The sequence below is a fragment of the Aulostomus chinensis genome, chromosome 7 (genome assembly GCF_037954235.1).
Source record: "Aulostomus chinensis isolate RoL2024-O1b breed Wild chromosome 7, RoL_Achi_v1.0, whole genome shotgun sequence".
Lineage (NCBI taxonomy): Eukaryota > Metazoa > Chordata > Actinopteri > Syngnathiformes > Aulostomidae > Aulostomus > Aulostomus chinensis.
The window spans coordinates 24,613,943-24,674,890 of NC_141326.1; the positions used below are offsets into that span (position 1 = coordinate 24,613,943).

Here is a 60,948-nt window from a genome sequence, read left to right on the forward strand (position 1 = left end):
TGCCACGTTGCCCACGTTGCTCGTGTTGAAGTTTTTCTTTTACGTTAGAACATTACTGTGTGTCTCAATTCTTTCTCCTCACAAGTTTCAAACCCTTTCACTCCTCAGCTCATTCAGTGTTAGCTCAGCTGGTCAGAGAGTTTTTCTGTGCCCCCCACCTTCCTCCCTCCTCTCCCAGTGACCCTCATTTCCATCTTCTACCCATCCATGGCAGTGGGTGATACACAAGCCTTCTGCGGTGTCCATTTTAATATCTACCTCTAAATCTCTGTCCTAATCATAAACAAGTGAGGCTATTTTTTTTGTCTTGAGGCGATATCGATTTCCTCCTCCATCTGCTCCACTTTTTCACCTTCAAACCCCCCCCCCCCCACACACACACACACACACACACACATGCACTCCCATTTGCTCGGATTTTCTATTTGACCTAGTTTTTCCCCTCTATTGCTTCATCTCTAATAAAAACTGCTGTTTCAACTGAGGGACATGCAGGGAGACAGAAAGGGGCGGGAGAGGGGACTCATAAAACCAAGTGCAATTTGCAAGATCATTATTTGTGTTATCTTCTTGGTTCACAAACACCAAAACACTTTTCTTAAAAGGTTTCGTAAAGAAACTCTAATCATTTATCAGCAATTTCCTCCTGATTTCACGGCTGTTAGTTTTCTTATCCAGTGATGTCATCAAAAGCTGTACCCAGCAAGGCTGCATTTCCTCTGTTTGTTTGAAATTCAATCAATTCGATGAATAGGCTTCAGAGTCAAGACTTCGAAGGAAAGAAAAGATGCACATCTATACTTCTGCCTCGCCCTTTTCTTTGTATACTTTCATCTCCTCTACATTTAAATAGCTGTGTGTACGTGCAGCTTGTAAACTTTGACCTCCTCACCAAGGGTTCAAACAGTCATGACCCAGTAATCTTACAGCAGTGACTCATGGCCAAAACTCAGGCAACAAACACACATCTGAGCTTTTTTTTTTTTTTTTTTTTAAACCCAAATAAAAACTAGAACTCTTGTTTACCCTCCAAAACAAAGATCTCTTTGAACGTGATCGTGGGTGCTCAGGCTGCCGCTGCCAAGTTTAAGAGCTGTTGGTGCTTTGTACAGTGAAGGCAGGAACTGACACTTCTGTGAAAATCACTTTATTAGAGTGCAGTACTTTCTCTGAAATGAATGAATTCATTCAGATTTCTGTAGATTACAGAATATTTTGTGTATTCATACTTTGAGAGCTGGTTAAACCGGTGGAAAAATGTCATAAATCAGCCCAGTGTGTGTCTTCAAATTCATGTGTGTGTTCCTCTGCTAGGCTCCAGTGCTGCGGCTTGAAGGTTGGGGAGGCTCCGTCGTCTGTGGTGCCCCAGCGCCAGGAGGTGTGCGGGTTACCAGGGAACAGAGACAGGAGGGACACTGCTGCACCCACCAAGCAATTCAGCTCCCCTCTTATCAGCTTGAGTGACAGCCCGGGTCCTCCTGACAACATGCTGGCTCACAGGAGAGCCACCACCACCACCAACGACCCGAGGGCTCCCAACATGGAGAACGGACTGTGTGCCAAGCTGAGCAACAATAAGAGCCAAGCAGGAGTCAAAACTGCCAGCATTCGTGATAAGATCTCACAATGGGAGGGCAAAAAGGAGCCTTCCCAGCTAACTTCCACGGGGACGTGTCCACTCAGCACCACACAAAAGGAAGATGACATAGTGAGGAAAAAGGAATTCAAAGGTGCAGAGGTCCAACGGACTGATAGCAAAAGGTTTGTCAGCTGGGACCGACAAGACTCAGGGAAAGAGAATGTTGGAAAGCTCGGGGATTTGAGGACTAAATCTTCAGAGGGCCCAACAAACAAAGACAAAGAACTGATCCTAGAGAGAGGGTTTCGGGCTCCTAAGCCAACAGAACAGCCGCAAGACAAGAAAACTGTTTTAACTCATATTAAAAAACTGGAAAAGGCTACAAAGGAAGTTCCTGACAGACCATCACTGGCATTTCCAGGGAATTACTTCTGCCCTCCTTCAAAGGAGGAGCAGGAGGAAACAGAAAAGAGGGTCACTGAACCCATTTTTGGGACATTTGACGTGGTTCGGCCTGCTGGTTCACGGAGGAGGAGGGAGGGGGATCCAGAGAATGTGTACAGTGAGCCGGGAGCTCCATCTATTAACCCTTTACCAAAACCTCAGAGGACCTTCCAGCACCACACACCACCTACTACCCCAGTTTCAGGGCCTAGCTCTGGTAAGGGGAAGAGGACCTTGCCCCCTTTGCCGTCCATTCCTCCACCACCTTTACCCACATGTCCTCCCCCTGGAGTTTGTAGGAGACCCTGGGCTGACAGACCCCAGGACAGTAGTAACAGGTGAGAAAATGAGAGCATTTGTAGAGGCTGCCAATCTCAGGCCCAACTCAGTGTGTTCAGTCCATTCAAATCTGGTGCAAGGTGCAAAGGAGTTGTCATAGGTGCGCTTAGCGTGCATCGCTGTTTAAACTGCATTTCTATTGACAAGTTGCTTCCTTGCTCAGAGGCTGTTGGCTAAGACTGAACTTTGGTTTGATCTCAGTCATCAAGTTTTTTTTTAACCTAAAAATAAACAGTACTGTCCATAAATATGCACAATTCCGGCTTTTTTAGGGTTTTTTCTGCTCTGGTTACCCTGATATGTCCAGAGAATCATCCTGCAATGTATTAAATATTGCACAATCGTTGAATCGGGGTATTAAAGTTATTGTGAACATAGTATTGGTCTGCGCCTTAATGATTCCCTACTATGATATTTCACAAGATAACAACAGGTATTTGCTGCATATTGGCACATGAAAATATTATCAGTGAAAAGCATTTTACATAGATAATTTAAGACATCAGAAATACATCCATAACAAGAAATAAATGAGGAAAGAATAGCTGTTGTCGCTCATGAGTAAATGCATCATCTCTCTTAACAGGGAGAGACACTACTTATGTACGTGCTGCAGGGGGCAATAATAATCATAATCATATTCTTTCACGTAGTAATGATGGCTGTGATTTTCTGCTTGTTTGTGCTGAACAATTACAACTTGTAATGGTACCCATGCGCTGCTTTGTGCTGCGTGTAAGGTACAGTCCATAATTGACCTTAAAGCGAAATTTACCAGAGCAATATTTGCACTTGTGAAATCAGAATAAGCCCCACCAAACACTATTGTAGACAACATCTCCTACATCTGCTGTAAATCAGAACCTCAGATGACATCATCCTGTTTCTAAATATCCCTCAGAGTGAGCTCATTGGTTGGATCGGAGGAATGCACAACTCTCCTCATTCCTCCTTCCAAAGTTCTCCAGGAAGGAGAGAGCAGCATGTAGAGCAGTGTGAGTCATGTCAAAGAAGACTTTTGCTTTTTCAAGAAATGTAGCCCAAACAGTAAAAGTGACTCGAGTGTTGCCAGGCATTAGCATTGCATGCTGAGATATCTTAGAAATGTTTAAAGTGTGTATTGTACAGAGACTGGGCCAGAAATCTGAAACGTTTTATCAATTAACATCGTGAAAAATTCAAGACTCAAACCAAAAAATGCACTGTAGGGAAAGCAGAAATGTGAACTCTGTGGTACATGCATTGTTCGCTTTCTCGTGTGGCCTGAATTCTTCCTTGCTGCTTGGCTTGGATCTATTACATTCCATACCATATGTGGAGGCCTCACTCAAGTGTGCTGTGTCAAGCCTTTTGTTTGCTCAGGCCATCATGCCGTGAGTTTCTGTTGCAATGAGTGTGTGTGTGTGTGTATGCGTGCATGTGTGTGTGTGTGTGTGTGTGTGTGTGTGTGTGTGTGTGTGTCTTTACTTAAGGTGCTCCGTGTCGGGACATAATCATTCACATAGTAGGAAATCGTCTCCTTTTCGTGGACAAAAAAATCAAAATGTACACACAAATCCTGAAGTCCAGTAGGTTCATTGCTGCATGAAAACTTCTTGTTGAGGTAGAAACAATTACAGGTGGACCCCATTCCCGTTACCAGGATCTGAGTTGCTGTGTTGCTCCTTGTCTGTCTACTAGTACTTGGTGTGCAGATCTACTTGGGTCTGCTCAACAAAAAGCATGCCAGTCACTGAACTTTAGGATGAAACTGTTGTCGTGTTTGCACAGATGCTTTATGTGGTAAAGTTCCAAATGGGACATCTTGAATCTTTTACTGCAGCTGACCAGCTCCTTTTCCGTTTTCACGAACAAGTCGATAACAAGCACAGAGGTGCATTTACAACTCCAATTTTCAAGACACCAGAGGACTTAGACAACATCTCCGTGTTCTTCTCTGGTTGTTACCTCCATGCATAACGTTGTCTGAAGAAAGTAATATGTACCCCTGAACATTTGAGAGAAACACAAATTATTTGCTTATCTTTTTTTTTTTTTGTAAGATTTGCCCAACGATCAAATAGAAACACGATTTGTTTATAAGACATGATTTGTGTGTTAGGTTCAGATACATTTTAAGAGGAGGCTGCTACAGTTGTGCTTACGTATAGTGGAGGAAAGTCCCCAGAAAATTAATGGAATGTACGGGAAGTCAGTAAAGCAGGCTGTAATCTGCAGTGGGATGTTGCATTGAATTATTTACTCAAATTGTGTGAGGAAAAAAAATCAGCATCAACCAACACACCACAGATGGAAAACAGAAAAATATGAGCTTCTGGCAGAGATTATTAGAATGTGTTGAAATGGTTGGAGTAAAAAATACCTCATCAAGTGGCCACGAAGTTCAAAGCAAGTCACATGTACAGAATATGGAAAATATATGCATCTGCCAGTTTTGTTTTCATCTTTGACTTTGATGAGACAGACGTGGTCATTCGGTTGTGATAATTAACATATGGTGACATATCCAAAAACGCTGTGTCTTCCGTCGTACTCTGTGTCCCTCCCTCTTAAATCTGTTGCTGCTCTCCTGCAGGAAGTCCTACGAATTTGAGGATCTGCTCCAGTCGTCAACAGAAGGCTGCAGGGTGGACTGGTACGCTCAGTCCCGCCTGGGCCTCACGCGCACTTTATCAGAGGAGAATGTCTACGAGGACATAATAGGTAAACGATGCATTTATAGCTTTTAAATTGATTTCTCTTGCACACATGAAAGAGTTACATGTCATCTTTGTGGAGTAGGAATTGGGGCGAAGGGTTGTTGTTGTTTTTTTTTGTGATGTTTCCAGCCAGGCTTGATAGAATTTGATTTACACATCTTACAAAAAAATCCTAATAACACATTTATTAGATCAAGAGTTTTACATAAACTTCTGTTTATAGAACTTAAGGTTGTTAAAGAATTATTTATTAAAGACCCTGAATCATACTGACAAGGTCAGCTTTGTCATATCTATAAAAACACAAAATACAGCACTTATGTTCCCTCAAAGGTACAGGTTCTGACAATTTTTATAAAAATATTGCTCATTTTTGCCAGTAAGTAGTCACGCAGGGGGATCCAAGGAAGGAAGGCTGGAAATTACTCCCTTTAGTTTTATTTTTCGTATCTGTGTGTGTGTGTGTGTGTGTGTGTGTGTGTGCGCGTGTGTGTGTGTGTGTGTGTGTCTGTCACAGGTGATGAGGAGGTGAAGCTCTCTCTGCTCTGTTTTTTCTGCTCCAGCTTTAATTTCAAGGCACAGTGCTCCACTTTTATTAAAAATTACATTCAGAAACCCGATCCAGGTTCCAACCTTATTGTCGACAGTGTTATGGAAACCCCACCTGGAGCCTGTTTCATTTCATAACGTATATTAGCGGTGCTGTATTGTCGCAGCTGAGGGTGACTACTCAGGGGCAGCAGGGGGCATTTGAATGGCTTAGAGCCACAGCACATTACTGGCAATGTGTGTTCAGTTTTATTATGATCTTGCAACAATTAAATTAAGTTGAATTATAAATCAATAATGTTGCTGCTTATTTTGATCATCTTTATAGTACAGCAATAATGTTCTCTAAAGATACCATTGGCAGAAGAGCCAGCGGTGTCTCAGGGGTAACGTAAATCAGGCTTACTGTACTGGGCTCAGTCTAGACGCTGTGGTGTTGCCCTCATCCTCCACACGCAACACTGGCTCTCTTCAACAGGGTGTAAATACACAATCCACATGCCTGTCAGACTGAGAGGAAAGCAACTGTCACCAGTACGTCTGCAAGCCTTGACGACTGATGCAAACTCGTGCACAGCTGACAGCGCACACAAACACGCCACAGAGATTAGTGTGCTCCTCTCATCCACCAGCAATGTGAAAAATGGTCCGCTGATCCCTTGTTTTCCTCAGAAGGAGACAGAGCAGGGAACTGAATGTTTCTCTTTATCCCCCTACTCCTACAGGTCCCATCTGGTGGATGGATTGATAGCAGAGGAGTGATACAAAGAGATTTGAGTTGAAGAGTAAAAGAGAAAGAAAGGCAGAGGGAAAGAGGCACAGGTTTTGGAAAGTGCTCCTTATCTGCAGGGGAGGACTTGAGCCCACAGTTACATTTAGGGTCAGTTGTGCTCGCAGTTGTGCATCTTATCACAATGAAATATGAGCTGAGCAATCACACCACTGCTGCTGCAGCTCCCAGCACATCTGGAGTAGGAATAGTACTACTCACTAGACTGACAGGGAGAGAATACTTTATCCGTACTTTTTAAAAGCTGGTTTAAAGCTTTTATGTTGCCCAGAGGCCTTTTGATGACTTGGTTTTGAAAAAATGTATTTCTTTCTTTTAAAGATCCTCCATCCAAGGAAAACCCCTATGAAGACATAGAGCTTGAGAGAAGTTGCCTTGGGAGCAAATGTGTCTCACCTGCTTCCTCATCTCCTGTCCCTGACACTCCAACTAAGGTACCAGACTGACAAAGTATGACTTGATAGAGGTATTTGCTCTAAAACCTCCTTCCAACTGATCTATTTTCCCTCTCTTTTTTTGCCACTAGTTCTCTTCCAAACCTGGCTTTTTTAGACAAAACTCAGAACGGCGAAGCTTCAAACTCTTAGAACTACGCAAGCCCAGCAGGGACGCAGGCATATCGTCACCCTCCCGTATCAGCCCCCCATCCACACCCAGCAGCCCTGATGACACCCCTTGTCTCTCTGGAGACCCTTACAACCGCAGACGGAGGAAAATCCCCAAGGTATGGGAGTTCAGTTCGGTTCACTTTTTTATTGGCCCACAAGTGGAAGCAGCTGAAGGTCAGCAGTTACAGCAAACAATGCAAAACCAAGAAATGAGTCTGATGGGGAAAAAAGGCAAACCATTAAATGGTTTCATAAGAAAGGGCTGCTGAGTGGTGCAGTCAAGGATTTTGTGCAAATTAAGCGTGTTTATTGCCCTTGGAACAAAGAAAGTTTTAAACCTATTACTTTTTAGCCTCGAGAGCCTATATCTCCGCCCAGAACTGAGAAGAACAAATTCTTCCAGGAGTGGGTGGTCAGAGCTGACCAAGATTGACTCTGCAGAACTTGTCTGTCATAGATTTCAGTCAAAGAACGCTGCGGTGAGCCGGCTATCTCACCGGCCACTTGAACAATATAGGACAAACGCGTTTTGTTCCACGCTGTGAAGTCCCCATACCAAGAACCAAGTAAAGCGAAGCTCACTGTTCTTTCTCTATGATTTATGGTACAGCATACTGCTAGGAGAGGTTTGAAAATGGTCCACTCACACGGACGTCTGGAGATGAGTAAAGGCAGGGGAACGTTTGCTGACGGATATTTCCTGTGAGAAGTGTGCCTAGAGGAAGGCCTCCCAGAAGCTGTATTGAAGTGATCTTAGTTGGAGCCTGGTAGACTTTAGTTTATTAGTTTAAGAAGTCCAAGATGGACTTTTCTCTCTTTTTACCTCCTCCAGATGGTGTTGAAAATCAATGGCATCTTCGAGGCGCGGAGAGGAAAAAAACGCATGAAGAGGGTGTCTCAGTCGACTGAGTCCAGCTCAGGGAGAGGTGAGGGCCTGGGTTGCTTTTATTTTTCTTTTCATTACAACAAATGGGAATTTAAAGAGGAGAAAATATACTCAGTTTCTGTATATTTTTTTTTAAACGTGTAATAGATCAGATCCACTGTTTCAGTGTAACCATGGAGGCTGTAATTTTATTTGTTTGTTTGGCAGTAAGCTAGCAGAACATTTCAAACTAAATTTGGTGGAAAGTTAGGCTGTAGGCCAAAGAACAAGTGATTATTCTCTGGATTGAAAACAAATCCAGGTCCAGATCCTTGTTATGGATCCAGGAATTCTTTAAAGCTTCTGTCAAACTTGCAACACAGTCATTTTTTTCCTCAAATTTTCGTAAATCGAACATGTGCTCCAAATCTGGCACATGAATTCCACCATTGTCTGCCACAGTGTGTATTTAAAGCAGATCTTGACCCAGATTTAAAATATATACTATTCTTACACATATTGCAGCACTTGAAAAAGTACTGTACTTTTGGGGTAAATATCAGTTCTTTCCATGTGCTGTTAAGTTCATGTCTTTTATAAATGTATACTTTCATGGTATTATTTGCTTCAAAAGTCTATACCTACTTTGATTCAAACAACGTCATCATGAATCTGAAGGGACTTTTTCATGATGTGTCAGCAGAACTAAGTTTATCAGTCTTTGTATAGACCAGTACCATCATCCCCGGAATATCTAATAATTCATTTGTATTCACTCACACTTTTGGATTGGTTGCATGTGACCAGTGTTTAAGTGGCCTGTTGGGCTCTGGTGGAAAGCAATGAGAGAAAAACATGTTCTCTGAGTTTCCTATAATTTGTCAGTCTCCTCAAATCTTGTTTTTTTTCCGTAGTGACCGACGAGAACAGTGAGTCGGAAAGTGACACAGAGGAGAAACTCAAAGGTGAGACCAGAAAAGAAACGTCTGGAAAGCTTCGTGCTAAGCAGAACTAAATACTATCATTTACTGAGTTGAAAATAATAGCAATAGGTGCGCGTTTAATGATTCTGATCACTTGTCTTTTTGTCATTGTTCAACTGAGTATATATTAGAAAATATAGGCAGATGGAACTTCAGACTGTTCCATACTCAGGACAAATTTTGACTGTGTCCAACACTGAAGGAAACCATAAGTCCAATAATAGTAAGAGTAATTGTCTCCTGGTTATCTGAACATATCACAGCGTTGACTTAGTAAGAATGTGTTCCCAGAGGGATGCTGGGACTGAGATGACTATGATGGGTAGTTGTTTACATACCAGGCGCGCCAAGATTTCCTTAATTACAAATGTGAAAAGGTCTGTAATCACATTCAGGCAACAGATATTGTATATTTTAGGAATCTCAGTCTTAAGCATGCATGAACTTTGTAGTCCTTGCAACACGTATATATTTCCATGGAATATGTTTTTATGTTGCTCAGCTCACAGCCAGCGGCTGGTGTCAGTTCAGTCCATGCTGAGGCAAACGGGCCGGTACCGGACTCTGGAGAGGGATCTGATGGAGTTGCAGGAGAGAAAACTCTTTGAGTATTTTATAGTTGTGGCGCTCCACAAGACCAAGGCTGGAGTCCCATACCTACCGGAGGTCACACAGCAGTTCCCTCTCAAGGTAACCAAGGACAAGTGGAAAATGAATTAAAGTATCTTTTTTAAAAAAAAGATCTATCTTTTGTAGAAAATCCTCAGTCCATCAGGATATTTCTAAATAATAGTAACAGGAATAATCTGGTAATTGTGGAGACATTATTTAACTGCTGACAGAAGAGGAATAAAAAAAGGAAAAAGACGGTATTTCTTTATATAAAATTCCTCAATGTGAAGAGACACACAGTCATATTTGTATGTACCTGAAACCGTTGTCATCACTGTCTTATATGATGTCCAATAATCATTTCCAAAACGGTGAATGACGATTCAGTGTAATTTGAAGGTCTGTGTCTGTCAGACATCGTTAAACGATGTGGGGGAAATCCTTCGTGCAGCAGTCAACATATTTGTCTCATCTGATTTTCCATCCAGCTTGAAAGGAGCTTTAAGTTCATGCGGGAGACCGAGGACCAGCTGAAGGTCATCCCTCAGTTCTGTTTCCCCGACGCCAAAGACTGGGCGCCCGTTGACAACTTCCCCAGGTTAGTGCGAGTTCGTCTGCTGTGACAGCGCTCAAGAACATAAAAAGTGCAATAAAACAGGTGCACAGGAATTTCCCTGCAGAGTGGTAATAGCTCTGCTGCTGTCCTTGCTAATAAGAGTTTGTTAGCATGGAAGCTCAAAGTCTAAAATGGAAATGACCTTGTGGCTTGTCAGGGTGACTCGTGTCTTTTTAATAAGAGGGACTGACAAAATGACGAATGATTACAGGGAAATTTGTTTGGTTTAACAGCTTACACCTGGTTTGGTAGAACGAAACCACCTTTCTGTGTAAAACTGGCGGTACTATCAAAAAGCCTGTCAGTACTTGTATTATTCCAGTAGAATATGACACGATGGCCAATAATAACCTGGTAATGAGTGTGAGATAGGTGAGGGGTCACCAAACACACCAGCAGCTGTCTGGAAGGTCACCGGGAACTAGTTCCCTGTCAGTTTAGGAGGCTTTGTCTTAATATTTGTAGAGTAGTCTGTCCTGAGGGACTTTTCCAAAGACAAGTTGTATTTTAAAAACACAAACTTGGCAACCAAAGTCCATGAACTGACTCTTTTTTTTTTTTCTTCGAGCAACAGCCTGTCCTGAGTGCTTTTTGCAGTTTTAAATAGTTTCCAGAATGCTTGAATTTTCTTTTCTCTTTCATTTCTCCAGCGAGACATTTTCATTTGTCCTGACTGGTGAGGACGGAAGCAGGCGATTTGGCTATTGCCGGAGATTACTGGTAAGTTCTACCAATGCCTCTTCCACTGATCTTAACATTAGTAGTCACTGTAACTGTACTCATTTTTCTCCTTTTACTATTTTCTTTCATAAATGTGACCTGGCAGTTAAAAAGCCTCGCTTTGCTCCACCGCTCTAATCCTGTGCTCGTATTTGGGTGAGCGGTCTTGTGACACACCAGTGTTTTGAAGCTGTCTTTTTCTCGCCGGCTCTTCACAGCCCAGTGGTAAAGGCCGAAGACTCCCTGAGGTCTACTGCATTGTCAGCCGCTTGGGCTGCTTCGACCTCTTTTCTAAGGTGGGTATCGACACCACCTTTATGGTAACACACTCATTTGCATCCTCCCCAGAGCCGTACAAGTAGATCGAGACTCTTCTGTTCTCCGTGCATCCAGTGGGCAGCTTGGACTTACAGAGATCTTTTCACTGCCGGTTAGCTTAGCACAATGCTTGGTGGTGGATCAGCAGTTTAGCGTACCAGTATCTTGCTTTGCACAGAAGTAATAATCCTCATCCTCATCCACTCTGGTTAGTAACAGTTGCTCTTGCAACATTTTGTTTGGTTGGCTGCAGCTACGATGGAGCTTTGAGGAGCACAAATCACTTCGCCCAGTCAGGATCGTAGTTCCAGTCCGGTGTATGATTGTAAAATTTGTTGATTTTTAATTTTAAATTGTTATGTAATAGAGAATTTTACCTAAAATCCTATTAATGCAGGCAAAAACTCTGACTCTGGTGACAATGGTAAAATACGCATATTTCGCACACAAGATCTTGTGTTCCTTTAAATTACTTTCAGCATATTAAATCACATGTTTATGTTAGACAAACACAAACAGATCCCACCAAAAGACGATAGAGTGGTACCACCCTCAGTGCCCACACAGCCACACCCACCCTCCACCCTCCACCCCGGGTTTTTCCTGGGCTGTGTGAGTCTTGCAACCCTGGCTCCAGTACAGAGACATGTGAAGTGCAGCTGATGTGGTTACTGCACTGGAAAGGGTTCCCTGTAATGAGCCATAGATTTATATTCATGTCGACCTGTAAATATCTGTGTCGTGTACATATGCTGGCCTTAAAGTTAAGTTTGCTTGGTTATAGGCAGGAACACGGGCCAGTAAATATGTCATCTCTTCCTAGAGATTAATAACTGCCTCAAGTGTGGTACTCTAAATAGTTTGCATGTCAATATTAGTACTGTACTGATGTTTACACTGTGTGTTCTGTGTACAAAGCACACAATTCAGTTGGGATAAATGATTAGTGAGTAAAAATGGTGAATTCTGACCTATTAACAATAAGCATTTATTGTATTGACTTATAAATGTTTGCTGTCTACGCTACGGAATGACAAGGATCAATATGTTTATGATGAAAGTTGCCAAATCTTTGGAAGAAATCATAAATCAGCCAAATCAATTCTCAGAGCCGTGAGACAGAATCATCACACTTTTTGTGATATGGGAAATTTGACAAAAGAATGTCCATCTTTGCATCTGCCTGGCAGCATACTTGTGCTTCAGTGCATTCACGCTATGATGATATAATAATTAAGACATTGCTGGGAAGCAGTCGCACTCTTTGTTGGTAAAGAATGACCCTATACACTCGTAATCTGTAGATAAAAAGAAGTTATAATTTGATAATATTGTGGGATATGTCCGAATTTAGTCCACTGTTTCTCAAAAGGGTGGATCGGTTGTTCCTGCGTGCGGAGTTGACCGCGCTCGATACCCCTGCTAGCGTGCAGTGCTGCTTTCAAGTACTAGATTCTAGTTTGCAGTTCTGCGTGCAGGAAACATGGGAAAGGTGACAAAAGATGGGGTTTGGGGAGCAAACTGAGGGAAAATGATTTTCATCTAATTTAATAGCATTTTTCTGTTTCCCTCTGTCCCAGTTTAAGTTGTTTCACTTCAAGTCATGTGACTTTAATGTGGTACTCCCCTAATTCAAATCAACCGAGCTGAATGAGCCATCACTGAAGATGATGCTGCTCAGCTGAGCTACTTAATGTTGCTTTAATAGAAGGTTTTAAAAGGTCTTGAAAAGTGATTATTATGTCAGAGATGGGGTTCCTAATTATGGGTTTGAGAGATCTGATGCTCCACACATAACTAACAAATCTATAATGTAATGATATAAATACATGTTGGCATGCAAATTACAGTGGCTTTTTCTCTGTGTTTTCGCAGATCCTGGATGAAGTGGAAAAGAGGAGAGCTATCTCTCCTGCCCTGGTGCAGCCCTTCATGAGAGGCATCATGGAAGCTCCTTTCCCTGCTCCAGGGAGGACCATCACTGTCAAAAACTTCCTACCAGGCTCTGGGACAGAGGTGAGGAGTGCCGCTGTGGAATGAAGCTGTAATTTCTCATGTCGTTTACAGGCAAATTCCAAATGCTTTGATTAAAAATGAATGATATTGACATACACACATACTGTATATGTGTACACGAGGTACATCTGTGTATGTTATTTTTCGTATTTAAGCCTCTTTCACTTCCTCATCATCTGTCGTGCAGGTGATTGAGCTGTGCCGGCCATCTGATTCCCGTCTGGAACATGTAGACTTTGAATGCCTCTTCTCCTCATTGAGTCTACGCCTCCTCCTCCGAGTTTTTGCCTCTCTGCTTCTAGAGCGCCGGGTCATCTTCACTGCTGACAAACTCAGGTTGGCTTGAGCTGGCTACTATCTCAGACCCTTGCAGTTTCACAATCAGGGTTTCTATCAACAAGCATCAGTCAGTGGGGTCTGTTCAATCGATGTAATATGATCAGATCAGTAACGACAGTGAAAAGATCAAGAATAATGAGTCCAAAGGAAATGAGACCTCAAGTCAACAGTCTAAAAGAAATGAGGAGTCGGACGGAGTGTGAGAGGAAGGAATGTTGTTGTGTTATACAGTCGCCTGGGGAACAATCACTCTCTGGAAAACTGTCATGGATGCCAGATAGAAGGAGTTTTGCTTCAGAGCATGATTCCAGCATTAATACGTGTGCATGCTGACATCATCACACCCGCACAACTCGCTGAAACCTTAAAGCTATGAACGCTTTGGTCAAGATCAAAAAGTCAAGGTCAAACAATGTGCTTTTCTTTCTACTGTTGTGCAACACTTGGTTTGTCTTGTAGGCTCTGAGGCAACAGCCACTGAATACAGTTTAAAGTGTTTCAGGCCTGAATCCACATAAACCGTCAATCTTGCGATACCAAACGTTAACTCCGAACGTAACTCTTCTTCTGTTTGTCCTCCTCTGTTACTCGTGTGTAACAATGCAAAGCATTTCACAACAGAGCACACAAGTCGATCACAAGTTGTTGCACATTCTGTACTGTAGAGTGGAAACTTGGCCTTGTCAATCACCTTTTTTAATGAATTAACTGTGACCAGATGCACACACTGGAGATATTAGGAGAGCGTGTGGTGAGTGTGTTTGCCGTTTTTTTTTTTTTTTTTTTTTTTTTAATTTAATGACTTACATCACACGCTCCTAAAAGACACATAGTAGTATGACTCTCAGAGTAACACACAGTTTGTTGGAGCAAATGAACATTATGTCCCGAAATAAGAGCGAAACGACGGGAGAGTTTATTCTTTAAGGAGTCGCTTAGCACCATCTTGTGGTATGAATTTGTAATTTCAATAATCCCTCAACCCCTTTATTGTGACATGTTTTTCATTTCATTTGTAAAACAGTGATATACTGAAAATGCCTGAATTTGCATGGAGTTATGTAACTACACTCAACAGGGGAAAGAAAAGTTGAATTTTATTTCTATTTTCAGGAACAATAATCGTGCTTTTTCTTGACATGAACACACAGTAGTTTCAATATAGCAGTTTAGGAATCGAGAGTTGATCTAAGCCCAAATCACATGGCTAAGTTGATTTGTAACTGTATTTTTGTATTTATTTGTTTTCACTGTATTTTCAAACACATTTATTGCCACGTTTTGTTTCATTTATTGTTAAATAAGTAATCAGTGTCCTAAAATTTGTGACTCATGTGACTCAAGCCCCCTCCTTTCCCTTACAGCACCATAAATTGGAAATATCCAATATTATTAGGGTGTCTGATGATGGATTATTCCTTCAAGATTTTGTATATTTCGAAAGGCCTTTTTTTTTTACTGCGCTGTGCATTGAAATACTTGCTATATTTATCACTAGTTGTCATTGTTTCACAAGAATTGACCTCTTTCTGTCTTTTCACAGCACATTGTCTCAGTGTTGTCATGCAGTGGTGGCTCTACTCTACCCCTTCACCTGGCAGCATACATACATTCCTGTGCTCCCACCCTCCATGTTGGATATAGTCTGCACCCCGACCCCCTTTATAGTCGGCCTCCTGTCCAGTTCGCTGCCTCGACTTAAAGAACTTCCTATAGAAGAGGCAAGACCAGGGGTTTTTCTCTATTATTTTTTGTTGTTTTTGTTTGTGATATACCACTTGTGATGTCCTTGACGCTGGGTTTTTCCTCCAACTGAACAATAGCAGCAAGGAAATGACATCACTTTCCTTTCGCTCTTCCCTCAGGTTCTGGTGGTCGACCTCTGCAACAGCCGCTTCCTACGACAGGTAGAAACCATTGAAACACGAGGCAAACGGTTAAAATACACTGGAAACCTACAGGAGGGAACTCATCCTTTAAGTCCATTACAGTTGTAGTGACTCTAGCAGATGTTAGTCAATAGTAATACAGTGTGTTTATTCACTGCAGTACGCAGCAGACTGCATTTACATCTGGGGTTTTCTCTCTCCACAGCTTGATGATGAGGACTCCATTCTTCCTCACAAGCTGCAGGCAGCTCTCGAACATGTGCTGGACAAAAGGAGGGAGCTGGCCTGTGAGAAAGGAGACCTATCAAATGGTGACTAAGCACACTACTTATTGTTATGTTGAGTTATGGTTAATCGGTCATAGGTGATACCAACTATAGACATAATGGTGCTGTCACATTAACAGCTGCCAGCATCTTAGTCATAGTTTTACAGTGCACGCATTCACATCTTTTTACCTTCATCTCTTTTCGCTTCATTTTCCTCCAACCAGACTCCATCTCTCTCAGCACGGTGGTGTCCGAGGCTTTTGTGCGTTTCTTCGTGGAAATGGTTGGCCATTACTCCCTCTTCATGGGTGGAGCGGAGCGAGACGACGAATCATCTCTCTCTTCGCCCACTTTGCCTAGCCCCTCCTCCTCCTCCTCCTCCTCCTTTCAACGTGAGGCCTTTCGTAAAGCAGTAACCTCAAAGAGCTTGAGGAGGTTCCTGGAGGTGTTCATGGAGACCCAGATGTTCACCGGGTTCATCCAGGAGAGGGAGCTGCGTAGACAAGGGCTCAGAGGTACTGAAATCTCATTACTTACAATCCTGTTACATCCATCCTTTAACACAGGGGTGCCAAACTTCTTTCCTTGGTCAGCCAAAACTGAAATGTGATGGTGGGCTGCGGGCTGAGAGCTAGCAGTTGTGTGTCCTCCACTTTTTTCTTACTTTACTTGCACCGAAGGGAAATCCTGAGCATTTGAACCCCAAATGTAATATTTGACAAAAGAAAGTTGCCAAAATATTTAACCATTCATCTGCAAGTCATTTTACTCCCATTATTTCTAGAGATTAAAGATCAGAAAATGTCTATGCCTCAATGTATTTAATTCTTCAATGTGTTGTAATACATTCTAAGCTTACGAGAGTCGACATTTTTTGGAAAAATGTGAAATGTTCATGGATGCGACAGTGCTTTTTGTTTTTGTTTTTTTGGCGTGCTTTTCACAGTACATTTCAGCAAATCTGACTCACTTTGACTTGAAATATTTGATTTGTTTGACTCCAGGTCTGTTCGAAGTGAGAGCCCAAGAGTATCTGGACTCGCTTCCAGGGAGCGAGCAACGAGGAGTCAACAAGTTCCTCAAGGGCCTAGGTGAGATTTCACATTGATCAGTTCAACTCCCAGTGGGAGTGGCGGTCTCTATTTTTAACATGCCTGTATTTTCATCTGTTGCTTATTCAAGGAAACAAGATGAAATTCCTTTCCAAGAAGTGATCCTTAATCTTTGAGGGAGCATGAAAAGGCATGAAATATTGCGCTGAGAAAAAAAAGGGAAGAGGACGACGCTCTCTGTTGATGTGGAGGTCTCTGTATTTCCATGCGTGCAGATGGAGAGGGTGACATGGAAGGAAGTCCCTTGAAGCAGAAAGGACTCAAACTGTAGTTGGTAAACATGAGGGCATCTGGGGAATGTAGCTCCAAGTTTTATTAGTGTTGTAAGGGGTTTTCTCACCTTGGACCAAAATGCCCCTTCCAACATGGTCCAGTTTCACCAGTTTTACAGATCCCAGCCACTCTGTGGTGTTGGATCCTAACTAGCACAGTACGGCAGTGTAAATGCTTTAGGAACAGTCTCCATTTCACTTTGCTTTTTTGACCTGGAGGAGCGTCACTGAAGATCCGAGTCTTTCTTATACATTCCAGCTCTTTTTGTTTATAAATCCCCTTGTACAACTTCTTCTTCAACAGGAGGCTTTTAAATTAATTTATATTCTTTTTTTTCCTTTTTCTTTTAGCAAACATAATCTCTCTCTCTTTCATTTCCATCCATTGAGTGCAAAGAAATCTCCTGTAGTTTGTTTATAGGCTTTATTTAACAGAGTTTCATCCAGACTATTTGTAGACCACTGTGGGCTGTTGGGTGTATCTACCACTGTTTTAAGTAAATTAACTTTTTGTTGGAATAGGAAGGAGCACCAAAAGAAAGACTGAGGAAAAATGTATAGATGAGAAGATGGTCAACCTGAATACACCTCTCACGTGGACGAGAAGAACGGGAGGTGGATAGAGTCCGATGTTAGCCAATGATGTGTATGATAAGTCAGTCAGTATTTAGGTTTGCTGGGTTTAGAATGCAATGAAACTTTATTAATAAAGTGATTTGAACTAGAATAGTGACTGATCATTTCTTCCTTTTGTATATTTGTTTCATTTTAGCAGCTGTTGAGGTAACAAGTGAAACATCTTAACCAGCACCGTCTACTTACCATATAAGCCAGACACATTTCCATAAAAATCAAGAACAATGGCAATGACTTTTTGACATAATGCTGACAAATTTGGTAGAATTTGATGGCTATGAAATGGGGGAAGTCTGTGTCTGCATTGCATATGTGAAGCTACTGGATTCTTAACAGCACTGCTGCCATTCTGGACTGAATACAATGTACAGCAGTTGAGGATGATGCCTGCACAACAACAGACTAGATGACCAAGAAGAGACTGCGGAGTTCGACATTAAGTTCCCTAAAAAGTTCATACGCATTTGCATATTTGTCCAGTAAGAAGAATAATAAAAAGATAATAATAAGAAAGATCTTGAGATTTGATGTCTGTGGATAACAGGAAACAATAGACAATACCTTGACTTGATAGAACAATCGTTAATCCCTCCGAAGCTCTGTTCCCGCGTCTGGTCAGAAATATGCATCCCTGGCTCGGTTTCCCAGGCAGTTTTTGTTGCTATCAGAACGAGGAGATAAAAGTGTGACAGCTTTCTGTTGAGCAGATAGAGGAACCTGTCCAGAACTGAGGATGAGACATTCTAAAAAAGATAAGTAAATTATTGCACATGTAGTTTTTGATTTGCAGGAATATGGAGAAAAAAAAAAGAATATTGATGGAGAGTTGATATGTTTTTTTGCACCTAAGTAAACGATGGATAGGGTTCACTTAAGTGGACGTCACTGCATGTGTTATGTGTCATTACCCAACCTCTCCGTTGTGAATCCCTGTTATCAAGTTGAGATGGTGAGAATGAAGGATTTCCAACTAGGAGGAGAAGGAATGACGGCAGATTCGTTCTGAAACAGAACTTCATTTGCTCTCCAATTTGTTCTAAATCGTATTTTACATAATGATGCTTCCAGCGTGGATGCTTTCATCTGAGGAGTCAGAATCACTGCACCCTGACTATGAGCGTGGAATCGTTCCTCAGCATCTGCAGCTTCTGAATCACTGAGGATCAATTGATACTCCAGGTTAGAAACACTTTGTCAGGTTGCACAAAATATCATATTTAAGTTTGTTCACTCTTTCCAATATAATACTTCCCAAAAACTTAAAATACTGAATGGCAGTTGACCTTGACCTTTGACCTCCCACATTTTCTAGATCATCTTCGAGGCTGAGTGGATTTTAGCACTATATTTGAAGAAATTCCTTAAAAGTGATTCCAGAGAAGTGGGGTTCATTTGAGATGGCACTGACTTTGACCTTTGACAACAAAAATATTGTCAGTTCATCCGTGAGTCCCAGTGGACTCTGGAAGTTCTCACTCAAGGTGTTCTTGAATGAGAATGGGACAGTTGTAGTATGCATGCTCAGAGACCTTGCCCTTTGACCTTTGACCTAAACGGTCAGGTTTCAAGAAATTTCTTCAAGATTCTCCGGAAATATCACGTTAACGAAAAACTTGTCAGACATACCAAATAAAAACCCGATGCCTACAGACTGATGGAACAGATTCATGAATGAGTGTTTCTGCAGCGGAGTCAGGGAGCGATGGGCAGAATCTTGAGATGTTTTTCAGGTAGAAGGAAGCAGAATTTCAGTTGCTCGACGGCCGCAGCCTTTCGCTCCGAGTCCTCACAGCTGTAGAAGTTGTTGGCTTGTGAACCGCCAATCATGCAGACTCTCAGAAACTCGCCTTGTGATTGTATTGTGGTGGCGGGCATGCCAGGCCTCTTCCTGTCACTCTCTGTGGAGGAAACAACTTGGATTGGAAGGAAAGACCTACACTTTGAAGGTTTATAATGGTCTGTCTTCCTTTGTTAGTGGCCTCTTTCTGTGCCACAATGATCCAGTGTATGGTTTCTGCAGTGACGTAGCGGCAGTCTGTTTCAACACTGCTTTTCTACAGGCAGAGGACATGTTTGCATCAACTTTTAAAGTGTCATTTACTTCCATTCCTGCCAAGATGGTGTCTTGTTCTAACCCTTGAAAGTCATTTTTTTAAGTTTACATAATCCCTCAGTTTTCAAAGCTCTTGATTTTTTTTTCTTTCAAAACCTCTGGTAATTTACCATTGCCATTTAAAGTTCATCACCGCATTTGAACTGCTTATGTTGAAATAGAAACTGGAGAAATTTGATGGTTTTAAACATTTCAACGCAATTGTGTTTTTGTTTTGTAACACTGGCTACTGTGACGTTACTATCATGAGACCAATGATCAAAGCCGGTCATAAAAGATCAATTTAGCAACAAAACCTCTTTGTGTTGAATTTAGTAATAGGGTTTTGTAATTACAAAGAGTATAGGTCAGAGGAGAATTTATGTAAAGTGATTAAAATCTGCTTTCCTCATCTTGCCTTCATCCAGACCGATGAGGTTGGGTTAGCTCAAGCTTTTGAAAATGATACAAAATCAAAAACTTAAATTAAAAACTATCATATTAAATATCAGGACTGCACATGGGTGAGCAACATCTGTATATGTGAGCTGAAGTTATTAAACGACTAATAATTTTCATAATCATATTATCATTGTTAAATACCAATTTCCTTGAATATCTACAAAATAAACATTGACTTTTCGACTATTTATATTAAAAAAAATTCTCATAAAACATCAAGGTATCGAGCTTTTCCCCAATAACACTGATACGGTACGAATGCTGACATACTGATTTAGGATTTGTTCATTTTCTGGAGCCAAAAATATAAGTATATATATATATACACAAACACGTTGTATGTACATAGTATGTTAAAGAAATGGTTAACATGTTTTAATGATTTTTTTAAAAAAATTCAACATAATTTTATGCACGTTTGCAAGAAAAAAAAAAGTTTACCAAACATGGAATGATAAATATGTGAAATCAAAACATGTTTTTCATGTGAATCCACATGTATGGACCATTTCCACAGCAAACTGTGTTTTCATCTAAAACAGAAAAAAAAAAATCCTTGGGACTTTTCCACAACAAACTAAATATAAATAGGGCTTTCTGAGAAATCATCATTATATAATACCCATAATAACCAATGGAGGGCGCTGCTATCTAATTGATGTCGTCTTGCAAGTGTCGCCTCACAGAGGCATAAGGTCACCATCACATCTCAGGCAACGGGGCCTCCAGGCAGTCTTACCCAACATGCCCTCCTTCATATCGCCTTCATCTGCTCATGTGAGAGAGTGGCTGGGTGATGAGAGAGAGCTGGAAAAGAAAGCAAATTTGTTACCTGAAATGTTTCTTAAGAATTTATTGGGTCGTTAATTTGTAGCGTTTACAAATATATTTTATTTCTCTGTAACTTCTGAAAGAGAAATGGCAAGAAGTTATTTTAGCAATTGCATCTGTTTAATGAAAAATGTCTGCGAAGCAATAACGGGAGGCAGTCGTTTTAAAAGACACAAAATCGTTAAGTACTTGAGTAAATGTACTTCATCAAGGCAAAACCACTGAGACAAGATGTAAAAGTAAACATGAGATATTGTAAATATAAGATGCCTTAAGACAGGAGTGAAAGAGGATGCTTCAAATAAAGAATAAACCAAAAACAAAACAAAACAAGAGAGAGGAAAGTTTGTCTAAATATAGTAGCAGTAATATGGATAAATTCTCCCACTTGTTACCTGCAATAATCATCAATATATCACTAATAAGCCAGAAAGAACATTGTATATCACGGTAAATAAAAGAAAGTTTATTAATCCTGCTGGCAAACTATGTGTGGTGCTGTAATATTAATCAACACATATGAAAAAAAATGAGGCATTCCAATGAAAAAAAGAGGAATGCATACAATAATCAGATGTTTCTTTGTGAATGGTTGAAGGTGCACGACAGTAAGAGCCGTTATGAAGTCTGTTATGAAATACTTTGTGCGCACAAGTTTCGTAACCGTCGATTTCAACTTAAAGGTTCTGAATTTCTTCAACAACAACAACAAAATAAATAAAGAAAAGAGTGGAAGTAGTCCAACGGTCACGTCCGGCGGTGTTATTCGTCAAGCAGTGGACAGTCCTCTCTTTTATTCCTGATGAGTTACTCTCACCACCACTCTTTTCCTTTTCGGAGTCCTCCTCCTCCTCCTCCTCCTCCTCTTCCTCCTCCTCTCCACCCCTTCGTCATTACGCGTTGACCGGTCAGACCTGCCTCCACCTCCCCTCCCCTCCCCTCCCTCTCTCCCGTGGTCTTTTTCTCTGGCTTTTTCCAGGCTTCATGTCATACCACGGCTAATTCCTGAAATTCCTGCCCTCCTCTCGCTTCAAACAAACGGCTTCAGGAAGGAGACCAGGCAGCAAAAACAAAGAAAAAAAAATACCATAGAGTCATAAATATTCAAATATTCCTCTACCTGCAGCGCTGCTTTTAAAGTCTCACCAGGTAAGCTCCCGCGAGTGTTTTTGAATTATTTCATATTCTTTTAGCTGAGGGTTAAATTCATAATGTTTTTTATTTGAGGAGTATAGAACGGCGTTTGTGTTGTTGTTTGTGTTGTTGTTTGTTTTGTTTGTTTTCTTCTATGAGTGATTCCCATTCACTATTTGGAGAGCAACATTCCTCGAATATCACACATTTCTTAGTTGAAATTCCTACATTTTTCCCTCTTCGTTCCCGTAGTGGTTTGACTTCCTGTGCTCCAGCCGGAACTTTTAACAGTTTTCTGAGGGAATAACGTCATCGCCCGGCAGTCAAACATTAGCGTCCGCCGAGGTAAACTTTAACACCGGGAAACTGAGATAATTCGAACCGTTATTATTAATTAACTCAACGGTTTAATTGAGAGTGGAGGGGGTTCACTTTTAGGGACAAGTGTGTGTGTTTGTGTGTGTTTGTGCAGACCACAGGAAGTTTGTGTGACTTGTTGCTGTGTGACATCTTTGAGTTGTCTCAGATAATTGAAGCACCTGTGTGTTTGCGTGTGTGTGTGTTTGCGTGTGTGTGTGTTTTATTATATCAGTAGAAGTAGAAGTAGTTCCACAATGTAAACATAGTCTTTCATAAGTGAAAGTCCGGCTGCACTTGTGAGTATTTTCAGTACAAATTTAGGATACTTGAAGTGTACACATAACTGCAAGTACTCTTTGTGTCAAGTCAGTGTGACATCATATATTATCTGATTTTTGTTTTTGAGACATGGAGCTGAAGCATCGTCTTGCTATCTACAAGTCATGTAATTCATTTTACTGTATGTTCCTAAAAGTTATTTTTAAACCTTTAAACTAAATGTAGTGCAGTGAAAATATAACATTTCCCCTGTGGGTTACAGTGTAACATGCAGTTGAAGATTACTTACTTATTTCAAGCATCAGCCACCAAGATATTGATTTCCAGCAAGAAAATCAGTTTTTATTTCCCAAAAAGTTGAAATAGTCTGTTTTCTCGCGTTGGATCATGATGCCTCATTTATCTACTTGAGGAAATTCCACCCCTGTGTATCATGTAATGTTCCTGCTGTGCCTCAAACTGTAAAACAAAGAGTGAGCATGATGATGGTTAGAGGTTATTATTATCATGAGTAGTAGTTGTACTAGTGGTCATAGTGTCGCTTTTGTTCATTTTTTTTCTGTGCCGTTCAGTTGCACTCTAATTGTTGTGATTAATCATTATAAAGTTGATTGTAATTCCGTATAATGCAACAGATCCGTCTCTGCTTTTTTTTTTTAGTCCTGATGATAATAATAATAATATTAATAATAATAATAATACGTTTTAGTGAAAATTGGTAACTTCTATAGTTGTTAGGGGCTTGATCACAGTATGATTCCATATTCATTCTTCCCTCCGTGACAGCTTGACGTTTGGTTTGACTCAAAGAGTGTAGCCTAATGAGACTGAGTTTAGACGCTGGGGTCTGCAGGCGATAAGAAATTATAAGGTGAAAATTCCACAGCAACTAGAGAATGGACACAAGTTATCACCGAAATGTGCAAATACAGTGTCACTTTTCATAGCACAAGTAAAATAATGCAAACACTTTAATTGGCAGCCTTACACCTGAGCCGAAAAACCTCTGGGGGCTGAAATATGAAGCCAACATGTGCGAGTCAGCACCCCCGTGTTGAAATTCCCAAATTGAATTTTTCTATTTTATTTTTTCTTTCTCTCTTTTTTTTTTCCCTTGTATGTTTTAGTGATACATTGCGAAGCAAGTGGCCTCTTTGGGTGGCAGGTGGTGTTGCCATCACAGTTTTCACCTATTTACACTCTTTGTCTGCATCTGAGTCAGAGCCCCCCCCCCCAACTCCACCATCCATTCCTACATTTGCAAAAAGGCAGGATGATAACAGGCAACGGTGACAGACTTCTAATGGAGAGTCCGCAAACTAATGAGCGATGTCACACTTGTTCTGTTTACTTCTTATACATTCTATACTTCCACCTACAGGGTACAAGTACACCACAGAGAGGATGGAGATAGTACAGCAGGTGTAAAAATAGACACATTATAACACCTGATACTTCTGCTCCAGTAGGTTTTACAAGCAAATATTATGGGTATTACTCAGATGTAGTCTCTTTGCAAATTAAGAAACAGACATTTCTGATCAATTTACACAGTAAATGATGTCGTTAAATATTGAAATAGAGAGTGAAGAACCAGTGCTTAGGGTCACTCTACCTTCATTCCAAAGATTTTTCCAATAATACTTCACTCTTTGATTCCTGGAGCATTTTCTTCTATTTTTGTATCAAGTTTCTGCTTTAAAGCTGCAAATACTTTTTAACAATGACTTGGTAATGAAACACCAATGAAACACAGAAACAGCAACTAATCTAAGATTTATCACAATATTTTAGGTCATTATTATATTGTTTATCCAACCAACATAAGCCAAACCGAAAGGATTCAGTTAAGTGTCTTAGAAAAGAGCTAACAAATATGAATGTTTGTCAAGTTGAAGCCAGAATGTTTTGGCTTTTTTTTTTTTAGGCAGCATGACCTACAATTTCAGCCTGACTGTCCGCAAAACACCACAGCAGTATTTGCAATATTCTATCTTTTGTGTAGTTGTACTTCTGTGTGCAGGGTAAATCGGTCTCCTCTGTGGAGCTGCTGAAGTCACTGCAGTGGTGAATATTTTCAGACGGGGTTCAAGACGGCTAACACGCGGCTTACTAAGCTGTGTGTGTGTGTGTGTGTGTGTGTGTGTGTGTGTGTGTGTACTATGGTGTCCCACAGGGCAGCTGACATGAGTGTGTTTTCCACAGGGGCAGAGTAGCAACAGGTGGAAAGGGGCAGGATGACAGGGGGGTATGGACACACCTGTTGAAGGCCTCTGGAGTCTCTGACAGCCAGAGGAATTCTGAGTTTTAATAGGACCTTTTGTTTGCGGTTGAACGGACGAATTATACTGTAATATGAACCTTTTAGGTTCTATTGTTTCCTCCGCAACAGCAATTGTGTGTGAGGTAGAAGTGTGTGTGTGAGTGTGTGCGTGTGACTGGGTTCAGAGGTCAATGTGTGTGTGGGTGAATGAGTGGAACAAGTAAGAAGGGAGGTAACAAATCTGAAAAGTGTGTGAGAGCAAGGCTGTTTGAACCTGCTATGATGTGAGAGAGTGTGTGTTTATGTGTTGGTTTGCCCTGAGACAGGTCCTCTCCACAGCGGAGGATTTTTATTTTTTCTTTCTGCTGTGCTCATCCCACATAGCGATCATTCCTCCTCCGCTCGCACGAGAGAAACGAATAATGCCTCAGATATGAGCCTTGTAGAACAAAGACTTTGTGCCCCCCCCCCCCCTTTACCAACAGCGCTCTGCGCCCACAGCTCTGACTGTGTGACTGTGTTGTCTATTGATTCCAGCCAGTCTGATGGATCTTTCTGTTTGGATTATCTGGGACTGAGCAGATAGAGGCCAGGTGAGTCTTGACCCTCTGTCCTTGTTGGATGTCATTAGATAAGGAGTTTGAGCCGGGCGGGGAGCTGCTCGATACCGCCACACACCCAGCTGGCTCACACTGACCCAGCTGAGAGTTCTGGTCTATCTGAAGAGTTACAGCCACGGAGTCAAGTGTGTGTAACCTTTTGGCAGCTGGAACCACATAATTGGCAGAGGTATCACTTATTTTGAATTGTCGCTGTTCTTCTTAAAACCTACTGATTTTTGCCCATTTGTTGAAAGAACACCACCGACTAATTATCACCTGTTTAGCTGATACGGCACACTTGACATCAATAGTTGGTTATTCACACATCAGCAGATACACTCACAAGTCTGGTGACCTAATGAATCCAAGACACTCACGATTAGCTCTGTTTCTTGTTTACACCGAATCTGACTCCGTCACTGCTGAAGTGCCAACTATGTTCCCCAGATGTTCACAAGCTTTTGGAGTAATTGGCATCTTCCAAAACCACAACTACTACCTGAAAGGAACTAAACACCTTAAAAGTAGAGGGAATTTGTTAGTGAAGCTGTAGGTTGAGTCCTAAGTAAAAGTTGTTGTACATATTCTCACTAAAAATTTAGAATGACTCAATTTCATTGATGAGTACAGCCTTATATTTACTGTTAGAGTAACGTTTGAATAGATAATTGATACTTCTAAACCCAAATTTGAGATTTCCTAGTTGTTTATATAAGGAATATTGACTCCACATATCATGTAGACCTGAAACAATTAATTAAATGAATATCTGGTATAAAATCCCCCTTTGCAATTTCAATTATCAGTTATTTTTATGCCTCTTTTAAGCACAATTTTTTAAAAATATATTTAACAGCTCAACAATGGGTTAAATGAAGGTTAACTGCTATTTTCTTTAAACTGGATGTCATTCAGAAAAGACAAGGATTTACTCCGTCACCTTGGACATTTCATAGAACACAGATTTGTCTCATAAATGCTAAAGTTGTTTGAGGAATAATTAATAATGAAATACTCATTAGATGCAGCCTTACTGTCACATTGTAATATGTGTGTGTTTTTCCACAAGTGTGTGCCTGCACATAAAGGAGGCATTTGCTGGCTGTGTGTTCATGTGAACGTCTATGCATGTGTACGAGTGTGTTTACTGTACGCGTGTGTTCATTGTGGAGAGCTTGGAGGCTCACGGTGGCGCAGCCCAGTGGGATGCGGTGCCAGAGAACATGTGCTCTCAGCGAAAACCCGACACAACAAACCCGTTCGTCTCCCCCAGCTCTCACTGTGACTTTCCATCGCATAGCCTGATCCTATACTGTTGCTTTACTTTCAGAACCATGCTTCCTGCCTTTACATTCCCGGCCTGATTAGTGGAGATTGTAACCAGTTGAGTACACATGCACTCCAAAATCCATATTTAACACACACACACACACACACACACATACAAGTGCACCCTGAGGTGGAGCAGGTCCTTTCTGCAGTTTTAGCACCACCAACAAACCCCTCTCTGCTTTTGTACACAGATTATTGACCAACACTGATTCACATACAGACTTTTGTAGTCTTTACTATAATGGCGTTCGATGTTGTGTTGGAATTAAGTTGTATTTGGATGTTGCAAACATTCGTGGTAACAATGTGAAATATAATACTGAAGGATCGATCTTGCAATTGAATTGACAATTGATTGGACAGCAACCATCTGTGACCTCTGTCGTCCGTTTGACCTCAGCTACACACCTGTAAAGTTTATTTATGCTGTTGTGATGACAATATCTGTCCCCAAACCCATCAAAGTACTTGAAACCGCCTCTGTAGTAGTTCCCACTCCAGTTTACTGTCTACATGATGACAAACACAGACTCACAAGGTGAAATCAATACTAGCTGCACACTGTTGCAGCTGGTAATAAAATATACTCATATATTCACAGAGTAATGAGAACAGGGTCACCTTTGTGGCCCTCGTTGTACTTCTCATATATAACCATTGACGTTGTTTCCCTGCATTAAGCACGAGAAAAGATTTCTGACCTTTCTGAAGTTGCGCCTTTTTTCCAAAGCCACACAAAGATGGTAGCTGAAAATGACATGTCTCTGCTCGGTTTGTACTAAGTGACTATATTCTACTGGTATAAGTTGATGTTTCTTTCCAGTCTTTTTGATTTTACTAAGAAGAGAGAGATATGTCCAGCTGCCTGCGTAAGAAAATAGTTACACCTTGAGAAACAAGTTAAAACATTGATGGTTAAAAGTATCTGAGGAACTTATGCAGGAACAGTAAGTGATGCTGAACTGTGTTTTACAAAGAAGGACCAGAATATTTCCAGAAAATTGTATGCGTTCCTCCGTGACAAGACGAATGATGGTGGTTGCATGAGAGGCATGAACTGGGACCATACCACATGTAGCCTAGCGACCCTCCCACCTGGTTGGCACTGGTCCAGGGCAAAGGTAAAGAGGGGCTCAGCTACCTGCGGCTGCTTGTGGTGTTTGTCTCTGTTGTGTTTGTGTTTTCCAGTGTGCACTAAGTTGCATATGCAGCTGCACTGATGGTCTCTGGGAGTTGAAGAATCTAAGGCTCATGTGTGATATGTGTGGGCCCCTCTTTGTTTAAGCGTGTTGTTTTTCTTCATAATTTGTTGCCATGAGTGTGTTTGTCTCAGCTGGGGGCAGTGTGTGTGTGTGTGTGTGTGCGTGTGCAGTTGTGTTATGGGGGGGGGGGGGACGCTGGAGGTTACGCGGCCCCCTGACCACAGCACCAGCTGGGGGATTATCCTGTTGAGCCGATCCAGGGAAAAGGGGCCTCACTGGGGCTGGATGAGGGACTGGCTGGATGGATTGGGGGGGCTGTTTTAAGGCAGGGCTTTAGGTTAATTAACCTGCTGGACACTTTGAGAGAATGAGCCACACACTAATGGTTTATTGTTGACAAATCTCAAAGTGACCTACAGTGGCCCTGAGTTGCAGTTGGTATGAAAACAATTTCAGACACTATGCAAATGTCTTTTTTGCTTTATATGTTATGATTCATTTCAGGAGTTTTAAGGATTTACTGAAGCCACTGACTCACTTTTGGGTCACTGGCTCCCCGTCAAGATTAGAGCATGTTGTACTTTGATGTTCTGGATTCAATTCAAAAGTTAAAGCTCTCTTTTTAAAAAAATATTGCGTAGTTTACAAGTTAGCATTTTTTGTACTGTATAATTACACTCTGTCAGATCATATTTAACCTCTGCTGAATTGGTCTGTTTTGTTTTTTGTACTGTGTCTCTTTGGATCAAAATGTTTCTGATGCGCTCTCTAAGAAATACAGTTTAAAAAAAAAAATTAAAGGAATAGTACAGACCTTATGACACAGAATCCATCTAAGAGATTAACCTTTTTTGTTGTCTGCAAATTCATTTGTATTTGTCTATTTGTATTTTCTTATCAGTTGATGTGGAATATTCCAGTGGAGCAGAAAATTTCTTTGAACAGCTTTTTCTGGCTCAAGATGTTTAATCTGTCACTGAGTTTTGCGATTGGTAGATTAATTATTTAATTCATAAAATGTCAGATAATAGGGAATATTGCACTGTTGTTTCAAAAGTGTTTGCTTATGGGGAATTGTTGATTCTCTTTTTACTAAATAATTCAAAGAGTGTGATTGTAAACCTTTTCTACTTGTAAAGTGTCATGAGATAACTGTTGTTGTGATTGAATGTTATATATAAATGAAATTGAGCAACAGACCATAAATCCAGTAATTTAAAACAAGGTGACACAGAACATTAAAACCGTTAAACCAGCACTTATTTTGGTGTGATGTGATGTGAACAATGTTATAGAACATTTTACTATCGATCAACAAATGATCCAACACACACACACACACACACACACACACACACACACACACACGAGTCTCATACTAAATTATTAAGTGTGTGAGAGAATGAGATGGGGTGAGCAGTCAGCGTGCCGGACGCTTCACAGGAAGTGCTGTGGAACATCAGGGGGCTCAAAGGAAGAGTGGGGGGGGGGGGGGGGGGTGGACTATCTGGAGATTCTTACTCACCCTTTACAAAACACTGACTCATTCACCATCATAACCTCTCAGAACTGTTGGCTCCACATGTATCACACACATTTTTGGGATTGTATCTGACGTAATGGTCGCTGCTTTTCTTGTTGTTGCCCTAAATGGACATAGTGGTCTTTTAGTTTTCTAGTGACAGGAAAGTGACAAACACAAAGCTCTTGTTTGTACTGACTCATGGGTTTGTGCGCTCTTTCTTCAGCATGTCCTACCACCGGTGCCCATTTCCATTTTACTTGAGCACATCCGCCCAGAGGAAGAGGTGGAGCTGATGTCATTCTCTCCACACAAGTGCATAGGCGCCGTGTGCACATCCTAAACAAAATCACGTGTTAATAGAAAACAGGATGTGAATCTGTTGGTTTTAACTAAAATATCCCCATGCTGTCACTAATGCCTGTAGATCCCACCACTTTCATTAACAGGCAATGGAATTTCAAGTTAATCCATTTAATTAGTTAAATGATTATTCCAATAACATTACGCCCACCCAAAATAAGAGACAAACACTGACTGGAATTCCAGCTGAGTAGCTGCAAGGTTAATAATGCAGTCAGCTATAGTACTGAAGAAATGGGCGACCTAAAAGCCCCCTGGCCTTAATATCCTGGTATGATCCTCCTTGGCATGTGTGTCTGTGGTTGGTGATCCCACTTTAATGTGTCTCCTCATTTGTTGACTTTAGGCCCCTCCTGCACCCCCCAGCCACCTCCATCTCCTCTTCCCCCTGCTGTCGTCTCCACACTAGGTGCCACTCTTATTTGTTTTCATGGCGACACTAACCTAATTAATTGTCTCATTTGCGTTTTCCAAATTGGGATCAGCAGCTGTGGGGCTGCCGCGATGCACTGTCTTAACATTAGCAGTTATTACCTTATCATCAGTGATGTCACTTAGCCTCACTGACATTTATTTTAAATTTCAGTATTGGGGTGAAAATTTATGAGCTTAACTTCCATGTTGGACCTTCCACAATCTGCAAATTATCTTCATGGTGGTAAAAGTCAGGTCATCAGCAGAGTCATTTGGGAATACACTCTGGGGACTTTGAGTATAGTCCACATTTGCATTACAGTCATTTGCTAATTTTTTTTTTTATATAAATTTACAAATTCTTTTATAAACTGTGTCATAATTGGCATCCCTAATCATGTTTCTTTTTTATGTGTGTGTTTCACAGGGCTCATTATGTGACGATCTCACAAAACCCTAAACCCGAATTTTAAAAACTTCCTCCTTGTGAATTTATACCTTTTTCTTGCTTTTCCAGGCAACTCTGCCACGCTCTGACCCCACCATCATCATCCCATCGGTGGATTGGGTACAGGCAGGTCCATTCCCTGCAGCTTCCCACTTCTTCTTCCGCCCTAAACTACCCCGAACACTTGCTCGTCCACCCCCTGCTCAGTGGTCCCCCTTCCATCTTCCCACCACGTCTGCGGAGTGGGTGCCAGCTCCCTCCCCCAGGGGTGGGAGTGAGGAGCTGGGGGACGCACTAGACAAACCCTTGGAGAATGACGCGGAGGGCGTGTGGAGCCCCGACATTGAGCAGAGCTTCCAAGAGGCCCTCGCTATCTACCCACCCTGTGGCCGCAGGAAAATCATCCTCTCTGACGAGGGCAAGATGTACGGTACGCCCCCCTCTTTCACTGGACTATCTGTGTCACTTTTCTCTTTTTTGTTATGTTTTTGTATTGTCAGAACATCTGTCCATTGTCACAAATGCTCACATAGACTCAAAGATGAACTGATTCAGTTTTGGTGGTCAGTGTCACGCTCACCTCACAAAACGTGTTTTTTGGCCATAACTCTAGAAACCACATACTTTTTCAATTTCAAATCAATATCCAATAGTATGAAATGATACAGGGATGACATTTCATATCTGAAAGGTCAACTTCAGTGTGTCATCATAACGTGCAAAAATACTTTTCTGGCCTTTATCTCACTTACGCCTCGAGGAAATGAGGATGAGTTCCATTTTTGCCAAAATGGGCACTTTCATAGAAAAAATTAGATATAATTCCACTCTGCGCTTCTTACATGTTTGAGTGTAGACAAACATGATGCAAACTAATATTGGACTGGTAACAGGAGGCGTAGAAACACAAGGCAATATTTCTAGTTGTTATGTGATTGCTGGCTTTCTCTTTTTAAAAAGCCTTTTAAAATTGGAATACTTATCATTCAAACATCCGCCCGGATCCTAAAGACAAACTAAATTTAGGGCAACAAAACAAATAAGACATATACTTTACAGTTTAATTTAAAAACTGAAAATTTATTTAGTCCATTTATTAATAAAACACCCTTCATGCACCTGTTCATGAAGCCAAACAGGTTGGATTCAGGGTTTGCAAATCAAACATTTACCTCATTATCTTTGATTTGTTGTTTTAATCAATGGCACTGCATTACTGTAGAGGAGGTAAATTACAACCCTACAGTGTCATCTTTAGGCCCGAAGATCTTGTTGAACTCTAACCTCAGTTATGATTTGTACTGCATGTTCTTATAACTGATGGTTTGTGGCAAATAATTATTTGAGATGAACCTGAGTTCATGAGTGAAGCTGCTGAAGTACCCAAACCTCCTCTCATGCTTGATTAAATGAAGCCACTGACAGTTCACCTGCATCTGCTGTGTGGTGAAACACAAACAGCCAAATATTCACCCCTTAATTCCACACTGTACTTAATATTGTCAGGCAATTTGTTGCACATACTCCCTCCCACACAGACATATGCAGGCACACCCACCCACCCACACCCACACCCACACACACACACATTCACCACCACACCTTGTGTTCATGCTTTGCATCACTCTTGTTTCCTGCACAGCTGTCACCTCCACTTGGTCCCACGACGTACAGCAAGATAGCACGATGTGTCAGAAACAGGCACACAGTCTCTTCAGTCATTCTCAAACACGCAAACACACACACACACACACACACACACACACACACACACATACACACAATACAGATTTTAATTTCTGCATCCACATTATTTATGAGACTCAAAATGCAAAGCAGAATTGCAACTTTAGGTAACTCTTTATAATCTATGATGCAAAACTGATGAAGTATAAGGCATTTAATCATGATTTCTGGCTCGTCATCATGGAGTCAGTATGTTGGGTGGTTGGATTTCTGGCAGTGATAGCGGAAAGCACTTGCTGCCACAATAAAAAGTACATCTCATGTCCCTCTGAGTTCAGTCTGACAAAATGTGACGATTTTATTTTTTTGTTGATTTCATATCTTCTATCTTATTTTGTACGTAACAAGTTAGAATTTTAAATCATGCTAATTGCGTTTTAATTATTTTAATGACCCCTCTTTTATTCATCCTGCTTTTTTCTGTCTTTTTTTTATTTGATTGAAAGGTGCTATGTGTGTTAAGGTTGATTGATTGATGAACAGGTGTTGTGAAGGTAAGGTGACATTCCTCAACAGCATTTTGCTGAAAGATGATTGGAAACAAATGGTGTGGACAATGTGTGTCCTCCTGCCTGTTTGATGGTGGATATTGGTGATGGAAAACAGGGTGGACGAGGTAGCGGTGCTATCAGACAGGGTCTGTCATCACCTTGTTTTGTTGCTGTGCCAAACAGCTCCTTTAACTGTTAGCGTAGCATAGCTTAGCCACCTATTGAGGTCATGGCCATCCTATGATCATCACTTAAACCCTTATAAAGCCTGAAATAATAGTTGATGGCGGGGGGGGGGGGGGTGGAGGCATTGGTGGGCAGGTGGCTCATTCTGTGTCAGGGGATGGGGTGGTGGAGGCTGGATGGGAAAAGGTGGTGGTGGAAAGGTGGAGTAAAGGTGCCCCTTTCTCTCCCTGCGGGGGGCCAGGGCCGGGTGATGTGTGCCAGGGAGCGCGCTGGCCTGCCAGGAATGGCATGTGCGCTTGGGAGCCCGGGGGTTCAAGGCAGCTCAGCTGTAACCCTAAACCAGAATAGACGTTTACCCTTTGAGCGCCTGGAGAGGAGGGTGGACAAATAAACACCAAGGTGGGCAGTGGTGTCTTGCATAGCCTCAGGCCACAGCGGAACTCTCTCACACCTGTCCCCAGAGCACGTATATGTGGCCGAGATTATGACTCTGTGCTTACTTCCCCTGCTATTTCTGTGATTAAGCTCTCTCATATCTCCTTGTTTCAGAATCATTCTCCATCTTTCTTCTTCATGAACAACCTCATTGCCCTCAGTAGTTCTCTTTGCCATTAAATTCACCTCCAGCTGGTCTCTGTGTTCCAGACTGACAGCACTGTGGCAATCACAGATTTATGACTGGGGAAAATAAGCAGGACTGAACCTGTGCATGGCCCACTCTGCCCCCATTGCCCCTAAGCAGACCAAGTGGCCATCTCTGCAGCCGCTGCAGCTACTCAGTCATCCACTTTTATCACCATCCCCGAGGTCACTAGTGGCCAACAACTCAAGTCATTCAAGCAACCACCATCAATGCAAGGCCACTTTATAGGTATTTAGTAGTGTTAATGTTGCTAAAGCGCTGATGGGTGGCCTTAAATCAGGTGGCCAAATCAAATATCAGCTGAGAATATCTTTAAAGGCATACGTGAAATGACGAAGTGATGACTTGATTGGTTTAAAAATGTTATTTAATGTCCTTGCTCAATCTAAACATGGACACATAGACAAAACATCACACTAACTATGTGGCTGTTGGCTGTGAGCGACATACTCTGAATTTTGGGTTGAATTCCCTTCTGAGGAATGAATGCCATTCTTTGCAAAACAATATGATATTGAGTCTCCAAGCAGTGAAACAGAAGGAATGTGTGCTTCTATCCATTGTAAATTCTTAAATTGAATGGAATGTTTTTATCCCATATTCCGCATACATTCACCACATTTTTTCCCATAATGTTGTTCATAGTGCTGGCCCTCGCGCACATTACTCAACAGGCCTATTAGCTCACTTATTAGGGACGGTGTCACGGATATTGTGGTGGTTATGTGCTCCAGTGGTAATTCGACATGCATCTGCCAAGGAAAACATTTCCTGCCTTGTGTGGTGCTCAGTGAGAGACGTGCCCTGTGGTCTGACCATAGGCCTCATGCTGGTAAAATGGAAAAACAGTCTTAAACTTACAGTACAGTGGAAACCAATGTGCTGATACTCTCACCAGAAGAATGTGGCATTGTAAATATAATTATCTTTCCTCTCTATGTGCAGCAGTGTAACTTAATTTATAAGCCACTATTGAAATGGTCATGTTTTATTATGTCTTCTTACTCATTTAGCAACACTAAATCTTGTACCACACCATCTTTTATGCAGCTGTTTTGTTTCGTCACACTTGATTTCCTAACATCTGTGAGAGCAGCAGTTTTTTTTTTCCCCTTCTCTTTTTTGAAAAAAAAATTTGATGGGTCTTGCTTCCTGTTAAAAAAAAAAAAGAAAGCGAGAGAGAGATTGCTTTTGTTAGTGTGGTGGATGAAGTCAACAAAGTAAGTGGGGGCAGTTCAGAACAAATAAAACCCTCAAAATGAATCATGCTCTCAGTAAGCTTTGCTTGTGCAACGTGTCAGCCCATTGTTGTTGTTTTTTTGTAGGGCAATGCAAATATACTTTATGATTCTCAAGTGATCCTCATTAAGAATGTGATGTAAAGGTCAATGGAAAGCAACAGCGAGTTCTCGCCAGGGTGTAAACTTTGCCAGTAAAGTGTGAGATTCACTGGCGGTATTGACCTGTTGACTTATGAACAAGCCTTTGGAGCCTGTGCTCTTAAGGTTTGTCTTTCTAACCATGTGAATGAGTTTCCCCTCCGGATAAATATGTCGCAAAATTAGAATGACAGAAAATATATAAAAGCAACTGACCTTTTACATATTACCTTTTTTAATTACAATTTTTTTCTCCTTCTTAATAGGGAATTACTTTGCAAAAAAAAAACAACAAACCTTTTTCCTCTCTTTTAGGTCGGGAACATGAACAACTGTACTTTGATATTCCTCAGTCTTAAACAGAACTGGAGAGGGAAGCCTTTTGGGTTTCTGCAACTGCAGCTTGGAAAAATCTACTGGCTGAGATGAGGCTTTGAAACATAGTGTCATTTAGTTTAGAACTGTTTTGAAATCTTTGAGTGCAGGCTGTTTGTGCATAGTTGTTTTATCCGCTTAGATTGGTTTTTTTTTGTCTCACTGTATTATTTTATATTCTATATATTTTTATTTAGTTGAAAGTTTGTTGTGCTGCTGCTGTTTTTAGCCAGGTCTTCCTTGTCAACCAAATCTTTGAATAAAGGATAAACAGGTAATTAAACATCTTGTATCAGATTGTCATGGTAAATTGATGAGAAAGCAGCAGTGTTTTTCTTTGACCGCTTCGACATATTTTTAGATTGAGTTGTTTGTTTAGTACCATTACCACTACACTTACAGATTCTCCTCTCTCCTGTTGTCTCACTGGCTTGTTTGTCTCTAATTTGCTCACCCCAAAATCACCAGGGCAATTTTTTTTTACTGGGATTCTTTGAAATCGTCTTAACGAGTGCTTTGATTTTGCGTTACAAGTTGTTGTAGGCCACTAGGGGGCAGCAGAAACAAGTTGTGAACATAACTGTCATTAACGTTTTAAAGGATCAGTCCTACAGTGCAGGGGTCTTTTTGCAGAAATTGAATATAGTGGGCCCTGCTTGTTTTTTCAATTTTTCATCATAATTGTTAAAATTCTGTACTCTCATCTCTGTTCACTACTGTTGATTCAGCTCAGTTTTTAGTTTGTTTTTTGTCAAGCCTTTGATGGGCTCTCTTGAAGGGGCTGTTCCTTAGAGGCAGCAGGGTAACATGAGCAGGAGAATGAACTTGCACTCTTGACCTTCACGCTCTCATGGGATTTGATGCTCCCCGTGGGGTTTTTTAGGAACCCCCTCTAATCTAGACACTCCCCCGTCCATCTTCCACACTGCTCTCTTCTCTGTATCGCACAGTGTAAACCACAGAATGAGGTGAAAAGGGACACCAATGTAACTTAGCGGTTGCTGTTAATTTAGCTACACCTCTCAGATTTGCAAGGCCGAAGAAAGATAAATCCAAACAGCCCAGGCATATATTGATGTGTGCGTGTGATTATATATGTTGAAGTTTATTTGGACAATTTCTTTGTGTCAGTGTAATATCTGTGGAATTTATTCCTCTTCACATCAGGTCTAGAGTCTTTGTTAAAACCAACTCAATTAGCATGACTCAATCTACCAAATCAACTCAATCAACCGTAAAAGCTTGTGGGGAAAAAAGATACATAGAAATGATCCTTCTGCTGCTTGAACATTGGCCCTCATTCATGAAATGCACAAATTAGTTCTTAAACTTTGTAGCCCCTTGCCCCTGACATCTTCTCTGTTGCATACATTTGGACTTTTAAGGAACAAACATGCAGGAATGTTTGCTACTTCCGTGCATTTCCTTTCTCAGAGTTGAAGTTGTCAATTGATACAATATATTCCTACTGGGCTATTACCAGTGATAGGGTCACAACTGGGGCCACAGGCACTCACCCACAGCCAAGACAGTGGATCTCATCAGTCCAGTTCTCAGATCTTAACACTGGCCTCTTCTTTTTCATAGAATTGATTTAGAAAATACTGATTTATGCCCACATTTCTGATCTGATATCTGATGGCGATCCAGATAGTCTTGGACAGCCACCTGTCTAAACACATAACTGGTTTACATTCTCATTAATATCTTGTGAGGTCTCTTGCATCTTCTCTCGATGCCCTTGATATTTCGTGTAAGGTTCTTGCATTGCCTAAGTGCTGTGTGAAGAAATTGTCCCATCAGTCAATAGAGGGTTTTGATCTTCATTTCCAGTTTCTGGTTGGCTGAAGATCTGTTTGAATGGGAAAGGTGCCAGAGCCATCTGCAAAAGCAAACAATGGTGAGCCCAAAGATTGCTCTGGTTTCCAGATTAGATTTACAGAAAAAAAAAAATGTTTGAGGAAAAATACATACCAAGTATATATTTTTATGAACTTACAAACCCGGTGAGCTTATCAAACACCCTGAGTGCATGTCTTGATGCAGGATCTGTGAGGTTGTTGCATCACTGACTTTGTGCTTGACTCATTGTTGGGATCTGTAGTCATTTTCAGTCTTTTCAGAGTCCTGTAGGCTGCATTCAGAGGCTATCACAGGGGAAATAACACCCAGCCAAGACATTCCTACTGCCTAAATGTGACCCTTGTTTTCCTGAGTAGACACAGTGTGCTGCGGAAGGAAACGTATGGCTGGCAGATGTGTCCTCGGGGAGTATGGGAGTTTGCATATTTTTAAGCGTACAGGCTTAAAAGTTAATTCACATGTTGAAAAAGGATATGCTGACTACCACTAGATTTATGTGTGACATGTCCCTGTAAAAGTGCAGTGTTATGTTACATTTCTTCATTAAAATGTCTAAAACTCACTGTATATACACACATATATGTACAAATATGTATACATCTGTGTGTATATATGTGTATATATATAAATAATATAAGAAATATATTTATACATATATACACAAACACATATATGTATATATGTGTGTTTGTATATATATGTAAATATATATGTGTAAATATATATATATGTGTAAATATGTATATATGTATGTATATATAATATATCCCTCCATATGTACATATATATGTATATATAATATATTTTGTGTAATTGCTTACTAATATTGTATAAATGTACAAACCCAGAGAAATATATAATAATTCTATTCAGGTTTAGTGTGTTTCATTGCAGCCCTGTACACACCTGGTATTAAGATCTGTCCTGATGTGATCTGATCACAAGGGGTCAACTCTGCTGAGTGTATTCACACTTGGCTTTAACAGGCACCTCCACATGTGTCTCCTGTGGTTGGATCTCCCCTCTCTGCATGGCATGCAAATAAAAACATACAAATACTTCCATTTGCAACCTTTATAATCTGTATTTACTGACAACAGCTGCTATTTAGTCCGAGTAGAATACACAAGTATGAGGCTCAGAGAGCACAGAGATTACATCTTAATTTGTTGCTGTGGATCGTGTAGATAAACTCATCCTCTCATTGTACAATATTAATTATCATATAGGGTTGCTATTGTACACAAATATAAATCCACAAACAGATCTACCGGGTGATGTCGGAGCAATGGATGCAAGACCCTGTGCAGATCAGTCACTGTATAGGAATGTTAGGAATGCATTGAGCTGAGAGCGAGAGAAAAGAGTGATGGAGAGAGCTGACCAGGCCTGTGATGACCGCAGCCTCATTGGGTAACTGCAGATTTATGAGCTGCCAGGCCAAGGGTTCGACTTTAGAAGGGACATTTTGGGCTGCCTTCACTAATAATATCCACTTCTCTGTGACCTCTGTACCAAAGAGGAAATAAGAAAACAGGTGAAAAAGGGATTGGATGTTTGGGATAATTATCACTTGAGGAAAGATAAACTGCAAAGTGTATTGTTTCTGAGCAATATTATGATTCCGTATCTTTTGGGTTTGCAACAGTCAAACGGTAATTCCCTTTAAAGATCTCATGCTATCATCATATACATTTTATTTTGGATTACTATTATTAATTTTGCACTTTTTCCTTTTCTTGTAAAATCAATAGTAAGGTGGCAAAGACAAAAAGGGGGGGGGGGGGGTGAGTATGGCATATAACAAGGGTCCCTGACTAGAAGATGTTATATGACATACACTTTGTTCTTGTAACAGTGGCCCATCTAGTCAGAATGAGGCTTTTACTAAATTAAACTTCTCCAATAATCTGTACAGGAAATCACCAAATGTTTGTATATTTGCTGCCAGTGCTGTACGGAAAGACTATACTTACATAAGTAGACGTAATTGTGCCTACGTGCAACAGAAATACTTCCCCAATATTAATAAAATTGCACAACCAAGCAATTTCATCTGAACAACTACTCTTTCTGCTTCTATGCTCGGCCACTTATGCCCTTGAGAAATCTTTCCAGAATCAGATTTCCCTCCAGACAAGTCTGTTACTACTGGCAGCATGATAAACATCAAACTGTGGCCTGGTGGCAGATGGTATAATGTTCCTACCGACTGTCTTGCAGCCTTGGTTGGCCCAAGTTCTCTGTCTGGGCTACTCACATTGGATATCATGATCTCATCAGTGTGTGACTGAGTCTCCTCTCTGATCTCATGGGTGTGTTGGAGGGTATTTTTGATGGGCCCTTCCCCGAGCACCCACACAAGGAGTGGCAGGGCATTTGATATGATGCAAAGCCTCTCAGACAGCCAATGAACAATAAAGCTGGTAAATGCTTGCTAAACATACTTGGCTCATTTGAATGAGGATGGCATCCTATTGATAAAATTACCCTTTGCTGTGTTAGAGGTAGAATAAATATAGAATTCTTACACTTGATATGAAAAATATGAATGGGGAAACATAATTCCTTAATCCCTAATTCCCTAATTTTCACTCTTTGTATCACAGTGAGTCAACTAGCCAACTGAGCTGCTCAGCATAATTTAAAATGCAATTTTGGGGTGAACTGAAGTGTCCGTGTGCAGTGTGTAGATGCAGGTTATAAATGTGAGAAATATTTATTACTAGTTGGTTGGATGATTTAAACATACGACCAGATTCCGATGGCAACAGAGCTTCTCGGTGTATCACTATCGCTGAGGTAGTAAATCAAGTGCAAATTGGAGTCATTTTAGACTTTGTGTAATACAATCATGCTAATTTGTTAAAGTACTGAACCTGCCCTCTGCTCCCCATTAGGGACAATGCAGGTTCCAGGCACTTAAGCATTGGTTTTACTTTAAGATCAAGAGTCTTTGTCTACTCTTTCAAACAGCCTATGGCTTGTGTGTAGATTTTCAAGGAAGAATTCTGCAAGTCTAATTTCTGATCCATGTATGATTGACATGTTGATGAATTTTGACCCCCCCAAAAAATTCAGAGCTTCACAAATGTCTGGCGACTAAAGTGAAAAGCTATTTGTCTGAGTTTGTCTGAAAGTTTTGTGTTTGACTGTTGAGATTTGTTCATGCATCTGTGTCTGCTACTTAAAAAAAAAAAAAAAAAATCCTTATTGGTCACACAACGTACATCTTACTGTACACGCAGTGAAGTTTCCAGAAGATAAATTGTTTGGAACTGGAAGAACTTGCTGCTGCTATGTGAGGAACTTGATACTGGCAACTTAATGCTCATTTTTATTTCAAGGGCTGTGAGGACTTTGACAAGGCGCTCTGTGCATCTATTCAAGAGTTTGATTGCAAAGAAATGTGGAACACTTTCTTAATCCCTGGGGAATTAAAGAAATATGCATTTACGGACTCAAACAATCGGCGGACGAGTGCACCTTCTGATAAACTAAACGGTTGAAGAGTTACAGCCCTGAAAGGAAAATAAGATTGAGATGGAATGAATGCCTCGACTACAGCTGAAGTGTGTTTGTGACTTTGTGTCAATCTGGGCGACTGTGTGTATAAACCAGAGGAGCTGGCATTTGAGAGAGAGGGGTTTAGTCCACAAAAGCCTCACACAAAGGCAGTTCTACAACTGGGGTGGTGCGTGTATGTGTGTTTAAGTGGCCTTTACAAGGACTAATATCGAGCCCTACTTTTCTCTTCTTTTGCTCTCAAAACTAAAACTGTTTCATTCCCGGATTGACTGATATTGTCTCGCCTGGAAATGTAAATTTAAAATCTTTTTTTAAACCTCTCCAAACTCTGGAGATGACATCTCCAGGAGCATTCTTCCAAACAGCATCTAATGTTGTGTTAAGGTTATTTATAACAAGTGTAAAGGATAATTACAGTGTGTTATTACACGGGTCTATATTTGTGACCAACAGTATGAATCAATTTAATTACTTGAATATGTATATATTATATAAAGATAAGTCAAAGTGAGGAGATGTAGATACATTTATTGAAAGATAAAAAGAAAATACAGAGAATTTTTAATTTATATATGTCATAATTTAACACTGTACGTGTGGACGCCTGTGAGAGCTAATCAGACAATTCAGTAGCTTTCCTATGAACTATAACTCAATGAAATTGAGACTGCTATTGCTTGTTAACAATGTTATTCTAGTTAATTTGGTATTAGAAGCTTCCACCCAGGTATAACTTTATATATATGAAAATAATAGAGCAATTAAAAATCACGTCAATTAGCATCAACATTTATAAGAAAAAAATTAATAACTTTAGCAAACTCTTTTCCAGTTTTCTTTATCACAGAAATCAGACCATGTGCAGTACCTGAAAGAGAAACTTCCAGATGACCCTTTGCCATTTGTATACCTAAACAGGAAAAAGCACATGATTAAAAAAAAACAAAAACAAAAACACAGATTAAGTGAAAACCCATGTCTGAATGCACCTTCATCCTGGGGAGGCAGATTCACATGAGCATAGACGAGAAAGTGTTTGGCATTCCGCACAAAATCTGACCACTTTTATAGGCTGATAGAATTTTTGATTGGGGTTCAGCCAGGGTTCAAGTTTCCATTTTTCACCATTGGGGGTCACATGATTGACCGGTTTGTGGAACGTTGTCAGGTATGACCCAAGCGTCACTCTGTGGGGAAAATCTGACGAGTTTGTACCAGGTTGTGTGTCGTGACTGATCTGTGTGTTAATTCACATAGAGATGTGGTGCCAAAGGAAAAATGACCGTGTTTAAGAGGTGGTGCAGAGGAAACTCTTCCATGGAATGAGTGTGTGTGTGTGTGTGTGTGTGTGTGTGTGTGTGTGCGCGTGCGTGCGTGTGTGTGCGTGTGGATGAGACAGCTCTCCTAGAGTTGTATGAATCACTACTGTCGTGTATGTGTTTAACTGTCCTCCCTTTTCTTATTACCTGTTCGCAAATGTGCAAATCTAATTTAGGGCTACTGTCATTCATTATCTTTATTTATTGTGTTGGCATACCTGAATTCTTAATTAATAATTAGTACTTACTGCGATGCAGCGCTGTAGCTGCTGATAATGTTTTCAGCTTTGGAAGTGATCACAGAGCAAAACTTGCATGATATGACCTGATAATAACTGACTGAAAAGTTAGAATAACAACTCTCCTGGGAGTCATTCTTTAACAAGAAAAGATATCAGGCAGCTGCTGGTGCAACAAGCAAACGCACTATGAAACATTAATGTCTCCTCAAAATGTACCAGTACATCCAGTCGGAGCACAGATGTTTCACTGAATAGTGAGTGGGAAAAAAATTTGATTTGCAAGTGGTACTAGAGGAAAAACCAGACGATTACTGAAGAAATAATTTATCTTTTGGGGATTTTTTTATACATTGTAAGAAAAGAAAGACACTTCATTCAGTAGTTGAGGAGCTATTTCAGTCTGTACTACAAATAGCAACCTCATGGTAGCACTAAAGGAAGAGTCATGAGATTATATAGGTCAATAGGAATCATCTTGTTGTGACCGTGAATTCTCAGGGCAAACCTGTGTAGATATTTTTGTCTCAACCAAAGTGTTGAAGTGACCATCAGACTGACACACGTGCTACTAGCCTGCCTACTGCTTTTGTGTCCCGCCAACAGTCCAAATAAAAAAAAACAACAACTATTTAATTTACAATAATTCATTTAAAATAGAATAATGCACCTATTGCTAACTTTTTCAGTTTACTTTTCATTCCATGACAGCAGTATAGAGCTACATACTGTCAATTAGTCAGTTATTCTTGATTTACAATGTAGAATCTATTGGTAATATTTGTCTAGTAGTTTCGTTTAATTTTCCATCTTTTATAGCAGTTTTATCACTGATTAGTGTCCAGTTATTTGCACCTTGATGCCAGTGTACTTGTATTTCCGATTCTGGAGGTTTATGTTGGGGAAAAGAGGGTGAAAGATGCAACATGACCATTGCTCTCAGTGTAACCAGAGATTCTAGAAGGTGGGGGGGAACAAGGCAAAGATTTACTGTGGGCGTAAAGGCATATTCCATAAACATTGACACACACACCAGCTGCCTGGCAGCCTCACTAGACTGGGCCCCCTTTGGTCAGTGGCCTCTACTGTGTCTGTCCCGAGTCCGGTCTGAGGATATAGCATAGCTGCTGCAGCCGCCACCTGCTCTGCCAGTGTGACCTGTCTGTCAGCAGTGGCAGCGCACAGATAGACACTCCACAGTGTGGAGATATGAGTACAGGGTGCACTCAAGGGGTCAGACTGATGCAGGGTTTCACACAGACAGATGTGTATGCTTAATGATGGACTTGTACTTGCGGTTTTCAGCTTTGACACTCTTAACAGCCTTGCTTTGGGTACATGGATGTGTGCACACTCACCAATCCATGCTACACACACACAGGCGTGGACACAAACAGATTTTAAGCTGATAACTGAAACAGTGGATTTCAATGACTGCAGAGCTTAAATTATTTCTAAACATACATGCACATATACACATACATTTTGTAATTTCTCATTCTTTCTGTTTGTGCTAGTCAACATGCAGTTCCTGCATACCTCGAACACCTTCCCGTCAACACACCAAAAATCAATCCAAAAAGAAATCATTTTATTTAGTGTTGTTCAACTGTGTGTTTATTTTCTTTCAACTTTGTGAATGCAATGTAAAACTCAAATGAAATTAATTAAATTTGCCTTTTTTTCTGGACCTTTTTACAGGACGAAATGAGTTGATCGCACGGTACATCAAACTTCGCACGGGGAAAACGCGGACCAGGAAACAAGTGAGTCCTCCCAAACTTCACCCCCCTCATTTTTGAAGTCCTTTCCTGCTGAGTGATGCCCTAACACTCTGGGTGCCCCCCTACCACTCAACCCCCTCTCCGTTCTGCTCAGAAGGCAAGAGATGACGATTGATTTAGGGCCAGGACCCAATGTACGGATGCTATAGGCTCAAATGTCAGTGTTTTTTTTTCTTCACCACGACATGGATTTGGTTGTTGTTAGATGAGGCAAGAAGCTTGGGGATGTGGAATATGGATGGGAGATGAGATTGGTGAGGGATTTGGAACTCTATCCTGAGTATGGTATCTGATATGGATAGACTGATGTATGGGTACTGATGGATACGGATTGAAAGGGTCCCCGCTAAGTCATCTGGCAGAGTCAGCGCGGGAAGGAAAAGGAATGATTGGTGATGAGAGGAGAATGTAGCAGTGAGGGATCAGAGACGTTTGAGAGGAAGAGGGGCAGCAGCTGGGTTAACTGCAGTAATCTGATGCCTGTATCCTAGAATATAAGAAATATCAATTTAAATAAACTACATTTCCTGTGAAGCAACATATATTTCTTCATTTGTTAGACAGATTTGTTCTGAATTGAAGAAATGCTATCAATGTCATCAGTTTCTAATTTGAAGTCAGTTAACATTTCTTAACTCCTTGTATCTGTGGTGTAGGTCACCGCTCAGTGAGCTGAACATCTAAATGAAAATAATGTGTGTTTTACACATTTCAGTCCACAGATTTGTTTTTACTGAATGGATGCTGTTTCATAGAGATTTTACTATTTTAATTGGTCCATTTTAACAGAAAAAGATATATCCTTGACTAATTCTTGCTTTTACTGATTCATGTGTGTAGGTTTATTGTTGTTGTTATTTATGTCCATCACTTTTGGAAACCAGGGGAGATTTCACAGTTTTTTGGTTAAGTGGAAATGGCAAAAACAAATTTTAAATGAAAAACAGCATAAAAACCAAGGCCCCATCGACTAACAAAAGTTATATCACATTGGTTCAGTTTATGCACATTGACTTCAGTTATAATCATTTTCTGAACCTGCGCCTCCTGTACACGGTTGCTGGGGGCAAGATCATGTCCGAGGATGCATTAGGGGAGAGGCAGGGGGACAGGGTGCCAAACTCTCACATGTTTAGCCAATTTAGTCTCCATTTCCCCTGCATTACTTTGGACGGATCAGCCCCTATGAGGAATCCATGCCCCTGGCAAACTGCATCAGAACGCAAGCTTCTAACCTGATACCTACTGTTTACAGCCCAGTACAATGAATGATTTAGGTCTGTAAAGTTCATTTCCCCTTTAATAACAGCAGTATGTGAGGGGGATTTTTTAACTCGCGTTTAGATAATGTTTAGGCCATGGTCTCTTTGAATTGCAGGTAGGGGTGCTGTCACATTTTTTGATCCACCCTTTGCTCCTCTCCAGTTCTACAGTCTCACCAAAATACGATCACTTTCAGCTGCAAAAACACCAAGTTTGAAGTCCTAAAACCGAGCAGCAATGTCACATCTGCTCTCTGTTCCGTTCAAATTGGGTTGATTTTATTGTTCATTAGACGAGCCCCCAAAAAATAACATCTCCAACTGACAGTTTCACAACGATGCTCACTTGAAGCAGATCATGTACACGACCTTCCACATAAACAAGCACACGTTCCATTTGAAGGCAGATTATGGTTTAAACCTACATCTGTCTTGCTGTGAGGCACTAAACCACCATCCAATTAAGCTGGAAAAGAGCTACAGTAAATTCAATTCTTAACTTGGCTGTGTTATCTGTGTCCTCCAGGTGTCCAGTCATATCCAGGTTCTCGCACGACGGAAGGCCAGAGAGATCCAGGTGAAGCTGAAGGTACGATACGTGAGTCAACCTTTTATCTGTTCTCTATATACTTCATTAATTTCATACTCTTGATGGTCTTTGCTAGAGAAAAAATCTCTATGTTTCTAAATCCTACTGCAGATATTAAGTTTTGTGATGTACACGACGCCAGAGAAAATGTCTGAATTTAGGATGTGATTGGTATGTCGCAGTATTAGTATATGTTTATTTTAGAGATTGACCTGTAACTAGACCTTCATCAGATCATGGTGCCTTAACTCAGCTTCGGTTATCATGTTTTTTATTCAAGTTAAGCAGCAACAGATGAAAAGATGATGAAAACCTGTTATACAATATTATTTTCTCATAATAAAGTTTCATTTTTATTAAAGGAGTTTGCCACCAATGACCCTGCACTACCATGTATTCACATTCTATTAACACTCAGGCACAAACAGTTGGCCATTTTAATTGCAAATTCTAATTGATGCTGATTTTAAATGGGATGCTGAGACATTTCGATGAAATGTGAACAAATTTCAGTGAGCCAGAGGCTTACTGTGTATGATTATGAGCAGATGCAATTGTCGAGGAAACAAATTAATCCCTGCATTATTCCTTGCAGGTATTACATTTGGTAAGCGCCACAATGAAAGTTTTCCGATGTGGTACGCTGAGAGCTTGCACATCCCTGTCTCTCCAGTACTTTCTCAGTTTGCATTTCTCACTCACATACTCACAGTCACAGCAGGTAACAGGACTCTCCCTCACCTTGGACGGAAGCCATGAGGGTTCAGCTGGCAGGGCTCGGCGCTGGTCACAGGGTTAGCCTCTGTGACAGGTTTTTTAAATACATCTTTGGTGGGTGTAACTGAGATCCCGACCACATGTACCTCCCCATATTTCAGCTATGCCCTTGTGTTAGCCAGTTCTGCAGAGAAGAATGCACCGCATGGCCTTGCCCATTAGGGCTGGGTGGCAATACTTATAGTCCTCTGTGATTTGGAAACTGCTGAAGGAGTGGATTCAGAAACAAGAGGTGTATCACTTTAAGCGCAAGAATGACAACTGTGCCGCTATGTCAGACCTTTTTAATGGTGTTGCAATTCTGATCATAATTATTAATATTTCGCCATGCTGAATGCATTGTCTTCCAGTGTGACCTCCAACAGAAGCTGCTTGTCATCACTGGCTCTTCCCCTGCCAAAGCAATAAACTTAACTCTTGACTCAAAGCCTCTTGACTGTAATATCACCTTATCCAGCTCTCTGCCTGGCAGGGATTCACCGATGATGCAAGCTGGCCTCAGCCCTTCATTTCCCTTTTTAGGGCTCTACTTGAGTTACTGGTGAAGTGGGGCGCAGACTTAAAAGGAGTCCGACTGCTCTCCCTTTGCGTAACTGTCTGTTTGTCCCACTCTCACCCTCTATCCCCCTCTTTAGGACCAGGCTGCCAAAGACAAGGCAATGCAGAGTATGGCCACCATGTCCTCAGCCCAAATAATCTCACCCACAGCCTTCCAGAACAAGATGGCTCTCCAGGGCCTCTCTAGGCCGGCTTACCCCTCTTCTGGTGGGGTGAGTCACTGACCGGAGTCCCCTTCACCATCTTAGTTAGATTTACCAAAAAGCCAATTTAGAACTACAATAATTGTGCATGTTAAATTTATGAACTAGTGAAAGTGCAACTGCAAAATGAAGTTACAACAGAAACATATACTGCACAGTATCTCTCACTTATTTCAAGTATGTATTTGTGTAAAAAATAGAGATTGACATAGAATTTTTTTTGTCTTTTTGACAATAGAGGCACATAAAATGGGGGCTTTCTTTTTAAAGATTCAGTTGTGTGCTCACAATTGTGTGAGTATTAGTGTCATGGTGGCAATGTGTAACATAGTTATCACTTTACATTTTTCCAGTTTTGGCACGGGGCACTTCCAGGACAGCCAGGAGGCCACGAAGAGTGAGTTGCTATTCTTTATTTTTTAGTGTACAGTGTTTTATATCAGTCATTTCTAATGAGATTTGCTAAAAAAAAAAACTGTCATACAAATTTGAGTCAGGGAATATATCTCAGAACAAATTAAAACATATCCGTGCAATTATAAAGAAAAGTCTTCAGCTGCCTGACATTCAGCATGCCACTCTGCCCCCTGCGTCTTTAGAGGTCAGGCGGTCCAATTAGTATGTGAGATGGGGTCATGAGGCAGAGACGGTGCATAACATGCCTCTCCCTCTTGCCTGTCTCGTCTCTCCAGCATTAAGCCCTTCTCCCAGCAGAGTTACGCCATGCAAGCGTCTGGCCCGGCCCCCATAGCAGGTGGGTGCTCTTTCTCTATCCTGCTGTGTTGACAGAGAGCTGTCAGACTGGCAAAGTGATGAGACAACCGGACTGATGACCAAGACCTTGCACAAAGCGCACTCACTGACTTTCTTTTCACGTTTTGCACTTGAATCACACATTTCAGCTGTCACTGCCCTCTTCTTTCCAGGTTATGAAAGCTCAGCTGGGCTGTCCATGTCTCCCGGTGCCCCCCCTTGGCAGGGTAGAAGTATTGCCAGCTCCAAGCTCCGAATGCTGGAGTTCTCCGCCTTCTTGGAGCAACCTCAAGACCCAGAGACTGTGAGTGGATAAGACTGGAGCCAAGTATGATAAGACCATGATTCAAAAGTGTTCTTACAACACTGCTGTTGAGTGATCTACTCAAATTATTTCATTGTCATGCCTGTCAAGAGTTGGGAGTTAGATTAATTAATCATTTTTATGATCGAAAAGTTTTTACTTGTCATGTGCTCATTAAGGTAGTATCAAATATTAATGCAGTGTTTTCCCCCTTAACAAAATCCTTTTCTCACTTAAACTGACCCAAGCTGCTGGAATCATCTGCCACAGACTTTCACAGAAAATAAAACAATTCTTGAACTGAACAGTGACTCAAAGCTCCAGTAGATAACCAAAATAAATTGAATTCTTCCTCAGAAAATGGAGACATATTTGGGCAGGTGATGTTTAATTTAACACTGTCAGGTAGTTTTCGTTTTAAAGTTATATGATAGCAACTACCGAAGATGTCCAAGTGTAATTAACACAGAGAAACACAACAGATGATCCTGAATTACGTGAGGGACAAGGCTGGGACCCTTGAGGTGACATTAGAGTAAATATTTAATGACTCACAAGCTGAGTGTGACAGATTTCTGGGAGTACCCAACTAAAGTGGCAATTTAGCGGCATGACGATGAATATTTGAGCTCTGTTCAGCTTCTTATATGTATTTTGGTCTTTTCAGTTCAACAAGCACCTGTTTGTGCACATTGGCCAGTCCAACCCCAGCTACAGTGACCCCTATTTGGAGTCAGTGGATATCAGACAGATCTACGATAAATTTCCAGAGAAGAAAGGAGGGCTAAAGGAACTCTTTGACAAAGGGCCACACAACGCTTTCTTTCTCGTCAAATTCTGGGTACGGTATTTAAGTTTTTTTTTTCTTCTCTCTTTTTTGAGACGTCCAGTTCAAATCAAAACAGTTCCCAATCCACTGTGTTAATCCAGTGAAAATCCAACTGAAAAATTGAATATTAACTAATTCTAATTTCTATTAGTATCTGTTTTAGCAAATGTTTAGCAATTTGGAGCAAATACTGTACATGTGGTATGCCTCCTACATCCTCAAGTCATGAAGGTGAAGTGAAAGTACAGTGAATAATCTTGTTAATGTTTTGAAGCACCTGTTAGCTGTTAATGTTCAAATAGTGTTAATTGTGTTGCAATGACTTACGCAGTGGAGTTGAAGGCCTGAAGGACAATTTTAGAGTTGAAGTAATGGAAAGTCTTTGCTCTAATGACCTGATTGGTGGTTTATATGCTAGCAAAAAAAAGGCATTGCTGCACAGGATGCATTTGGCATGGGTGTGTTTGTATATGTCTCTGATGTGTGTGTGATTGTGTGTGACAGCAGCCTTGGGGAGAGTGGCAGGCTTGATCTTTCACCAGGGGAAATGTGAGCCCAGGCACCTGTCCCTGTGCTATTAGACTGAGTCCAACAGTCATAGACCCCCCCCCCCCCACACACACACACACACACACTCCCCACCATGCACTTATTTATAGATAAGTGCACACACGCACACAGACAAACACACAACACCTGCAATTTGACATCCATCACAGATTGAGCGTAAAGCACTTATTCAACTGGAGATACAGAGAAAAGTTTGCAGAATTGTAAAAACAGGAACTGTGGGAAGATAAAGAGGACAAAACATGCGGTGATTGATAGGCAAAGATTGAGAAAAGGTGGCGTATGGTGTGTAACTGGACACCCTCACTATGACAACACTCTACAATACTGGAGGAATTGGCTGGGCCTTTCAAGTAGCATCCAAGTGACCGTGCACAACAGTGCTTGATGAGAGGCCAGTCATCCTGACTGCAAAGACAAAATTGTGCATGTTTGAAATTTACAGCGCTCTGAAGAGATAACGGGTTTTAATGGTTAACTATCATGTTTTCTAAAGCTTTGAACATCACATTCAGAATGCTCATTGAGAAGAAACCAGATGAGATTAGATGTTGATGTGAACCCACAAAGCCTCTCGACTATCTGTAATCTGCCATGTGTAGACAAACAGAGTCCTGCGAGAGCTGGAGCTCATGACCACAGCGTGGTAGGCGGAGGCGTTAGCCTGGAAGCTTACTTGCAACACAGCACTTAACCTGCTCTGTACAGTTTCATATCATCATCTTCATCATTTACAAATAAGACGGGGGGCGGGGGGATTCATGGAGGAGATGCTTCACCCTACCTCCCTTTTTACTAAAAAGAAGTGCTCACCTCTGCGTGACATGTGCACTCTGGTTGAAACACTGGTGATCTGCTCAGGGATCCAGAACAGAAAGTCCCTCTTGCTCTTAGAAATTATAAGTTGTTACTCAAGAAAAGTTCATAAGCAGAAACTGCAGTCACATGAGCTCACAATTGTCTTTTAGATTCACATTTTCATTTGCAGAATCATGAAATTGTGTCACTAAACACGCTCTTACAGTCACAAGCACAAACCATAATGTTTCCTGTTGGTTTTACTCTTTCTTCAAGTTCATCAACTGCAAAATGCCACCAGTGAGAGCAATTTATTTACAAAAAAAAAAAAACAAACTTAGCTGATTTGTGAGATGGTTTTTATTCGCTACACCAGCTTCATTAGGTGACTACGGTACCTACTTTGAAATTCTGAAATCTTACTGAAGAAACTTTTGGCTCCGTTTCTTTTGTCAAAAATGTAATTTTAGGACATTGAGAGTAATTGTACATTATAGTGTTGCTTGAGTTGCTGTTTGGGGTGCCAAAGACTATGAATGTCAAGTTCAAAGTATATCACCTTGCAATCTCATGCCACCAGATGGCTTTGTATGTATGGCATTGCCCTTCTCATATGTTTGACTTCCACATTATTTATTGTGGAGAGATAAAAGACATTTGTGAGTGACACCATATTGGAAGAAGTCTCCTCCAGTCCTTGGGAAGAGCAGCTGGCCAGATCAATGGCATTTGATTCAGGGGTGAGAGCAGGAGGGGAAGAGAAGCCCTGTCGTATATCATAAAGAAAAAGAGAGCAGCAAAGCAATAAAAAACAAGAGATAGAAATAGAGACACAGATAGTGTGAACAAGAGAAAGAGATGGCAGGAGGAATGGTTGGTGGCGTGCAACCAACAAGACATTTGTCAGTGAAATATTACTCTCTTGATTCATGTCGGAGCCCAGTGGAGTCAACAGTTATGACACATGCAACTCCCCGCTTGAGGAAAACAAGCTCATAACACTGTTTGCTTTAAGTGTGTTCATCTTATAGTATCCCAAGGGTGTCCTCCAATTCTCAAGGCATCCCTGACAAAACACAGAAATGCTACAGAGCAGCTGGGCATTTCAACACCCATTCTTGGGGAAAGAGTATTGAGGATGCTCTTGGCAGTGAAAATAAGCCGAATTAAATTCTAAACACATCTGAAAATACAATAATCTTATTTAAACCATCATAAAGGACAGGAGAAACCTATTTGATGTTGCCGTTGTGACACAGCCACGTGGCAGGTCATGACTCGGGGGTGTGCTGAGGCACAGGTTGGCATGGTGACGGTGACAGGCGGATGGCCCACCTCCAAAGCTATGGCATTCTAGATTGAATTTCCAGCAAACCCCCCTTTCGGCCAGTGGCTGCCCTGCCCCACCTCCCTCCGCCCTCGTCGCCCCCTCAGTGCCCGTGGCCCTGTCCTAACAGATTGTCTCACGCCTTTGAAGTGCCGAGGGAATCTGATTTGAGCTGGCTCTGCTAAATTGTTACACAGCCAGCCTGCCCACCATGATCTAATCAGCCAATTGCATGCTGCTGATTGTAATTGGATGAATTCCCTCGCAGGCTGTTAGGGAAGCAGGGAATGGCGGTTAGGGGAGGGTCACTAGGCCTCAGGGATGAAGACAAATAGAGGAATTACATCAGCCCGAGATGAAGATGAACAGGGTGATGAAGAGATGAGGAGGCTGAGCAGTGTCTCAATGGCCCATTAGGAGACAAGAGCCTAAGAGGGGAAAAGGTAAAACAGCCCAGCTGTCTCGTGGAGGAGAATTCACCTCAGTCTGATCTGAAATCAGATTATACTTGCCAGAGTTCAAACTTGAACTACTGGAAGGATCAGACATACAGTAGGTGAAACTGCATCCACCCAGGAATGAAGAAACTTCAGTGCCTTCAGACTTGAACATGTGATGATTTCATCATCCACAGTCAAGTCAAACGTAGCATTAACATGGTTTAAGATGATTAATGGCATTTTGATATCAGAGTCCAGGTAGTGCAACAGTCTGCCAACCAACACGGGGCAGCTGGTTTGAGTCCGTACCGACAATCCATACCAACACAGTTGGCCGTGTCTGCAGGCGGGGAAACTGTATGTGTTCTGGTCCCTGCTGTAATGTCTCTTCTGGTCTGTCAGGGTCCCTATTTCGGAATTTGGGGAATAGCATGATCCTACCATCCAGCACATTGCCTGGGTGAAACCCCTCTTCCTCAAGTGAAAGGATGCGACAGGTGAAGGAAGCGTGTGGTCGTCTGTGCTTCTCCCCAGAGCGTCAGAAAGGGACAAAGCAATGACCAGGAACAGCTCTGTAAGGGCGTATTGGCAGCGTACAGCTGGGGAGACGGACGGGTGTAAATGCAAAAGACAGATTTTAAATGAGGCACATAAAAGTAACATCCATGAGCTCTAACATCATTTAAGAGACAACATCACAATGTATGAGCTATCAGGTTACTAGATTCAAATGCCCTGAAACATTATATCTCTACAGTATTGGCAGATCAAAATCTTCTGCTTTATTTTGCATTACTGTAGAATGCATTAGACACACACACACACACAGACACACACACACACACACACAAGAAGGTACACAATCTTGGGAATCTGGAGGCTGGATTGACAGCGTTATAGTAGGTTATGGGATCAGGCCATTGGATGCCTCTTGGCTTTACAGAGAATCACTCTCAAGCTTTGTTGAGCTGCAACAGTCTTGGTAATGCCTCTTTGTCAAACTGACATGCATGTTTCTTGAGATCCATATCTGTGAGCAGAAACATAGAGCCTGGCATTTTGTTATAGATTATAGAAGTTGATACTTGTATATCCCTGAGGTTTCAGATGCTCAGTGTGATCTGGCACTTGTGTCCTCTGTAACAAGGTGGTGTCTTCAGGGAACCCTCATACACACTACACAATCTCGGTACCTTTTTAAAGTCAAATTTTACAAGTGTATCGATGTTTAGTTGGGTCTGATGTGTCTTATCTTTCTCTTCTGTCTAGGCGGACCTTAGTGTAAACCTGCAGGATGACAGCAGCTTTTTCTATGGCGTATCCAGCCAGTATGAGAGCTCTGAGAACATGATTATCACCTCATCCACCAAGGTCTGCTCTTTTGGCAAGCAGGTGGTAGAGAAAGTGGAGGTAATGGGAAGATCCTGGGGTTTATCAGGTTATTAATATCTAAACTTCCACAGGAGTATGCTTGACGTCAAACACATCCAGCATCCATTTCTGGCATTAAAGTCTCACTTAAAAGCTTATGTAATTTCTGATACTGAAAAGAAAAAGGTCCAATTGTGTTTACAGCCAAAGGGCACATTTCAGTAAATATCCGTTATCAGTCAAAAGCAGTTGTTTTACAGTATTTCAGAGTACACCAAATACTGTACGTGGGTCACCTGGGTCATTTATTAGTTTTCCATGTTTTGGAATATAGGAAAAACCGTAAAATTCTACCAAAGCTACTGTATGTCTAATCCATATGTTTAACCAGTATTGCATTTATTTAGGCTGTTCTCCATGATGCCCTGTTGATGATTGAGAAACGTTCACATCCGTCCCACCCTGTACTTTGAAACCTTTGTCCTCGAAGATTTTAGTCTAAAATTAAAGATAACACCATGAGGAGCTGCATTCATGATGTAAGAATGTATCTTTTGGTATAATTACAGATGTGTGCTTAAAAACAGTCATTTTTAGGTTGGGGTTTTTTTTTGGTAAACTAAAATGAATATGTGTGTTTGTGGAAATTCATGAAGATTTACCACAATTTTCAACGGTAGTGGCTGATATGCTATGAGTGGTTACAATTCAAGACATTTCAGTCACTGGCTGCTCTACAGATGAGCGCTATCTCCACATTAAGAGGTCACGACCATGTCAAAAAGCACCATCATCACCCTGCTACTGCTGCTGATGGAGATGAATTCCAGTCAATTACCGCTGATCTGTAGTCGGGAAACTGACATGAAAAAAATCTCCCTGGCATGATTAACTGTTATGCTTCCCGTTAAACAGAAACAATAGTGGCCCTGCCCCCACCTGCTGCTGATGGATTGTACAATATAAACACATACACACACATCCCAAGGTTTAGCCATGCGCCTCAGTAGGCCACATGATGATATTTAATGGCTTCATAATTTGATTACGGTTGTCACGAGAAATATGTTTATTGTCGTGTCTGGCATGCCATATGCTGCATTAGGTATATTATATTACACATATTACAGCTTATCACATAGATGTTCATTTCAGTGAATCAAATTGAGTTTCAGTGGAACATGTATCCCTCGTTTTTTTACTACAGATTTCTTATTTCATTCTTTAATGTGTTTAAATTCTTTTTCTCCATGTTGTATGTTCTGATATATTGTACTGCTCATTTTTATAGTGTATATTATCCTCTCTTCTAGACGGAGTACGCACGCTTTGAGAATGGGCGTTACGTGTTTCGGATCCACCGTTCCCCTTTATGTGAATACATGATCAACTTCATCCACAAGCTTAAGCACCTGCCGGAGAAGTACATGATGAACAGCGTACTGGAGAACTTCACTATCCTACAGGTACACACAGAAAACAGGATTTATGGAACATGTGTGTATAGAAATCTGGCCTTTTCTCTTTTGATGTTACTCAAGTAGCAGGAATAGAGTTTCAGAATGCATTGAGGAACATCATTTGTTATTTTTGCTGAGAGTTACATAAGAACACTGTTAACTGCCAACATGCTGGTACGCTACTATGCTGTAGTCAATATTTACTGGGAATTATTCCAAGATTGTTGGAATCCCTTTTTTGTTTTGGTTAGCAGTTTTGCTATATTCAGACCAAATCTGGGACTGGCAAAAAACACAGGTTCACTCGTTCATAAGATGGTAGGTAGAGGGGGTCTAGTTGTAGGAAATGTTAACACTGGATGTTTTACTCAAGCAGGTGTTCTTTGTTGTTTAATCCGGGTTTGCAAAGGCAGGTCCGCCAGTAGCACTGCATCACAACCAGCCGTAGGGGGAAAGAGAGGTGATACTTTAAGTCCATTCATTTTTTTCCCCCTTAAAATAATAAAATGAATATTGGAATATTTGAAAATAATTACCCCTTCCGTCTGCATGCTAACATGAAATTATAGCCAGCAGCTGGTTAGCTTGCATTAGCATGAAGACTGGAAATGGGTGCAAACATCTACCAGTAAGTATTTTAGAAATCCTAATATGTTCCAGTTTTTGAAAAATTATGATATTGCACCATTTTATTGTATTCTTTGTTGGTTTTAGGAGACATTATCAGCCCTGTTACCACAACTCTGGCCTCATTTGCACATCTCTTGTAAAGCGGAATAAAAAGCTGATCCTGACGTAATGAATGGAGATATTAGTCACAACACGAGGCGATACAGCACAGGACCACATGAGTGTTCCGGTGCTTTCGATTTCAAACTTCCCTGTCCAAGTATTGGAGTGCCATTAAAGGGTGTGAATCAGAAAAAGGGTGTGAATCAGAAAAACTGTACATTTCTTGACTTAGTTAATTGGTTATGATGTGACGTTACATGGATAAACGTGGCAGCCTATTAACACCTGGTGGTGGCAATTTTTAACTGCCAAGGAATTCTAATATTTTCCCAGTGTTTTCTTGCACAGTTAAAACATTTTGTCCTTTCTGCAGTAAGTTTCTGAATGAGTTGGTGTGCTTCTGAAAGGGTGGACAAAAAGAGGGAAGTGAATAGACTGGAGTGTATCACCATAGTAACAAAGTGGTCCTCAACACCAGGGTTCAAAGACATTGGTGTTCTTTCCATTGGTGGCTGCATTCCTACTGGCAGAGGGACAATGACCATATTGAGCCCACACTGACGACTACATGGCAGCATGTCATTAGGTTTCTCAATGGACTGATTTAGCTCATATTAGCCATGAACAGCTCATAAACAGATGCACATGCACGTACACACTGGCTCATATAGACAATAGATACATGCACACACAGACTCCACATTGCAAGGCTGAGCACAATGGATCAATATACAACACGTAACAAGTGTTGCATTCAATACAAACATAATGAAGCAACAAGGTTATGCGCTAATAACTAAAGGAACATTTTGACCAGAGAGCATGTGTATCATTTATTGACCTATAATGATTAAAATACAAGAGCAGAATAAATCCTTTCTTATGTGCTGAATGAACGCACAGAGACAACAAGTGTGTAAATCTAAAATAAAACACAGTGAGTGAAAGAAGAGTCAAATCCTGAAAAAGATGAAGTAAATGGCTTTACAAGAACGTACTGACAGTGCTATCCATCTTTTGCCAGGTAGTTTGATTCCTCCTGAAACACGCAGAGATGTCGCAAACTGTAACTGGGATTCAGTTGTTCTGCAGCAGCGTAAGCGGAGTGTTTTTTATGGAGATTCTGTCATTTTAAACGTGTATTGAGCCTCTTCAACGCACGTCAAGCCGTGGCGCGTGCGTCTTGCGAGACAAACATCGGTGTAGCTGCTCTGTCAGCAATGGTTATTGAGAGAAGCGTCCGTCTGTTCGCTTACCTGATGGACAGATTCATTGTGTTTCAGGCTTTATATTTGAACATAAACAACAACCTCTTCTGAATCTTGAACATTCAGTTCTTCAGAATTACCTGGCTGTTGTCAACCAAAATCGCTAACTCAACAGTTTATTAGAGGCGTACTCAGTAGAACACAGTGCAGTAAAAACCAAAGGAAATGGACTCTATTTATATTGTATGACAATGTTATATCAATCACCCTTATACACACACTGATGAGGGCTGCCATGCGAGGTGCCAGTCTACTCGAGTCATGCTGCCCCATGAGATTTTTCAGGGTGTTACTTGGATTTGTTCCAGAAGTTCATTGGGTTCACCCTTGGCCCACACTTCTCTCTTCCACCAGGTTTAATGAAAATTAGTCCAGCAGTTCCTGCGTAATCCTGTTGACAGAGAAAGAACGCATCTGGCACATGTTCAGACGTGTTGTTGTTTTAATTGTATAATTTCTAAGCTGCACCACCTTATAGGTCGGTCTGCTTTATGTAGCCTGTGAGGATGCTGCTTTGTCAATAAAGAGCTTCACAAAAAAAAAAGCTATTTCATTCTGAAAAGAGTGACACACTCCAGAGAAATGTTGACCACCCTGTAGCGCCGCTACAGAACCATTGCTGTACACACACTGCGCTGTTGTGTTAAAGGCTAACGTTACTTCTAACTTGATACGCGCATCACATAAACACACACACAACGTCTCTGGGTGGGCAGATATAGTCTGCAAGCATAAACCAGTAATTTTTGCCTCCACAAATTCACAATCAGTTTTAGTTGTATCTGCATTGTTGTGATTATCAAATAGCCCACCTCTAACATTTCACTCCTTTTTCTCTAATTATTTTCGTTGATGAAATTAGCTCTGGACTGTGGATACAAACAGAGCGGGGATTCTCTGTAATGACCTACAGAGCTTGCTATCATCTGAGCCATGTCGATCAGTTGGTCTTCATTCCAAATGGCCACTTGTTATGAAAATCTTAATGAATTGGAATGATGAGGTGAAGTGAAGTTCAAAACCAAGGAGGACATTTTGTGGGTGCCCTCCTGATTAAACTGCTTTGCCAAGTTCTCACCACACACACACACACACACACACACACACACACACACACACACACACACACACACACACTGTGTGCAGTGATTCGCTGAAGCTGACCATCTGATCTGACACGATTCAAAGACCATCGATGCTCGATAACACCCCATGTTGATTGACAGCCAACTGTGCGTCAGGAGCTTTACACATAGCTGCATCATCAATACGTTGATATCAAATTTGTTTGTATCTACAGGTGGTGACTAACAGGGACACACTGGAGACCCTGTTGTGTGTAGCCTACGTTTTTGAGGTGTCCACAAGCGAGCACGGCGCACAGCATCACATCTATAGGCTAGTCAAAGACTGACACATTTGGAACTTAACTACTTTAGACCCACTGTAGCACCTCAGTGAGCAACAACACTAAACAAAGGACTATTTCCTCTATAAGCTTAAAGCTGACTACAACTCAGTCAAGACTCCAGAAGTCATCGGTGTGCCCAGGAACACAACTACTGCTGAGGAAGAGGTGGATTTGGGACTGCGGAAACTGAAAAAAAGACTTTGTGTGAAAAGTGGCAAGAAAAAAAAAGAGGACCATGACACACTGTGGTCTCTATACCAAAGGAGCCAAATAGCCAAGAAGACATGCATGAGAAAGTTGTCATTGATGGTGTTTTTCATCTCATTTTACTAGTGCTTGTTTTTTATTTAGATTGTTGTACACATGCATGTGCCGGGGGTGTTTGCTACAGAGGTGTTTGGCTGTCTCAGGGTGCCACCCACTGACTTAAATATGAATAAGAATGGGGGGGAAAATAATTGAAAGTTGGCTGAGAATCCCTCTTTTGCACATCCATAAAATATCACTGTTTTTGATGCCAATCATTTGTGTTATTTGAGAATTTAAAGTAAATATGTACAGTACCACATCCATCTCCTCTAAACAAAGTTCTGAAAATAAGAGGCTAAAGTGATTTAAAAGAACAAATGTATTCATTTTGTTTGATGTTTAATGTTAAATGTTTCTTGTACTGTCTTACTGTTTTTGATTGAAAATGATCTGACTACAACAAAAGGCACATAATAACACTAACTTGAACAAAAATTGGATCTTTAAGCTGATTGCGGATGCCTGTAAGTGTAACTTGCCCTGAAGTGTCAGATAAAAAAAACAAGTATTTCTTACAAAAATCTCTGAGTGGTTTTGTTTATCTGTGAAATGTGTTGCTGCAACAAAGTTTTATTCTATATGTACGCAATATAAATCATGTTTCTCAAAACAAAGCTTTCTCTCATCTTTTTTAAAAAATTCTAATCTATCCAGGCCAATCGTCAGGTTACTCATCAGGTACGTATACATTGAATGCTTGTCTACAGTACTGCTGGAACATGGTGAGCTATTTTTGACTGCAGTCTTAATATTTGCTAACTGCAGGGATCTCAGAACCCTTTGTCCACATCTGCTGCTTTTATTCCACTACAGAACTGGTTATTGTGTTTATAGTGTTCCATGTGTGACAGAAACGTAGCAAAGTTGTCAACGTACAAACTAAATCTGGATTCTTTAATTCATTTTGAGTTTGATTGATTTTTGTTTGTATTTGATTCATCATTCATCATCATTGTGAGTTCCCTGGAGTCTGAGGTGATGTCAGTTTACCCCTTAATGATCTAAAACAGAGGTGTCGAACCCTTGCATTCAAGAGGCTGGAGCTTCTAAATACTTCTTGCATAAATTATTGAAATTTGGGGCAGCACGGTGGTGCAGTGGTTTGTACTGTCGTCTCACAGGAAGAACGTTGCGGGTTTGAGTCCCGGCTCGAGCACGAGATCTTTCTGTGTGGAGTCTCCATGTTCTCCCTGTGTCTGTGTGGGTTCTCTCTGGTACTCCGGCTTCCTCCCACAGTCCAAAGACATCAAGAGGGGACGAGGCTGATTGATACTCTAAATTGACTGTAGGTGTGGCTGTGAGTGTGAATGGTTGTCTGTCTCTATGTGTTGGCCCTGCCATAGACTGGTGACCTGTCCAGGGTGAACCCTGCCTCTCGACCGGAGGCTGCTGGGATAGGCTCCCCCCCCGTGATCCCTAACAGGATAACCAGTAGAAAATGGATGGGTGATTGAAATTCATCATTTTTGCATTGA

The 60,948-nt window shown here is 41.1% G+C and overlaps 2 protein-coding genes across 9 annotated transcripts in view; both read left to right on the forward strand.

Annotated features, from left to right (window-relative positions):
- Positions 1-17,724, forward strand: part of LOC147259229 (DENN domain-containing protein 2A) — a 39,240-nt gene extending 21,516 nt beyond the window's left edge. For all 6 annotated transcript variants that reach the window (XM_086209492.1, XM_086209491.1, XM_086209494.1 and 3 more), the window contains 18 exons: positions 1,315-2,361; positions 4,938-5,065; positions 6,722-6,834; positions 6,927-7,124; positions 7,841-7,934; positions 8,788-8,838; positions 9,359-9,546; positions 9,957-10,066; positions 10,735-10,804; positions 11,023-11,100; positions 12,998-13,138; positions 13,326-13,474; positions 15,021-15,198; positions 15,343-15,384; positions 15,572-15,677; positions 15,860-16,150; positions 16,640-16,726; positions 16,818-17,724. In XM_086209492.1, the coding sequence (XP_086065618.1) occupies positions 1,315-2,361; positions 4,938-5,065; positions 6,722-6,834; positions 6,927-7,124; positions 7,841-7,934; positions 8,788-8,838; positions 9,359-9,546; positions 9,957-10,066; positions 10,735-10,804; positions 11,023-11,100; positions 12,998-13,138; positions 13,326-13,474; positions 15,021-15,198; positions 15,343-15,384; positions 15,572-15,677; positions 15,860-16,150; positions 16,640-16,726; positions 16,818-16,849 (3,103 nt within the window). In that variant the 3' untranslated portion in view covers positions 16,850-17,724. The remainder of the gene's footprint in view (positions 1-1,314; positions 2,362-4,937; positions 5,066-6,721; positions 6,835-6,926; positions 7,125-7,840; positions 7,935-8,787; positions 8,839-9,358; positions 9,547-9,956; positions 10,067-10,734; positions 10,805-11,022; positions 11,101-12,997; positions 13,139-13,325; positions 13,475-15,020; positions 15,199-15,342; positions 15,385-15,571; positions 15,678-15,859; positions 16,151-16,639; positions 16,727-16,817) is intronic.
- Positions 17,725-31,030: 13,306 nt separating this feature from the next.
- On the forward strand, positions 31,031-60,118 carry tead4 (TEA domain transcription factor 4). Of its 3 annotated transcripts, none has more exons than XM_086207876.1 (11): positions 31,031-31,389; positions 44,430-44,494; positions 46,301-46,372; positions 47,776-47,910; positions 48,255-48,298; positions 48,594-48,655; positions 48,828-48,958; positions 49,626-49,799; positions 54,192-54,332; positions 55,607-55,759; positions 59,054-60,118. In XM_086207876.1, exons 1-11 carry the CDS (start codon positions 31,383-31,385, stop codon positions 59,165-59,167), a joined length of 1,098 nt encoding a protein of 365 aa, XP_086064002.1. In that variant the 5' UTR covers positions 31,031-31,382; the 3' UTR covers positions 59,168-60,118. The 3 variants fall into 3 exon arrangements, with proteins under 3 accessions (XP_086064002.1, XP_086064000.1, XP_086064001.1); XM_086207874.1 differs by having other exon boundaries at positions 31,248-31,389; positions 46,301-46,363; positions 59,054-60,116; XM_086207875.1 differs by lacking the exon at positions 59,054-60,118 and adding an exon at positions 56,468-56,617 and having other exon boundaries at positions 31,248-31,389.
- The last annotated feature ends 830 nt before the right edge of the window (positions 60,119-60,948 follow it).

What these genes read in the sequence shown, in the direction of transcription:
- tead4 (XM_086207876.1), top strand. An exon ending in AAACGCGGACCAGGAAACAA is followed by an intron (nt 44,495 to 46,300) that starts GTGAGTCCTCCC and finishes TGTGTCCTCCAG; the next exon opens with GTGTCCAGTCATATCCAGGT. An exon ending in TCTTTCTCGTCAAATTCTGG is followed by an intron (nt 49,800 to 54,191) that starts GTACGGTATTTA and finishes TCTTCTGTCTAG; the next exon opens with GCGGACCTTAGTGTAAACCT.